The following is a 70,220-nucleotide window of genomic DNA, read 5'->3' as shown; positions in this document are numbered from 1 at the left end:
TATTTACATCAGTGTCCCCCAAATGAGATAGTTGGCATAAATCTAACAAAATAAGTGCAAGATCTATATGAGGAAAACAAAAAATTCTGATAAAGAGATCGAAGAAGAATAAAATTAATGGAGAGATATTCCATGTTCATGGATAGGAAAATGCAATATTGTCAACATGTCAGTTCTTCCTAACTTGATCTATAGATTCAATGCAATCCCAATCATAGTCCCAGCAAGTTATTTTGTGAATACTGGCAAGTTGATTATGATATTTATACGGAAAGGCAAAAACCTAGAATACCCAACACAATATTGAAGAATAGTCAGAGGACTCACACTACTCAACTTCAAGACTTACCATAAAGCTACAGTAATCAAGACAATGTGGTACTAGCAAAAGAATACACAAGTAGATCAGTGGAACAGAAAAAAAAGCCCAGAAATAAACCCATATAAATACAGCAACCTGATCAAAGGAGCAAAGGCAACACAATGGAGCAAAGATAGTCTTTTCAACAAACAGTGCTGGAACAACTGGACAACTGGACATCCACATACAAAAACAAACAAACAAAAATATAGACACAGAACTTATACCTTTCACAAAAATTAACTCAAATGGATTATAAACTGAAATGTAAAACTTACAAAAATCATGGAAGAAAACAACAATGAAAGCCTAGATGAACTTGGATTTGGCAATGACTTTTTTTTAGATTCAACACCCAAGGCACTATCCATGAAAGAAAGAAGTAATAAGCTGGATTTCATTTAAATGAAAACTTCTGCTCTGTGAAAGACATTCTCAAGAGAATGAGAAGGCAAGTCACAGACTGGAAGAAAACATATGCAAAGGACACATCTGATAAAAAGATTGTTGTACCAAATAGATAATGAACCCTTCAAACTTAACAGTAAGAACACAAATAATTGGATGTAAAAATGGGCCAAAGACTGGGGCACCTGGGTGGCTCAGCCGGTTATGCATCCGACTTCAGCTCATGTCATGATCTCGTAGTTCATGGGTTCAAGCCCCATGTTGGGCTCTGCACTGACAGCTCAGAGCCTGAAGCCTGCTTTGGATTCTGTGTCTCCCTCCCTCTATGCCCCAAAGAAGATATACAAATGGCAAATAAGCATATAAAAAGACACTCCACATAACGTTATCAGGGAAATGAAAATTAAAACAGTAAGACACAACTACACACCTGTCAAAATGTCTAAAATCCAAAAATCCAAAACTCTGATAATACCAAATGCTGGTGACGAGGTGTTGCAAAATGGCTCAACCACTTTAGAAGACAATTTGGCAGTTTCTTACAAAATTAAACATACTTTTACTCTGCAATCCAAAAATTCCATTCCTTTCCTTGATATTTACCCAAAGGAGTTGAAAACTTATGTCCAAACCAAAGTGTGCACACAGATGTTTATGGCACCTTTATTCATAATTGCTAAAACTTGGAAGAAACCAAGATGCCCTTCAGTAGGTGAATGGATAAATAAACGGTGGTTCATTCAGACAATGGAACACTACTCAGCAATAAAAAGAAATAAGCTATTAAAATCATTTTTAAAAACATGGAGGAAACTTACATGCATATTACTAAGTGAAAAGAGCCAATCTGAAAAGACTACTGTATGATTTCAACCACATGACATTCTAGAAAAGGCAAAACTACGGGAACAGAATAATTATCAATGGTTGCCAGGGATTAGCAGGGAGTAGGGGATGAACAGACAGAACACAGAAGATACTTAGGGGAGTGAAAATACTCTGTATGGTATTATAATGGTGAATACTTGTCATTATACATTTATCCAAATCCATAGAATGTACACACCTCCAACGGTGAATCCTGCTGTAAACTCTGGACTTTGCATGATAATGATGTACCACTATAGATTTAGCAATTGTAACTAATGTCCCACTCTGGTGGGGGGTGCTAATAGTGGGGGAGGCTGTTTTGGGGAGGGGCAGGGTAGATGGGAATCTCTACTTTCTGCTCATTTTTGCTGTGAACCTAAAACTGCGTTAAAAAAATTCTACTAAAAAACCCAAAACTTGACCTGAATGTTTTACCCTGGGGCATTTCTAAAGGCCTGATGACACCATAACCCAATGCGGATAATTGTAAAATGGACCAACATTTAGTAATTATGCTAAAGGGCATCTCCACTCCTAACTTAGGCATGGGCCCCTAAAGTCAACAAGATAGTAATCACTGTTGGTGGAGGGAGTGCCCTAATACTGATGATATTTGACTGGAAGAGGGAACCCACAACCATGAGCACATCCTTAAGGAATATAAAAGATACAGGATATCTCTGAAGTATATCCTAAGACTGCACACACACACTCCACAGGGGAGAAGTGATGCCGGTGAGCTGGATCTGGGGACCCAGAAGGTGTCCTGCAAGACCAGCCAAGAGGGTTCTTGGCTTTACGCAGGTTGCAAATCAAACACAAGCCAGCAAGAGGTGAGATACAAACAGAGCGTCTGGGAGACTAGGAAAGGAAAGGAGCACGAGTTTTGTATTTTTGAGGGGTCTGGGTTTTTTTGTTGAGGATCATAGTCCAATGCACATGTCCTTTCAAGCATCCAGGAACCAATTAGAACAAAGACCAGGGCCAGGTGTTATTTCTTGGATCCAGAGGTTCTTGGTGATAGATGTGTAGGGCCAGTGGTCTGGAATGAGCATAGGATGGCTTTGGTCATTCTTACCTGGTACTTCCTTAGATGTTATCTGTTCGAAAGAAATCATTAACTTCTTGTCCCTTACAAGGACATACACTATTTGCATTGTGAGGCATGTGTCAAGTGGGGGTGCAGGTCCCAGCAAGAATAGAAACAGGAAAAGGAGCAAAAAGCTGGGTTTTGTGGAGTCCTTCAGTTTCCCTGCCACAGGAGAAACTGAAACAGAGGTCTGTGATTTGGCTCCATCTGAATTTCAACATTTAATAAACAATTTTGGATTTAGGTCATGAAAGATGCACTGACTGGCTTTTGTGCCTGCATTATACTGGCTCTGAATTAACTTTAAACACTGCCAAGATGTCCTGATTGTCCATAATATCTCATGACACACACCCCCAAACCCGTCCACCCTCCCCAGTGTTTGTAGCCATGACCTTGGCACTTCCCTTGTTTCATCAGATGATTGTGGCCTGGAAAATGGCCTGCCCCACTGCCACAGACATTGATGTATATGCTCTCACTCAATGGGTACTTTAGGGGAGGAGTGTCAATTACTGAAGCAACCTGGCATAGTTCAGTGGACACTTTAGTGAGGACTCCAGGGACTGGAAGTTCTAGCAGGGCCTGAGCAGACACTGTGTGTGTGTGTGTGTGTGTGTGTGTGTGCACGCACGCACGCGTGCTTCAGTCCAACTTTATTTATGAAAACATGTAACAAGCCAGATTTGGCCCCTGGGCCATAGCCTGCAAACATTTCCTCTGGACCCATGGTTTACAGTTGGAGGTAGAGATGGAAAAGTATGGCAGGTAAAATGGAATGGGAACCAATCCCAAAGATGCTGGAGAAGGAAGATTCTCAAGACAGACACCTGGCACTTATTTCTCAGAAGAGGGTCTATAGTTTCTAAGGCCTCAGAGCAACTGTTGTCAAGTTAGTGACCACTCTTAAGAGGCCCTAGGCAGCTCAAGTTATTGAAGAAGGCCCAAGACCTGGTCTTCTCATCCCATAGCACCAAACCTCTCAACCAAAGAAAGACCACATTTCAGAATTTCCATGACTGCCCCCTACCACCCTTGGTATTGACCAATTTGCGACCTAGGCTTCCTCAATAATCAGATTTCGGGCAAGACCCCAAGATGGGGTTCCTGGCTGGCCAGTCAGTGGAGTATGTGACTTTTGATCTCAGGGTTATGAGTTCCAGCTCCATGTTAGGTGTAGAGATCACTTAAAAATTAAAAAAAAAAAAAAAGAATTTATATATATATATATATATATATATATATATATATATATATATAGACTCCAGGAGCTCCAAGCTCTCCTAAAACAAGTTATAAAGAACATTCAACCTTTTCTCTCCAAACCCAAATTTTCAAGATGTAGTACCCTCATTGTAGCCCCTGAACTCAGGCAATCACTCCAGTCTTGACAAGCCCCTGAGTTCTGACCACCACCAGGGACAATTGTACTATACAAATATGGTGGCCCGTTGGTCTGCACACACCAAGCTACCTTCTTGGTCTTAATTGATACTGGATCCCTGAAGGCCCCACTGAATTTAAAAGTGGGACTCTCAGTGCCTTGTTGGCTCAGTCAGTTAAGTGTCTGACTCTAGGTTTCAGCTCAGGTCATGATCTCACAGTTTGTGAGATCGAGTCCCTCATCAGGCTCTGCACTGACAGCACAGAGCCTGCTTGGAATTCTCTCTCTCTCTCTCTCTCTCTCTCTCTGTCTCTCTTTCTCTCAGAATAAATAAACTTAAAACAAATAAACAAACTGCCAAACTGATTGGGACACCTGAGTAGCTCAGTCGGTTAAGTGTCTGACTCTTGATTATGGCTCAGATCTTCATCTCATAGTCATGACATCAAGCCCCACATTTGGCTCTGTGCTGACAGTGTGGAGCCTGCATGGATTCTCTCTCTCCCTCTCTCTCTCTGCCCCTCCCCTCCAAAAAATAATAAATAAATATACATTTGGGGAGGGGCATCTTGGTGTCTCAGTGGGTTAAGCATCCAACTCTTGATTTTGGCTCAGGTCATGATCTCATGGTTTGTGAAATCAAGCCCCACATTGGGCTCTTCACTGACTGTGTGGAGCCTGTGTGGAGTAGGAATCTCTCTCTCTCCCTCTCTCTGCCCCTCACCCACTCATGCTCTTTTTCTCACTCTCTCTCAAAATAAATGAAACACATAAAAAAAATTTTAAATACATAAATGGATAAACAAGCCGTGGTACATCCATAAAGTGAAACATTATTCAGTGACAAAAAGACCTGGCTAAGGCGGAACTCCCTGTGTCTGCTTAGGCATGATTGTGCATAAAATAGAAGGCAAACAAGCTACCTTATTCCAGTGGTTCTGGCTTCCTTTCCTTCAGGATTTCCCATTATGGGATGGATCTTCTAATTGCAATAAAATTTAAAAATTGCCCCTTATCGTTGGCCTTGCCAGATTGGACCTTGAGGTCTTGCCTGGGCCACTAAAATTGTTAATATGGCCCAACACCCATCAAAACAGACACTTCAAGGATGAGACCCACTACACAAGGTGTATTAAGAGGAGAGGTGATTATACCCACTCTTTCTCCATTTAACAGCCCAATTTAGCTTGTTTTTCAACCCAAAAAGGACAAATGGTACCTCATGGTGAATTGCTGAGACCCTAAGTAGTGGCCAAGTAAGATCTTATCGCTAACACAGCTAATCTTCCCCTGGCCAGTACTCTGTTGTTATCACCTACCAAATTTAGTCAATACAGCCCTTTTTCCAATAGGCTCTTAGATACTACTCATATTCACTTGTTTCTTTAGTTCCTTTATATATTATATACTTTTTAAAAATTGTGACAAAATACAGATAATATAAAGTTTAAATTTTAACCATTTTTAAGTGTACAATTCAGCGGGATTAAGTACATTCATATTGTTGTAAAAACCATCACCACTAATGCTTCCAGAACTTTTTCATCTCACACAATTGAAAGTCTGTGTACATTAAACACCACTGCCCCCAGCCTCTGGCAACCTCTGTTCGACTTTCTATCTCTGAATTTGCCCCTTTTGTGTCTGGCTTCTCTCATTTAGCATAATGTCTTTGGGGTTCATCCACATTGTAGCACAAGTCAAAGTTTCCCTCCTGCTTATGATTGCGCACATTCACTTTTTTTTTTTTTTTTTAGAGGTGGAGGGAAGGAGTAGAGGGAGAGAGAGAGAGAGAGAGAGAGAGAGAGAGAGAGAGAGAGAACCTTAAGCAGGCTCCACGCCCAGCTCAGGGCTCGATGCGCACAACCCTGGGATCATGACCTGAGCCAAAATCAAGAGACAGACGTTCAACTAAGCCACCCAAGCGCACATTGACTTTTGAAGGGACACAGCACTCCATTATCTGACTACCTATGGGGTAGCCACTCCTGTGTTTGCAGAACCTTGAAGGGAGATTCAGTGGACACTATTACATAGAACAGGGAGGGAAGATGGGATATTATCCCAAATAAGGGTCAGGGCCCTGTGTCTCAGTAAAATTCTTACACATCAACTGGTCCCCACTATACCCATATAGATCAGTCTGGTCAATGTCTCAAGCTATCCAGCACCCACATGGTGTAAAGCTATCACCAGGCCTTCTGGCTTTTCTCACCTGGCTATGTCTACTTTGGGGAATAATCTGGGCCTGGGACACTGAATCTCATTGGGTGGGCCCCATCTGACAACACCAGAGCAGCTGGGCTCTGTCACCCTCGCTTATTTGGGCTCTTCGCTCTGCTGCCACAACCAAACACTAGATGGCACCATCGTTCCATTTGCATATCCTAGTCTTTGCAGTTTGTAGGCAGTCCTACTGGTTCTAAATTCACTAGGGAGTTGCCCTGAGAAAAGGGAGCACGTGTATTTGTCCAACTGCCTGTAATTGTCTCTTGAATGAATGCCCCATGCTCACACCTCGCCTCTCAAAATGCATGTCAGACCATTAATAAAAAGCCACGAAAAGCAACCAAGATGTCCTTCAGTAGGTGAATGGATAAACTGTGGTCCATCCAAACAATGGAATATTATTCAGTGCAAAAAAAAAAAAAGGAGCTACCAAGCCATGAAAAGACATGGAAGCACATTAAATTGCATATTACTAAATATGCAATTATATTATATAATAATAAATGAAATAAGCCAATCTGAAAAGGCTACACACTATATGATTCCAAGTGTAAGACATCCTGGAAAGGGCAAAACTATGGAGACAATAAAAAGATCGGCGGTTGCCAGGGGTTAGGGGGAGGGAGGATAAATGGCTGGAGCCCAGAAGATTTTTAAGTCAGTGTAAAATATTCCATATCATCTATATGATATTATTTCTCTATAATGGCAAATACATGTCATGTTATACATTTGTCCATACCATTAGAATGTACAACACCAAGAGCGAGCCACTGGGACACCTGGCTGACTCAGTCGGTAGAGTGCGTAAGTCTTTAAATTTTTTTTTTTCAACGTTTATTTATTTTTGGGACAGAGAGAGACAGAGCATGAACGGGGGAGGGGCAGAGAGAGAGGGAGACACAGAATCGGAAACAGGCTCCAGGCTCTGAGCCATCAGCCCAGAGCCTGACGCGGGGCTCGAACTCCCGGAACCGTGAGATCGTGACCTGGCTGAAGTCGGACGCTTAACCGACTGCGCCACCCAGGCGCCCCGTAAACGTAAGTCTTAATCTTGGGGTTGTGGGTTCAAGTCCCACTTTGGGTGTAGAGATGATTTAAAAATAAAATCTTGGGGCGCCTGGGCGGTTAAGCGTCCGACTTCAGCCAGGTCACGATCTCGCGGTCCGTGAGTTCGAGCCCCGCGTCGGGCTCTGGGCTGATGGCTCAGAGCCTGGAGCCTGTTTCCGATTCTGTGTCTCCCTCTCTCTCTGCCCCTCCCCCGTTCATGCTCTGTCTCTCTCTGTCCCAAAATAAATAAATAAACGTTGAAAAAAAAATAAAAAATAAAATAAAATAAAATCTTAAAAAAAAAAAAAAACAATGAGCCCTAATGTAAACTGTGGACTCTGGGTGATAATGATGTGTCAGTGTGGGTCTATCATTGTAAAAACTGTCCCTCTTAGTGGGGGATGTTGATAGTGGGGGAGGCTGGGTGGTCAGGGAATACATGGGAACTCTCTGTAACTCTGTTCAATTTTGCTGTGAACCTAAAACTGCTCTAAAAAATAAAACCTATTTAAAAAATTTTTAACGTTTACTTATTTTTTGAGAGTCAAAGAAAGAGCATGAGCGGGGGAGGGGTAGAGAGAGAGGGGGAGACACAGAATCTGAAGCAGGCTCCAGGCTCTGAGCTGTCAGCACAGGGCCTAACGTGGGGCTCAAACTCACCAACCTCAAAATCAACCTGAGCTGAAGTCAGACGCTCAACCCACTAAGCCAGCCACCCAGGCACCCCAGAATCTTTTTTTGTTTTTACTTTACTTAAACTTAAATGAACATTTTACTTAATGTTCATTTCTTTTTGAGAGAGAGAGAGAGGGAGACAGCATGAGTGGGGGAGGGGCAGAGAGAGAGGGAGACACAGAATCCGAAGCAGGTTCCAATCTCTGAGCTGTCAGAACACAGCCTGATGCAGGGCTGGAACTCACAAACCGTAAGATCATGACCTGAGCCGAAGTCGGAAGCTTAACCGACTGAGCCACCCAGGCGTCCCTCCAGAATCTATTTTTTAAAACAAAGCAAATCAAAGTGGAAAGGAAAAACTCTGGAAAAAAAATTGACCAAGAAAATACGAACTTTAGTCTGTTATGGTATAATGAAAACTGAACAACTAAGTTTGTACTTTGTCTTTCTGCTAAATCATATTCTACCACTTAGCTCTGACCTTGGTGTTGGAAGGACAAAAGCTGAACGTTTGATTCAGCATAATTTCTGGCATCCTTGAATTCCTGACTGAATGAAAGTTCTGTGGCTATAAGAAATTATCATTAAATCTAATCAGCTGAACTCTGTCAATAATACTCTTAGGCAAATCAACTGGATTTTTTGGTTAATACCTGCATATTCACAAATAGATAAACATTACAGTTTTAATTTGAAGTGGAATGAGGGCCAGTTAAGTGTCTGACTTCGGCTCAGGTCATGATCTTGTGGTTCATGAGTTCGAGCCTCTCTGCTGTCAACAAGGAACCTGCTTCGGATCCTCTGTTCCCTCTCTCTCTACCCCTCCCCTGCTTGTTCTCTCTCTCTCTCTCTCATTCTCATTCTCTTTCTCTCTCTCTCTCAAAAATAAACATTTAAAAAAAATAAAGTGGAATGAAAAGCCACTGGAACCTCTCACATGGGGCAAAGGTGCCTTTGCCTTTGGGATGACATCATTCCCAGTAGCGGCCCCTCTGTTTCCCACTGCAATCACCACCCCAGCTACAGACACAGACCCATGACTTCCAGACTAACAGCTGCCTCTCGATCCCAGTGTTCAGCTCAAGGTCATTATCAACCCAGTGAGCTCCTTGACCTGGTTGTAACCAACTTCTTCTTTTTTTTTTTTTTTTTTTTTCCTGTTGGGTTGAAAGATACAGAACATAAAATTTACCATCTTAACCATTTTTAAATGGAAAGGTCAATGGTATGAAATATATTCATATCATGGTGCAGCCAACACCACTGTCCATCACTAGAACTGTCTGCATCTTGTAAAACTGAAACTCTGTCCTTGTGAAACAAAAACTCCTGATTCTTCCCTCCCCCAGCCCCTGGTACTACCATATTCTTTCTATTTATATGAATTTGACTACTCATGGTGCCTCATATATATGAACTCATGCAGTAATTGTCTTTTTGAGATTGGCTTACTTCAGTTCTTCTAATGTCTTATAAGGTTCATCCATGTTGTAGCAGGTGTCAGAACTTCCTTTTTTAAGGCTGAATAATGTTCCATTGTGTGAATGGGACACGGTGTGTTTATCCATTCATCCATCGGTGGACACTCGGGTTGTTTCCACATATTAGCTATAGTAAAACTAGCCAACTTCTTGACCAAACCAGGTGACCTCAACCCTGCAGCTGGACTCATCCTACACGGACATCACCCAAAGATGGACTGTCTCTGATGACAACCGCAGGTGCAGTCATGCTCCAATCCACGCCCCACTGCGCCCCATCAGAGGTCTCCTCCTCCCCCTGTGGCCTCCTCCTCCTCCTCTGCAGGGGCCCTGAACTCCATGGATACCTTCGCCTGTTTTTCAACTCTCGCTCTGCTCCCAGCCTCTCCTCTCCTAACCCCTCCCCGTAGACCACCACCCTCTCGGGAGGCATTCCCCAGCATGTGGGTGAGTGAACCTCACGAAAGCAAGCTGACTGCTGGGTGTGTCACAAGCACCTGCTTGCTTACCTGTTTCTGTGGCAGCTTCTCTGACCATTCTTAAGGAAACCTTCAGGACAACTCCTTCCATCTATTATTGGCCACATCTCTAAACCATCTTCCCAGAGGGTACAAACTCTTTAAAAACATTTTTTTTAACATTTATTCATTATTGAGAGACAGAGAGAGACAGAGCATGAGCAGGGGAGGGGCTGAGAGACGGGGAGACACAGAATCTGAAGCGAGCTCCAGGCTCCAAGCTATCAGCACAGAGCCCGAGGCAGGGCTCGAACTCACAAACCTCGAGATCATGACCTGAGCCGAAGTTAAGCGAAGCTTAACCGAGAGAGCTACCCACGTGCCCCTCAGAGGGTACAAACTCTTGAGTTAAGCTCAAAACAAATAGACAAAGGGGAAAGCCTAACAGAAACAAGACCAACTGGTCAGACCATGAAACCAAAAGAATCTGGCACCAAAAATCGATGAAGTCCTCAAAAAGAATCAAAATCAAATTCTTATAGCATGCTTCCAATGGACAGGAGCCCAGAGAGCCCAGGACCAGAGTGGGAGTCCCTGTGGGGCCCAGGCTGCTAGTCAGGAGTGGCACCCGAGGGTTCTGAGAGGCGTCATTACCCAGAGAGAGTGGACAGGGATCCTAAGATCAGGTCCGATCCACTGAGTCAGGGCACCAGAGCCGTTGGGGGGGGGGGGGGGGAGAGATGCATCAGACAGGGAGACAATTTCACTCATGCTGCAGCAAGAAAGTTTGCTGATGAGGAATGTCCACACGGAAAGGACAGGGCTTGGGTTTTTCTAGAGGCAGGTAGACAAGGAGTCATGAGGAAGAGTGGGAGGGTCTTGCACGCATGAGGGCAAAGTGATCCTTTGGAGCCAGCCACTTCTTGGAGCACAGAAGGGTAGGATTTCTCAACCGGCCAGCGCTTGTCTGGAGCACAGGCTCAAATACATTTTGTCAGCCGGTCTGGATGCTCCGTGGGTCTGGTGGTATGCTTGTGTGTTTGCAGGGCATGAGCAGGGATCACATCTGTGTTTCTAGGGGAGTGTGTTTGCGTGTGCACGTGCGTGCATGTTAACGTGAGGTACTGCCTCAGCGTTTAGTTGGGCCTGGCGGGCTATGTGCAGCTGTTACAGGCTATCTGTTCCTATTTCTGTTCACTGCAGGGTGTGTGTGTTTCTCGGAGCGTCTGTGTGTGCCCGTGTCAAGTGCTGTGTGTGTGTTTAGAAGGCACGTGTCTCACGGTTTCTGTGGGTCTGATGGAATGTGTGTGTGTTGCAGTTTGTGCCGCCGTGTTTCCCTCTGTACCGTGGCTTGTGTGTTTGTGTCTTAGCGTGTGTCCATGTGGGCGTCTCTGGTAGAGGTTGTGTGTGACGGCAGAAGGAGGGTTTCTCGGGGCTTCCGTGAGCTTGGCGGTCTGTGTGTTGTAGGGTATGGGTCTGTCTTGAGACTTCCGTAACGGGTGGTGTGTGTTTTTGTGTTGCAGGGTTGCGTCTGTCTCGTGGTGTCTCTGTGGCCCGTGACGTGCACGCGGGTCCCAGGGAGTGTCTGTCCCAGTGTTCCCGTGTGTAGTGGTGTATACTGTGGAACAGTCTCTTTCGGCTTCTGTGAGGTGGCTGGGTTTTGGGGGTGTGACTTCCAGGGTGAGTGTTCTTCCCCGTCGCCCTGTGGGTTAGCTGTGCACGTATGTTTGTTGCAGTGCATGTGTCTCTTCCGGTGTTTCTGGGGCTCTTTCGGGATGTGCGTGCAATTTTGCTGCGTATGTTTCCCCGTCCGTGTTTCGGTGTGTGTCGAGGTGTATGTTCGTGTTGGAGAGACAGTGTCGCTCTCTGTCAGCTAGAGTGCGTGTGTGGGTACTGGCACACGAATGCGTCTTCGGGTCTGGTTGTCTGTGGACGTATGTTACAGTGTGTGCGTCTGTCTCAGCGTTTCCGTGTGTCTGGCGGAGTGTGTGTTGTTCCAGATGACTGTCTTTGTGTGTCTGTGTCTGTGTGTGTGGCAGTGTACACGGGGGTAGCTCTATGTGAAGTGTGTGTGGAGCTGTGCGTGATGTGCGTGGCAGTACGTGTATCGTAGGATGGTTGTCTCCGTGTTTCTGTGTGTGTAGCGGTGCGTGCGTGTGGACCTCTGTCTGTGATGTGAGCTGCGTCCCCGTTTGAAACCCAGCCTGGCTCAGGCCTTTTCCAGACCCACATTCCTCCCGCTCCTTTGTGCTCTGTGCTACAAAAAATATTTGCGTTTTCCACGACTCATAATTTTTCCTCCTCAATCGCTACCAGATGTGGGTCCTGTGGTCCCCATCCCCATGGCAACAGAGGTTCCAGCCGCCGCGGTTCCCTTCTGTGGCGCCTTCCCTGGAAGCTGGCACTGCCGCAGGCCCGAGGGGGTGGGGAGGAAGAGGGTGTCAGGCAGGGGGTGGCTGAGGGGCCTTGGCAGCTCCCTCCCGGGGCAGCTACCCGGATCATCCTGGGGGGCTTTCTTGGCCTGGTTCCTGCCCGGCCTCCAGGCCACAGCATCCCGCCCAGAGTGGGGGCAGGCAGCAGAGGCTGGCTGCTGGAAGTACGGGAGGTGCCCCTGCTCTGTGAGGCGTTCACACAAAGGGGCTCCTGAAGGTCAGGGTCTTGGACACCTGGAGGGTTCCCAGGGCAGAGAGAGGAGGGGCCCCAGGAAAGCCGGGTCTATGTGACCACTCTGGTTGCCCCACACCATGCTGACTCAGGCTGCAGGGAGAGGGAGAGCTGGTAAGGTTTGGGGATCAGGGAGTGGCAATGTGGGTCTCGCTGTGTGGGGGGAGGGGTGCAGGGCAAGACTGTAGCCTGAACTGCTGCGCTGCCCTCCCCCACCATCCTGTCATTATCCTGCCCTTGCTGGGCCCAGCTGGGCATCTGCCCTTCCTGGCCAACTTTAAGCCTGTGTTCTCAACCCCAGCAGCCAGCATGGCCCGGTGCCCGAATATATCAGAGGCCGCCAGCCACAGGGCCATGGCTGGGAGGGTGCCTGGCTGGCCAGAGGGAAGCCTGCATTCCACGTGCTGCCCGACCAGGCCGAATGCTGGGACTATGTCCATGCAAACCACATCAGATGTCCCGCCTGTGGCATGAGGCCATCTCCACTCAGGTGGCTGAGCCCCCATATGGGTCACTAAAGTTGACCTCAATGTGGTATCTGGCCAGAGGGCAGGAGACTTGCCAGGTGACATCTCTGAGCTGCCAGCATTGGTCAGACCTCATGCCACACTGGGAGCTGCAGGGTGGGGTTGGGGAGAAGATTGGAGAATCTTGGCAGAATCTCCTGATCAAAAGAGCTGGGCATCACGATGAAAAGAGACCTGCTGGGCAGAGGCAGGGGGATGGGAGGAGCCAAGATGGACAGAGGCCAGTGGGTGCCATAGAAAGGTAAGGGGTCTGTGGCCAAGGAAGGTCACTTGGGAGGCCTGCCTGAGGGCCAGAAGCAGTGAAGACATTATGGGGGGGGAGGGGGGGTGGCAAATGGTCACAGATAAAAGGCCAGACCAGAGCAGGGACTGCCTGCGAGGCCAGCCAGGGCTCTGGGCCAGGCACGCTCCCTTCCCTCTCCCCCACCTCCCTCAGCCTGGTGGGGAGGGCGGGCGGGTGAGAGTTTCCGGCTGAGGACAAGGAGCCCATTGAGGCAGACAGCAGGGCTCTGTGCAGGGCCAGACCATCTTGTTTGTGCCCGGTGAGGCCCTGCTGGAGCTGTGCCTGTGGCCCACTGCCCCTGGCCCCAGCCTCTGACCTGTCCCAGCCACACCAAACAGCTCGGTGCCCCCAAGTGTAACAGCAGTGGCCACTGGGAGCAGCACAGGTCAGCCCCACGTACAAGCTCCCTGTAGCCAAGGGACTCCCAGGCTGCTAGTTGAGAATGGAGTGGCCCAAGGTGGGTGCCCAATAAACTTGATAAAGAAATGATGGGCGGATGGACACAACCCACATCCAGCTTAGCCCCTGGAGAGCCACACCTGGGCTTCCAGGTTCTGCTTAGGTAGAGGAGTCTTGTGGGTGAGTGCAGGCTAGAAAAGGTCACACAAATTCTCTGAGGAAGGAACCTTGCAGGAGAAGGTTAGATAGGAAGCAGGCAAAGCACAGGAGAAAAAAAAGGCACTTTATTAAGAAAGCTTTGGCCAAGCCCCTGCCGGGAGGAGCCCATCCTGGGGCACCCGGATGGGGTGGGAGCAGCCCTGCCGGGGGCCTATAAATACATCTCCTCGGGCTACTGGAGTTGCCCTTCGGATTCCCGCGGCATGTGGGGTGGTGGGAGGCCATCAAAACCAGCTCGACAGCTGAGGGGCCGGGGCTAGGGAGGCTGGGGGCGCAGGGAGGGGAAGTGGGGGGCCAGGCCGGGCCCCGGGGACGCTGAGCCCTTTGGGGAGCAGAGACCAGCTCTCCTCCCCAGGCTCCAGACAGATGCCCTGAGGCCTGGCCAGGGAAGTAGCCCTCGGCTACGATCAAGGAAAAAGCCCTCCAGCCAGAGGCGCCAGGCCTTGGCCAATGAGGCAGTCGAGACAGAAATGCTTCTGGCCTCGACCAATGAGAAGGTAGCCCCGGCCGAGTGCACTCTGGGCCCGTAAGAGGTGATCTCCAGGCCGAACCCTCCTGTCTTCGACCTTTGAGACCCTGACTGGTCGGAGCCCTCGGCCAATGGGAAGGAAATCGCCAGCTAAGCCCCTGTCAGGCCTCGGCCAATGGAATGGGGCCTTCCCGCCCGAGAGCAGTGCTCCAATCCAGGAGCCGCCGCTGGGGCCTGAGCCAACGAGACCCAGCCTCCCGCCTGGCTGCTCCGGTACGAAGCCCCGGGAGGCCGCCGTGCCCGGGCCGCCGCGGGGCGCGCCGGGCTGGCGCATTACGCGGGGTGGCAAGCAGCGCTTCTAAGCCTGGGGAATCTGCGGGCACGGCCGGGCTGCCGCCTGCTACAGGGTGGGCGCGCCCGCCCTGCCCAGGTCGCCCGCCGCTTCCCGGCTCTTCTTGCGCGGCGGCTTCTGGATGGGGGTCTTCTTCCTGGGGGTGTCTGGCGCGGGCGCGCTGGCTGCCGCCTTCTCGGGCCCCGGGGCCTCCGGCGCAGGGGACGCGCGGGCAGGCGAGGCAGGCAGCACCGATCGCTTGGCCTTCTGCGGCGGCGCCGGCTTCTCTCGGGGACCCTGCGCGACCGTAGACCCTTCGGCGCGGCCCAGGCTGCGAGTCTTGTCGCGCAGCTCCGCGGCCAGCATGGAGGCGACCTCGGGCGCTCCGCGCGGGGGACCGCCAGCGTCCGTGGGCTCTGAGAGGCCAGGGCCTCGGCCCCGCGCCCGAGCCCTAGGCGGCGAGGGGGAGGCGAGGGCAGGCCCCTCCTCCGCCAGCCCCGGGGGACGAGGCGTCGGGTCACGGGCCCGGGGGCTGCTGGGCTCATCCGGCCGCGCCGACGTGTCGCTGGGCGTCCGTTTCCTCTTGGTGGGGCTGGGCGCAGCCTCGGGTCCCGAGAGTGGCGGAGAAGGCGCACCGGCAGCGGCGCCGTGCTTGCCGTGGATCCAGGACACCTTGGGCTTGGTGGCAGGGTCGGGTGGAGGCGGCTTCCTGCGCTCGGGAGATGGCGAAAGCGACAGGCCTCCAGCCTCGCCCCGGGCCCGGGCCGGCCGGGCCTCGCGCCGGGCCACGCGCGCATACAGCGCCCCGCCGGGCCCCTCCACGCTGGATGCCGACCGCTCGCTGTCAGAGGACGGGGGGAGGGGCGTCGCCTCCTCTGCGGAAGCCAGCGTGGTCACCAGCGCGGGGGATGACGCCAGTGCCTCCGAAGGGGCTGTGGGGGGCTCCGCGTCCCTGCTCTCCGTTGCGGTCTCTGACAAGGGAAGAAGAGCTGGCAGTCACGGCCTCCACAGAGAGCTGGGCCATCCAGCCTTCAAGCAAAACCCTGCCTTTTCTCCTCTTCCCCGCCCCAGCTGATGCTCAGTCGCCCTGGTATCCAGACATGCCTGGCGAAATCATAGCACCAACCACAAACTTAGTTCTGAGACCCAGGGTGTGAGGCCTGGTGCTGGGGGATGAAGGGCACGTTCCTGAGGCTGAAGCCCCAACCTGGGTCTGGCCTTGCATCCCTTCCCACCACATCCCCAAACCCGAGTGGGAGGGGAAGTCGGATCATCAGATATGATTCTGGAACACCTGCTAGGTGATTCATTATTCCTCATAAAGAGATAAGGCTTCTAAGGCTCAGAGAGGTTAGTCACCTGCTCAAGGTCACCCAGGAGGATAGGAAAGGAGAGAGGCCAAGGCCACAGCTAATCAAGCTCCTTCCAGGTGTTTGTGGGCCAAAGCTTCAGGCAAAAGTGTGCCCCCATATCCCATAGACCCCTGCTCCTATCTCCTCTGCCATCTTCTACCCAGGCCCAGAACCTTCTCTATGAACGGTCTCCCAAAGAAGTGAATCTGGGCTGTGGCTAGAGACAGAAGAGCCCACCCACCTCCCCAGACCCTACCCCAGTCCAGCGCTGAGCAGCACAGAACCCCATTCTGCAGCCTCAGCTCTGTGTCCAACCCCTAGCTAGGAGTATCACCACGCCCTTCCTCCCGTGCTGCCCGACCCTCAGAGCACAGAAACCTTTTCAGCTGAAACATTTCACTGGGCTGGAGGGAGGCCCATGCAGGGCAGTGCTCACCTTCATGGGGTACACAGTACACAGGGCCTTCATCAGTGGTGTCAAAGGAAGAGAAGGAGGCCCGGGAGGACCATGATGGAGAGGGCTGCTCCAGCCCTGAGGGTGGCTCCAGGAAGCTGCAGTTGAGTGTGTTATCCAGGTCGTGGTGGGCCACTGGGGAAGGAGGGAGGCACAGCTGCCAGGGGCCCTGCCCTGTTCCAGCCTGTGCCCTCACTAGCCCTCCTGCAACAAATGACAGAGTAACCAAGAACGGTCCTATCCTAAGACTGGGGGTGGAGCAGGCAATTCACCAGGCAGAGTGACACTAAACCAAAACAAGATGGGAGAATGGGTAGAGGTGAACTAGTAAAAAGAAATAAGGGGAAACAACGTAGTCAAAGGTGCAGGGTTAGTGTGTGCTGCTAGGGAGCTGAACAAGGATGGGCTGAAGCATTGGAAAGAGAGGGCTGGAGAGAACACCTGGCTGGGACAGGCCATCAGGGCCTCCAAGCCATGTTTGGACCCTGCCCTGTAGGACCCAGAAAGACATGAGGTTTTTGGTTTTTTGTTTTTTGGGTTTTTTTTTCCCAGCTCAAATGTGCAGTGGTGAGACCACCCTTTGGCTCAGCCCATTTCAGCAGACTGAACCCCTGGGGCCTAGCCCCAACAAGTGGGGGAATCTCAGAGGCCAGCTGGCCTATCTGCCTTTCACAGTTGAGATGTGGGGTCCAGCCCCACACCTGTGTCCACAGATCGCACTCTGCTGAGTGGGCCAAGGGGTTTTCTCAGCTGTCTCCATCTTTATCTCCCTTCATCTTCAGAAACAAATAGCAAAAAGGGAGTCCACTTGGTGTGTCAGTGCAGACGGAGAGAGTCGGCACGTGGAGTCCTGACTTAGGGTTGAGAGTCGGGAGACCAGCCTGCCCACTTTCCAGGAAGGACCCAGAGCACTTCAGGGGATCTACGTGGGCAGGGGGCAGGGGGCGGGTGGGGGGGGCGAGGAGTGCTCCCTGTGACAGGGCATTTCCATGCACAAGTTTCCCCTGCCCCAACCCCCGTTCACCTGCAGCTACCCACCAAGACTTCTAGTGCACTGCTACAGATTGTAGGGGTTCTGCCCACCGGCATGTCCACACACTCCAGATGCAATCACCATCACTCACCCAGACAGGGCCCAAACCTCCCACATTTGCCTGCACACCAAGGACTCCGTCCTTCCTCCCCGGGCTCGCCTACCTCAGGAGACCCTCTTTCCATCCCTCCCCAGCCCACCCACACCAACACTCAAGGCCCGCATTTCCTACACCGACTCCTTCACACCCATTTCCCAACAGCCTCCTGCATCGGGAAGTGTTCCCCCAGAGACCCGTGCGGATATCCTTACCTACAACCTTCGGCAGCTTCTGCCTGCGGAGCGGGATCCGGGGCAGCTTCATGCTGATGCGGCTGAAGCGCCCGCACAGTCGCTGCGGCGCCTTTTTCCTCCCGAGCGTGAGCTCCCTGCGGGGGCGGGGCCTGAGTAAAGGGGTGGGGCGGGGCCTGGATGGGACAGTTTGATCTCTGCTGGAGCCCAGACACAGGAAGGGCGGGGCCTGAGCTAAAGATAGGCAGTGCCACACCCCCGGGCGGAGCAGGGGCCTGGAGCGGCCTAGGGAAGGGCGCGCAGTGCCACTGAGAGTTCGGCCTGAACCCGAGACAGCGGGACGACGTCGGGCCTCACCGGCGCGCCGGGTCCTTGCCGCGGCAGGCGCAGCAGCAGCCGAGCAACGAGAGCAGCAGGCCGAGGAGCAGGGCAAGCAACGCGCCCGCGCCCATCACGCCCTTGCGCTGGTTGGTCTCTGTATGGGAGGGCACCGGGGTCAGCGTGGGTGCCGGTACTCCTTGCGTCCCCCTCAATACGATGTCCCCCTCGACCACTCACCCAGGCGGCAGGCACCAGTGACCGGGTCGCACGAGTCCTCGTGGCAACTGCAGGCCTGGGCGCAGTCCACGCCATGGAGCCCAGGCGGACACGTCAGGTTACAGCTACGGGGACACGGGATCAGGGAGGGCCACAGCAGCCCCCCCACCCCGTGATGCCACCTGCCCTCGCCCCTGCCGCGAGCCAGCCCGGGTTCCAGAGCCAGGTTCTCTAGCTCTATTCTCTGGGGTTTGACGCCCACCACCACCGCCAGGCACACACTGAACGATCAATGTTTTGGAAATGATACGTTGCACAACCAGCGGGATGGGGTCTGGGAGACAGGGCCTATGGTCACCCAGACTCAGTGTCCACTTCTGGGGCTGACTCTTGGGTGGGTGAGAAGAGGGGCTGCCAGACCAGGCCCTTGGCTATAAGTGGAGGTCTCTGCTCTGTCTGCACCAGCTTGGGGTCACCTCAGTCGTGCAGTCCTCAGGAGCCCACTGACCACAGGCCGAACTGGTTGCCAACCCCTTCTCTGAGCACCGGCTGCACACGAGAGGAGGAAATGGCCCCAAAGAGTCTGACAGGACTCCCTAGCTGCGGTAAGCGGATCTAGGCTGAAGGGCCTAGTCTAGTCGAGTCTCATTTAGTCGGTCACCATAGCAGCACCTGGGGTGTAGCTGGAGCCCTGTGAGGAGTACATATCCCCTAACCCCCTTTGGGTCCCTGGGCACTCACTGGGGCCCATGGACTCCGGGGCTGCACAGGCAACGCCCCGACTGGAAGTCGCAGTGGCCGCTGCCGCAATCGGCGCACACGAATGCACAGTCCTCGCCGTAAGTGCCATTGCTGCACTTGGTCTCGCACCTCGGAACGCAGGGAGAGGGAGTCAGTGGAAACGGAAGCAAACAAACCGAAAGCCCATAGTGCGCTCCGCGGAGAGCATTCGGGGATTGGCGGGACTGGGGCTGCGTGCCTGGGATACGTTCGGGCATGGGCTGCTTGCTCACCGGTCGCCGATCCAGCCCGCGTTGCAGCGCGTGCACTTGCCGGTGACGTGGTTGCAGGCATGCCCGTCGCGGCACGGCGGGCAGCGGTGGCCGCAGCCCTCGCCGTAGAAGCCGGTGGCGCATGGCTGGTCACACTTGGTGCCGTTCCAGCCTGGCTCGCATGTCAGGCAGCGGCCCTCGGCCACCGTGCAAGGCTGCTGGCCCTTGCACTGGCCGCATCTGGGGAAGGGGCGGGAGGCTAGGCGGGGCCCAGAGCCACCTCACCCCGGTCCCCTTCGGCGCTCCGCCCCCCTCCTCCCCTCTCCAGCCCGGGGCCCGAGCTTACCGGCGGCGGCAGCCCAGGCCGTAGAAGCCGGCAGGGCACGGCTCCCGGCAGTACTTGCCACGGTAGCCCGGCTCGCAGGCGCACGTGCCGTCCACAGGGTGGCAGCGGCCGCGAAAGCATTGGCAGTAGCGCTCGCAGCGCGCGCCGAATGTACGCTCGCGGCACTGGCAGCGGCCGCTCTGTTGCTCGCACGGCGATGTGTTGCAGGCGCACTGATTGTTGCAGCTGCGGCCCCACCAGCCTGCGTGGCACAGGCACGCGCCCGTCTGTGGGTCGCAGCGCGACGTGGCGCTGCAGTAGCACGCGCTGGCGCACTGAGCGCCCCACCAGCCAGGCTCGCAGCGACACGCGCCGCTCCGCGGGTGGCACACGCCGTGTTGGCACTGGCACGCATGCTCGCAGCGTGCGCCCCAGCGCCGCGCGTGACACGTACACTGGCCTGTCACATCCTCGCACTGCCCATGCGGGTGGCAGATACACAGCTCCTTGCAGTCGGGGCCCCAGAACTGGCGCGGGCACTCTGCAGGAGCGGACGGAAAGGGTGTGAGGCCAGGGTGCTCTCGAGGGAGCCCAGATCCAGCCAGAACCTACCCGCGTCCCGCCCTCCGCCTTTGGGGACCCTCCCCCCATGCTGGATCCCTTTCCCGGGTCAGACCGCTCCCACTCACAGGCTCTGCCCCACTACCCAGCGCCCACCCGGATCCTAGCTCACTGGTGTCGCAGTTGGCACCGAAGTAGCCATGGCGGCAGCGGCACTCGCCAGGCCGGACGCACACCTCATTCTCCGAACACGTGGAGTTACCTTCGCACACCGCTGCGGACAAAACGGGTCTCAGCTGCCGCGTGTGATGCCCCCACACTATCCCCTCCTCCTCTCCGTGCCCCCACCCCCTGCCCAGGTCCCCAGTGTGCCCCACTCACCGACCCCACACTCGTCCCCCTGCTGCTTCCAGCCGGTGCAGCACGTGGGCTCCTGAGAGCTGCAGGCAAAGAAAGAGCTCCTGAGCCTGAGCCCCAACCCCTGTCCTTGCTAGGGCTCCCCAGCAACATCCACCCTGCCCTGGGGAGGTGGTTATGGAGGCCTTGCCATATGCCAGGTACTGCTGTAGGTTCAGATTTCCAGCAAATAAGACACACACTCCAGCCCTGGGGAGCAGACAATGGGAGGCCGCAGAGGGCTGACCACCAAGAGATCTAACCTCCAAGAACTTCTCAGTCCCTTCTATAAAGGGTCTTCCCTCCCCTCCCCATTCCACCTAACTCCTCTGTGATCCACCCCCACTCCAACTAGGCCTGAGAAAAGAACCCCAGGTGTCCCAGAATGGGCTGGTGAGAGAGGTCCTTGAGTCTCCAGGACCTGCTTAAAGTGACATCACTGGAGGTGGGGGTCCGGCCAGATGGGTGTCAGAATCTAGCTGTGACCTGGACAGCTGGGACTGGTGGGGCCTGACAGGCACACCTGGATACCCGGTTGGTGTCCACTCGGTGGAGGGGCAGGGCACACCCTGGGAGTCCTCCATGACAGCAAGGAAAGCAAAACAGTGAGGGCTCCAGAGCACCAGGGCAAGACTTGGAATGGAGGGAGGAGGTATTAGAGCATCTACTTATGTGTTTTAAACATCTTATTGTAATTTTATTTGGTTTTACAAGGTACATGACGTTAGCTCAGTAGGAAGTAAATAACAGAACTGTTGCATTTCAGGACAGTACAGCCTCCCAAACCCCTGGGCACAAAAGTTTGGAGGCCCTGCCAGAGTGAAAGGTGCCACTCGAGAGGGCGAGTGGGGGTTCACAGGGGATGTGTCCACATTTAGGGAACAAAGGAGGCTGAGAAGAAGGAATGGACACTCAGGCTGCAGGTTCGTGGGTCCCAGCAGACCTAGAACTTCACCCAGATCCTGAAGTCACAGAGCAGCCATTGCTATTTGAGAAAAGGAGTATGCCCCTTCAGGAGTCTGATCTAGAACCAGGATGTGGTGTTGGGAGGCAGTAAGGAGGAGGCGTGAGACCCTGGTGGGTGGGACCAGCTGGGAAGGGAAAGGCTGCAGGTGTCCATATCGTGCCCGTCAAAATGCCCCCTATCCCTTCCCCAGCAGAGAACAATGCCACACCTGAGATGCCCCCCCCCCCCCAAACGGTTTGATTCTCCCTCAGTCCAAAGATGAGGAACCTTGGGAACAGGAATCATAAAATCCCAGCCTGCAAGGGATGGGCCCAGCTTATTTTCCACAAATGAAACTGGAAACCAGATCCAGAAACACAAAGCAGGCTTGGCTTTCCCACACCCCTCACCAGGCTTTTCCACCCACCCAGCCTGGCCGCAGGATGCATACATGCCCATCTTCAGGGGAGAGCCAGGTCTGCCAGCCTATCACCCTCCTGCCTTTTCTGCCAGTTCTGAGCCCAGGTTTCTGGGTGGGGAGCCTCTGTAGGTGTCCCTTGTGTAGGCGGCCTTGCCAGCTGGCCAGCTGGGATGGTGATGGCCCTGGAAGCACTGACCACTTTCTGCCCTGGCCACATGGCTCTGTGGCTAGGAGTCTGGTGTTAGGGCCACACTAAGCTGGATTTGATGCCTGTGTGACTTTGGGCACAGAACTTAACCTCTCTGACCTTCAGACTCCTTATTTATAGAAAGGGGCCCATGGATCTGGCTGGAGTATTCAGAAAGCACAAACTAAGAGCTCAGCCAAGGCTGTAGTCTGCTCTCCAGTCCATGCTGTGCAGGCTCCAGGAAGCCCCCTGAGTTTACCTAAGTTCGCCCCCAGCATGGGAGGCACCCAGGTCCCACCCCAGCAGAGCTAACACCCTCTACCCCCAGCAAGGAGGGAGCCCCATGGGAATTCAGCAAGAGCATGAGGAGGACCCTATGGGATAGCTGCTTTTCCTTCTGGGACGGGTTGGCAGACAAGACAGGTGGCAAGCCCACCCTCTCAAGAACTTAAAAAACTGAGATGAGGAGAAAAATGGCCTGGTGCAGGGGACAGTTCCCACACTCAAACTGTAAGTTGGTGAGACCCTCAGGAGCCAGGCTGCAGGTCGGGCCAGGCCCCTTAGCAAGCACGCCTTGCTTTGGGCTGCCCCCTCTAGAGATCACAGTCACTGTAAACAAAACTGCCATGATTCAAACCGTGTGATCTTGAACCTGCAGCAAAGCACCCGTTTCAAAGAACTGAACTGCTTGCTCACTGTGCCAATGTCTGTCCTCATTCTCTCTCCAATCCAGCCTGGAGGCTCCTCTGCCCACCATCACCTGGAATCCCATACTTCCCTGCTTTCCACCTGCCCCGTGGACACCCCTCCTCTGGTTTCTGTCCCCCTCCTTGGCTCTGTCCTCACCTCCTCTGTCCACTCCCTCAGGATGCTCCCCTGGGTCACATCTAGATGAGGCACTGCAAATGCTCAGAGCCCTCTCTCTAGTGGGGCCCACCTCCCCAGACTGAACTCCTAGCCTCCCCCCAGAGGAGCCTTCCCCATCTCAGGTAGCTCCATCTTTGCAGGTGGGGAGGCCGAAACCCCAGAGCACCCACTCTGTGGTGACTGAGACTCCACTCACAGCACACACCTGATTCATAGGGAACCATGCCGCTCTATTCTCCAAACTGGATCTAAGAAGGGATGAGCCACTTCTCCCTGCTCTGCCCAAGCCTTGTGAGAGCCCACCTCGCTCTCCCTGGTTTCTCCTGGATGACTTCCTAACTGGTTCTCCCTTTTACCCGCCTAAGTAAGCCCTGTTCATCTGCCACCTGGCAGCTGAACATGGTCAGATCCCACCCCTCCTGGGTGTAAAGCCCCTGGGGGTTCTCGTGTCCCTCAGAGAAAAAGACCCACTGTGGCCTGCCCATCCTCATTCTTCCTCCACTTCTCCTCCAACATCTTCCTCCCAGGCTCTGCCCCGCCCCCATGGCTCTTTTCTGTACTTCCAACAAGCCCTTTGCACTTAGAGCCTTGCCCCAGGCACTGCAGGGCTCCACTTCCTCTCCTGCAAACCTCTGACTACTCATCACCTCCCCGTGGGTCTCCCCAGATCACCCTAAAGAATACAGTGCTCCCCAACTGAACACTTCCTACCCAGCACTTGCTAAATATCAGATGACTTTCTGTAAGTCTCCTCCACTGCGAGGACAGTGACATTTGTCCTGGCCACTGTATCGCTGCTCCAATCACAGTAGGTGCATGGGATTTTACTGGCTGCCCATCCGCTCCCCTCTTCAGGTTCTCCTGCCTCTGGGGAAAAGGAACCGCGGGTGGGAGCCTTGGAAGGGTATTGAAAGAGATGGCCCAGACCCTGAGTGGACAGTGCCCAGAGTGGCCGTCCTTCCCATTAACCAGCTCCACACAAAATCAGTCTTCCCCTCTCCACCCCATGAGGGGGACACCACCACTAACCCCATTTGACAGGGTCAGAGTCAGGCTCAGAGAGGTTAAGCGATTTGTTCCCAGTCCACACAGGTGGGGAGAGGTGGCATCTGGCTCCGAAATTCAACTCCGGGCTCTGGGCTACTGAAACAGGCCGCCTCATGGGGAGGCGTCCAGGCAACCGGACATGGAGCGAAGGGCTCAGGCTCCCGACAGCTTGAGCCTGCCACCGGATCCCCCAGCACGGAGCCCCATCGGGGAAGGAGGACTGAGGCGGAGAGACAAGGCCGTCAGCGATCGCGCCCTCCCCCTCTCCAGGCACGGCCCCGCCCGCCACTGCCACTGCATTCCTGGGGCCGGGGAGGCCCGGGAGGCGGCGGCGGCGTCGGCGGCGGCGTCGATGTGAAGCAGATGGCGGGCCAGGCCGGCCCCCGCCCCGGAGGCGGGGCTCACAGTGGGGAGGGGTCTGTGCGCCGCGGGATCCGAGCTCGGAAACCCCGCGCGGCCCCCTTGCAGCCCCTTGTCTGCGGCGACTGCCAAGCCCCCGGACGCGGCCTCCCATAGCCCTGCGGCTCAGGGCCCCCCGACGGAACCCAGACCGGAGTCCCGAGGCCGCCTCTCCAGCTTCCCACCCGCGCGGCGCCCCCCAACTTGCACCAAGGCACCCCCATACGCCAGCTCCTTGATCCCGAGAGCGGAGTTGTTCTTGACCTCGCTGTGGCCCCTGACCGGCCGACCAAATCCTCTGACCTCTGCGCCCACTCCTAGCGTCTGTCCTCCGCTCTTTTCCCTCCGCGCAAGATCTTCGGCCCGCCACTTTTCCGCGGGGCCTGCCCATTGCCTGTCCCACGCTGGCTTCCCCAACCGACACCTCGTGGCGTCCCGTCTGCGCGGCCCTTCCGCGCACCCAGAATCCCCACCGGGATTTCCACATCTTTCCGACCGTGGTGCACGTCATTGTCTTTTTGAATCCCGCTTCTGGTCCACTCTGAGCGCAGGCTCCTCAGTGCGAGCTCCATCACCATCCTCCTCCCACCCGCGCCTGCCTCTAAGATACAAATCTGTCCTTCCGAGTCCTGCCAGCCTCAAGATGCGTCGGCTCCCACCTCTCAGGAGCGCTGCTCCATCTCCACTCGACCCTCACCCTCCCTCCCGCCTCGAGCCACACTCGTGCCCGGGGCCTTTGCACTTTGCACATACTCTTCCATCTGCTTGGAATGCCCTTCCCCGACTTCTCCCTGTGGCCTTCACAACCCGGCCCAAGGGTTCCTTTTTCAAGGTCTGAAATCTCAGACACCGTCTGTCACCCTTCGGGGCGCCTACTGCACTCCGTTCTCCCATCGGCTGACTCCTCGTCTGGGGTATCCTCGGATGCACCGTTGTGGCCCCGTGCCCAGGCTCGGCCTGGAGAGGAGTCTGCGTCGGCGAGGGCGGCGAAAAGGTCTAGAACGTTTAGCTTAGGAAGGTCCCGGGTGCCCCCTCCCCTCGGCCCCTAGCGTCCCCCTCGACCCCCTCCCCCAGCCAGGCCGGGCTCCTACCCGGGAGCACGGCACACGTTGCGGCCGCGCGGGTTCAGCTCCTGGGACGCCGCGGGGCCGGGCAGCAGCCAGAGCAGCAGCAGCAGCAGCGGTGGCAGCAGCGGCGACGGCGGCCCCCCGGCTCCCCGGCGCCGCGCCGGCCCGGCCCCCCGGGGCCCTGCGCCCTCCATGCGGCGCGGGGCAGGCGCGGGGCGGGCGCGGGTGCGGCCGCAGCGAGAGCGGCCGGAAGCGGAGTGCGCGGCCGGGCGGGGGGCGGCAGGAGGGGCGCCGGGCCGGGCAGGAAATTCCACATCGGCTCCCTGATCCCGGGCCAGCCGCGGCCGGCCAGGCGGCAGCGCCCGCCCCGCGCGCCAGACCCCACCCTCCGGCCGCGCCACCGCCCCTCCGCGCGGCCCCCGCCCCCACGCGGCCGCTAGCAAACTTGGGGGCGAACTTGGAGGAGGCCCGCGGAACTTTGAAAGAGGGAGGGGCCAGCGCGGGGGAGGTGGGGCGCCCAAGGAATCCCCTGTCCGCGAGCCTTTCCGCTCCCTCTCCAACCACCCACCAGAGAAGCTGCCCCTGCGCGTTCAATGCGCAGCGAGGCCCGGGGTGGGAAAGAGGGTGGGGATGAGGACGCAACTCACGGAAGCTCCCTCGGCCCCCAGGACCTCGGAACCGGCCGGGGGAGGGCGGCCCAAAGAGTGCCCGGGTCAAGGCCGCAAGCCGGCCTCTGCTCCCCGACGCAAAGACCTTGTAGAGCTGGCGTGTTGTGTCGGCTCCTTCTGCTCACTTCGTGCAAACCTTGCAGAGGACACCCGAACAGGATGCTTGAGGCCTATGGGTCAACTCGGTCTGGACTTGAGGCCTGGGCAACGGGTGTCTTCGTAGGTACGGACTGCACACGTACCCGGACGGTAGCATGGCCCAACAGTGGGCTCGGATAGAAGGTGGAGGTAAATGCAGGTGGGGGCAAAGGCAGAGGGAGGAGACGGGAGTATTCCAGGACTGAGACCCTGTAATCCCATCCAGGGGTGAAAGGTGAGCCTGGTTGAAGAATTCTAGTTGAGAAGGCTATTGGATCACCAGCGGAAAACTCCAAAAGATGGAGTCAAGGGTGGAGGCCTGGGGGTTCCTGCATCAGGAAGAATGGGGGTGACAGCATAGAACGGAGCAGGGGCAGTTGGGTGGAGGGGGTGAGTTGAGAGGAACAGGGCCTAGGGGGACAGGGAGGAAGAGGAAATCTGGGCCCAGGAAGCAGAGGGGTGGCCAGTGATCTGGGGCACAGACCCAATCCCAGGACCCATGGAACAGGAAAGGTAGACAGGCCTGCGGGTGGAACAAAAGGGGGGCATCCTGGTCCCAGCAAAGATGAGCTTGTCTTTTGCAGACTGGGGAGTTGGTGGGAGGACCTGTGCAGGAGGGGGCACCTGTCTTCTCTTGAAGAGCAGGCTGAATACAGACTCCCTGAGGAGGGAGAGGCAGTGTCCTTCCTCACTTATGTGGAGGTGATCCGAGTAGAAGGTGGCCCAAAGGAGGGACTTGGAAACATGGCCATTGGAAGGCCCAAGACTGCGGGCATCACCAGGCTGGCTGGAAGGGAGACCTGTCCAGGGCAGGTCAGAGGAGGGTGAGATGGGAAGAGCAGGGTAGGGAGCTTCAGGGGTTGGGGCCCTTCCCTCAGCCTTGCTGGTGAAGGAGGAAAGCCAGAGGCAGGTGAGCTGGGTGGAAGGGGAAGGGGAGGGGGGAGGGGAAGTTGCACCCCTGAGATCACAAACACTTCTTGGAGACAAGTAAACAGGCTGGCCACTTGTGGGCAGCTCCGCCTGGGCACGGCCCTGACCTCAGCAGCACCCTCCCAGTGCTGGGGCCCTTCCCACGGAGGCCCCTGTAGCCTGCCAGCAACAGAGGCCAAAAGAGGCCCATGTGGCTGCAGGGTCTGCCCAGCAGCTTGTGGTAGCCCAGCTCCTGGCTTTAGAGGCACAGGCCCCAGGGTTTGGGCACTCACCCCAGCTGGGCTGAGTTCATGTACAGATATCTCAAACTCCATCCTCTTCTTTCCCTTCCCTCAGAACTGCTTGCCACCCCCAAATTCCCACCTCTGGGAAGGGCACCAGCTGGATGATGCCCCCAATCCATGCCATCAGCAAGACTTCATGAATGTTTCAAATCTCTACCCACCCATCAGTGTATCACCCAGAATAGTCTTTCTAATCACATCTGACTGCCCCCCACTGCCCGCAGAACTGTCCCTAGCCTCATCTCACTCAAGACCCACAGTCCCCTACATGTGTCCCATCATGGCCACCTCCTAGTCGATGCCAAGTTCAGGTGTCAAGTGCAAGGCCCATGTCTGTCCTAGCCACCACATCCCTATCAGGAGATGGAGAAATGCGGGTGAGTGATCATCCCTATGGCTGGCCTGGTGCCCTGTGGAAGCTGTGGGTTCACAGGCACCCACAGACTAACCACCACACAAGACACACCATGGGGTCCAGAGCCTGGGCCTACCCGTTCCAGCCAGGATGACTTCCCTGGGGTACTTGAGAGGGTGAGGATTTTGCAGAGAGGGATGAGCATTGAGCTGAGTGAAGGTATGAATGCTGGGCCTGAGAGCCTGCCAAGCTGGAGAGCCCAGGCTGCCTAGGTCCTGAGACAGGAGGTGGGGGGGGGGGGGGCGGTGGTGGATAGCCATGAATGCCTCCACATGGGACAGTGGCGAGACTCCTTTCAGGGCTTGCGTCTACCCCATCCCATGCTCCACAGGGCCTCACAGATCCTCCTTTCCTCCCCTAAAGAGCAGAGGTCTCTTATAAAGCTGTGGCCGCAACTTGATGGCTCCGGGTAGGGGGATGGAACCAGCAAGCCCGGGGCACAGCAGAGGGGGGTAGGCATTTCTGGTTTCTCCTTCCCAGAAACTCTGGGGTCTGTAGGAACTGCCTCCCTGGCCTGCAAGGTAGTGGCAGAGACAGGAAATGCTGGGTTCCTACTGTGAGCCCCTCAAGGAGCAGGGGAGAGGACACTGAAGGATGTGGCCATCCTGTCCCATTAGAAGTGACCCATTAGGGTCAACACTAGGATTGCTACCCGAAGTGTAAGGGCATGAGATCATGTTGTGGTCAGGGATTGGGGGCATATTTGCACAGGGGTACCCGAGCCCCAAGAGACAGCTATGAAGATCATACATATGGTGTTGAGCAGCACAGCAATTCCCACTGGCCTCACCCCACACCCCAAAGTCTTTAGGGTACCTGGATCCTACCCTCTTCCTTCCATCAAGTAGCACACACTGCCTCTCTACTCTCTTCCATCCACGACAGGGTGCCAGCTGCCTCAGGCTCTGGGCAAGGCACTGGGGTACAGAAAGAAGCCCCAGTTGTCCCCATGCTCTGCCCAGGAGACTTGGGAAGTCACAGATCACCAGCAGGGTGTTGCTGGCAGGGAGGCCTGCCGTTGGGAGTTTGCAAGTACAGAAACTATAGCAGGAGGGAAGGATGTTCAGGTAGAAGCTCAGCTGTGGAGAAGCCAGGTTGGTGCTGGAAGCTCAGCCCATTCGCTGGTGGCCCAGAGAGGTTACCATCCACTGTAGCAGCATGACCCTTGAGACGGTGTGCTAAGAACTCAGCTAGCTAGTGAACCTACAGGAAATGCAGCTCTCCCCTTCCTATCCCGGCCACACTCAGATCCAGCAAGCTGGGGGAAGCCTATCGTGACTGGGCTTCCCTCCCCAGGCATGGGGCAGTTTTCTCAATGTCAGGCTGGGCTTTACTTGGGGCCAAGAGATTGCTAATCGAGGTGGACCCAGGTTCAGAGAAGAGCACCTCACCAGAGAAGGTGCTCCAGCAGGCCAAGCGACCACTTGTCAGCAGACCAGGGTAGGTTTCCTGGTTTCCCAGTAACAGCCTCACTAGCTGGGGGTGTACTGTGCTTCTCCCTCAGAGGGGGGCTCCTGGCTTCCCACTGCCACTCAGCAGTTCTGACCCTGGGAAGCCCGGTGGGGCAGGCTTGCACGGGCTATGAAAGGAGTGTGGCCATGGCCATAGAAAAACAATTCACACCTTTTGTAAGAGGATTTATTTCATTTGTCAACAACATAGGGTCAGAAAAGCCCAGCTGTAGGGGATCTTTTTTATTACTAGAACCAGTCTCGGGCAATTCTATGTATCTCTGTTCTCTCTCCAGGGAGCTTGCAATAGCTCAAACCCCCAGATGCCAGGCAGGCAACAGGCTCACTCCACCCCCTCCCTGCCCACGGAAGGGGGCGCAATATGCCCGGGCCCCCTCATCCGTGAGGCCAGTTCCCAGGTCCCTTTGGAGAAGGGTGCCTTCTCAGCCCAGCAGGGACTAGAACCAGGGACTGGGGAGGCCAAGAGAGCTGGTGACGCCACAACCTGTCCGAGCTGAGGAGGAGTGGGCCCAGTCAACTCCTCCAGAGAACCAGAGCCCTCTGTAAGCATTCCCCAACATAGGGTAATTACAGCCACAGATCTGCAGAGCTCCCCAAATAACTGCTATGGGCCGGCAGGCAGGCTAGTGTGAAGGATAGGTGGCAGGAGCCAGCAAGCAGGCGGTGCCAGCAGGAAGGACCACTTGAGGACCTGCTGCCCTCAGAGCTCCTGCCACCTTCCCTCTGACACCAGGTGCCGGAGCCCTAGTCCTCACTCGAGTTGTCAAACTCCTCCCAGTCAGACACACTCATCACCTCGGAAGCAAAGTCCGGGTCGGCCTGGCTGCGGTCAGGGGTCCCACGAGGTGGCTCGAGGAGCAGGGAGCGGGGCAGGGTGAGCACACAGGCTGCCAGGCCCGAGATGGAGTTGTCCAGCTGCGGCCCCTCCTCCCAGCAGTCCTTCTCCACGTCGTAGATGTGCACATAGCCTGTGCGGCTGCCACGGTTGTGCGAGCGGCCACCCAGCACGTAGATCCTGGTGTCCAGCACAGCGATGCCAGGCTCACCGTGTCCAGCTGGGAGCGGGCAGACGGACGACCACTGCCCAGACGTGCAGCTGTAGCAGGCCACCTGCAAAGCCAAGGTCAGAGTAAAGCTGGACACCTGCTGGGACAGAGCTGCCAGCCCATCCTGGGCCAGCTGGGCACGGCGGCACTCTCAGCCAGGCCCTGGATTCAGACCAAGGCTGAGGGATGCAGCCAGGCTATGTGTAAACCCGGCTCCCCTGGAGGAAGAGTTTGGGGCCAGCGTCAAAATGTCCTGTCCATGGACCAGGCTCTGCCCTACCTCCGGGGCCCTCAGCCAGCCTGTGGCCCCAGGTGTGTGGGCATCTCCCAGTTGGCACACTGGCATGCTGTTCTTCTCCAAGGTCTTGGGTTCTCTCCCCTCCATAAGACTGAAACTGACTGAGGACAAGGACCCCAAGTAACTGCCCCACAAAGTACCCAACACAGAGGGAAGTGCAGATAAAATGTGGAAATAGTTAACTTGCTGACTAGAGATGACCATCAACGTTCTCATGTCTCCAAGATTACCCCAAACCGTAAACAAATACATGGGAAAATGTTCAACCTATCAATAATCCAAAAAATGTAAAATAGGAGTTAAATTTGTCCCTGACAACAGGCAGCCACTGGGGGAAGAAAAATCACAAGATCCAGTGCTGGCAAATGTGTAATGAAGCCATACTACTCCGCATTTGACACTCCAGGACAGCTATTTGGCAATGTGTACTAAGAGCCACAAAAATCTTACTTTTTGACTTAATAATCACACTTGGTTCTCCAGCTGTGGTCAGCAGAAAAGTGACCCTCCAAAGATGTCCATGCCCTAAATCTCTAAAATCTGTGAGTGTTACTTTACATGGCAAAAGGGACTTTGCCAACGTGCTTAAGGGTTTGGATCTAGACATGGGGAGGTTATCCTGGATATTGTGGGTGGACCCGCCTAATTGCACAAGTCCTTGAAAGGAGAGGGGAGAAAGTCTAACAGGAGAGAAGTCAAAGGACAACCTGCCATTGCTGGCTGAGGATGAAGCGGTCCCATGCCAGGGAATGCAGAGGCCACCAGAAGCCAAGAAGGACCTTTAGCCGACAGCCAGAAAAGAAACAGGGACCTCAGTTCTACAAACACGGGTAACTGAATTCTGATAACCTGAGTGAGCAAGGAGCAGATTCTTCCCAAGGGCCTCTATAAAGGACAGATACCCTGATGACACCTGGATTTTAGCCCAGTGAGACCACATCGGACTTAGGACCTACAAACTGTAAGAATACACTTGCTTATGTTGTTTTAAGTGATTAAGTTGGTGGTGATTTGTCATGGCAGCAATAGGAAACTAATCCACTATAGCCCAGGGGTTCTTACCACTCAAGACCTATTAAAACAGATTTGCTGAGGGGCACCTGAGTGGCTCAGTCAGTTAAGCATCTGACTTCGGCTCAGGTCATGATCTCACAGCTTGTGAGTTCGAGCCCTGCGTTGGGCTCTGTGCTAACGGCTCAGAGCCTGGAGCCTGCTTTGGATTCTGTGTCTCCCTCTCTCTCTTCCCCTCCCCGGCTTGCACTCTGTCTCTCTCCAAAAAAAAAAAAAATAATAATAAATAAATAAACATTAAAAATAAATAAATAAGTAAATAAAAACAGATTTGCTGAGCCCTGCCCCCAGAGTTTCCAATTCAGTGGGTCGGGCATGGGCCCGGCGTGGGTCCTGAGAACCTACATTGCTAACAAGTTCCCAGGTGATTGGATGCTGGTAGTCTGGGACCACGCTTTGAGAAGAATGGCTCTCACCTAAGGAAATAATCCAAAATACCTGAAAAGTTCTACAAAGCAAATATTACTTATGTTACTTGAAATAGTTAAAACTTGAACCAATCCAAATGATGCATCAACATGACAGAATTCTGCAGAGCCACTGAGGTAGAAGAGGTGGCTATGGAGATCAAGAATTAAACTGGAAAACAGCCATAACAAACTTTAGCCAGAAGCAGAATGGAATGCTCTTTACCTACAATTAGGTGGAAACTATGCACGGGTAGGACTAAAAAATAGTGGCACTGAGCTGGATTATGGGTGCTTTTCCTCACCCTTATCCATTATTCAAACATTTTGCAAGGTGGTTATATTAATTTTATAATTAACGTTTTTAATAATAAAAACAAATGAAAGTACCCTGTACGATACTATAATGGTGGATACATGTCATTCTTCCAAACCCATAGAATGTACACCACCAAGAGTGAGCCCTAATGTAAACTTTGGACTTGGGGTAACAACACGTCACCGTAGGTTCACTGACTGTAACAAAGGTCTCACTCTGGTGGGGGATGTTGACAGTGAGGAGACCATGTGTGTGGGGGTGGGGGTATATGGGAAATCTCTATACCTTCTGCTCAATTTTGCCAAGAATCTAAAATTGCTATAAAAAATAAAGTCTAGGGGCGCCAGGGCGGCTCAGTCATCAAGTGTCTGACTGGCTCAGGTCATGATCTCACAGTTCGTGGGTTCAAGCCCCGCGTCGGGCTCTGTGCTCACAGCTTAGAGCCTGGAGCCCGCTTTGAGTTCTGTGTCTCCCTCTCTCTCTGCCCCTCCCCTGCTCAAACTCTGTCTCTCTCTCAAAAATAAGTAAACATTAAAAAAAAAAGTCTATTGGGCACCTGGGTGGTTTTAAGTGTCCGACTCTTGATCTCAGCTCAGGTATGATCTCACAGTTCATGAATTCGAGCCCTGAGTCTGGCTCTGCACTAATAGCACAGAGCCTGCTTGGGATTCTGTCTCTCCCTCTCACCACCCCTTCCCCACGTCCACTCTCTCTCTCAAAATACATAAACTTTAGTAAATAAAGTCTATTTTAAAAAAAGGCATACACATTACAATTAATTTTTCATCCATAACAATTAAAAGGGATGGGAATAATGTGTAGGTGGGCAGCCCAGCTCTGCTCACCTGATGCACGTCCCTCCTGTAGCCAGCATCATTGTTGCTGCCCCCAATCACGTACAGCTTGTCCAAGAGGGTGGCCATGCCGTGCCAGGCCCGCCGCACAGGTCCGTCCGCCAGGCTGTGCCAGGTGTTGCTGTCTGGGTCATAGCAGTGTGTCTCCTTTAGGTAGTCCTCCCCTCTGCGGCCGCAGGTAATGTACATCTTCCCCTCCAGCGAGGCGCCCGCGTGGGCATACACCTGCTCAGGGCCACCAAGAGAACCGGGACAGCGGGAAGGGGGCAAGCGGGCCATGAGGGAGGGCAACGAGGAGCCCTTGCCAAGGCCACTCATACCCCCAAAGCTGCCCCATGCCTCATGGCATCCCAACTTCCACCTCACGTTCTGCAAGCATATTCCCTGATACAGTCCAAGTCATCCACCCCGACCTTACTCCAACAGGAGACAGTCTGTGGACCCAGAGGTAACTCTGAGTTTCTACAAGGTGGAGAATGGAATCTCTCTTTCCCTTGCCCCTAAAGGAGATGTCTGCATGGGGGGCCCAAAGCAATCAAAGCACAGCTTTCAGAGCCAGACACAGGAGAATAGATAGCACTTCTGGGACTGCCTGACCCACGCTCAGTGCCCTCCACCTCCCCCCACAACCCCACACCCCCACTCCCAATGGCCAGCCAATCCTCCAGGACTGCTGACCCCACTTTCAAAATCTGTTCACAAATAATATATAATGACATGATGAGGAAAAAAGTGAGATGCAAAATCAACACCAAGAATAATGCCATTGTAGTGACCCTTATGTGTGGAGGAGGAAAATACACCACCCTACTTTTGATTTTGGTCTTCAGCCTTATGCCTGCACCCTGGCAGAGGATCTCCTCCCTGCCCCGCCAGCTGGACTCCTCACACTGGTCCCTACCACATCCTCCTCTCTCCTACCCACTCACTCCACCCACCCTGAGCAAGGCCCTTCATGCTGGGCCCATGGGCCCCAAGGCAGAGCACTGTGTGTTTTAGGGGTAGAGGAGCCCCATGGGGTGTGGAAGCTCCAGAGTTGTGTTACAGAGCCAGTAACTAACATTCAGGTTGTGTGGGGACACAGTAAAGGGCTGGAGAGGTGGACAGGGTGGAAAACAGGGGAGAGAGCACTGGGCAGGACATATACCAAGGGTCTCGGTCTTCTCCCATCAATGGTAGGGGCTGGGAGGTTTTGGTGCTTTTTTAAATTAAACGTTTCATTTTGAAGTGTAGATTCACATGTAGTTGTAAGAAATAATACAGACCATATGTACCCTTTACCCAGACTCCGCAGTAGTAAGAGCTAGTATAACTGTAGCACAATAAACACAACCAGGACACTTATGTTGACGTAGTCAAGACACAGGACATTGCCACTTCCACTAGGATTTGCCAATTTGTAATCCTGTTGCCGATTTGTAATCACACCTATGTCCCTTGCCCCGATTTCTGGTTGTTACCAATAAACCGATATAAATATTTGTGTACAAAATTTTCATTTCTCTGGGAAAAATACCCAAGATATTGGAAGTCAACTTTTTAAAGACACTGTGAAGTTCTTTCCCAGTGTAGCTGTGCCATTTTACATTCCCACCAGCAACGTATGAGAAACCTAGCTTCTCAGCATCCTTGCCAGCACTGGGTGTTGCCATTTTTTGGTCCTTTTTTTTTTAGTTTCTCTGATAGGTGGTTTTCTCACTATGAATTTAATTTGAGCTTCCCTAATGGCTAATGATGTTGCAAATCTTCTCATGTGCTTGTTTGCCATCTGTACATCCCCTCTGTACTTTTGCTGAAGTCCATTTTATCAATTTTTCTTTTTACAGCTCATCCTTTGGGAAAGGTCAAGTCCAAGTCCTTGTTGCCTAGCCCTAGATCCCAAAGATTTTCTTCTACTTCTCTACTTTCCCCCAATAAATATAGCTCTATGTTTTACATATAAGCCCATAAGGCATTTGAGTTAATTTTTATATAAAGTATGAGACTTGGGTTGATGTTCACTTTTTTTGCCTATGGATGTCCAACTGCTCCAGCATAATTTGTTGAAAGATTATCTTTCCTCCATTCAATTGCTTCTGCATGTTTGTCAAAATTCAGATGGGCATTTTGTGTGGGCCTATTGTGGGTTCTCCATTCTGTTCCACTGATCTATGTGTCTATCCCTCTGCCAATATCATGGTTGTGACTACCATAACTATGTAGTTAAGTCTTGAAATCAGGCAGATTGATTCTTCCCACTTTATTCTTTTACACAATGGAGGTATTCTAGGTCCCATATATTGATATGGGAAGAACTGACATCTTTATTATTTGAGTCCTCCAACCCATGTACATGGTATGTCTCCCCACTCATTTACATCTTCTTTTATAACTTTCATTAGTATTTTATAATTTTCAGCATATCAATCCTGTAAGTGTTAAATATATACCTATGTATTTCATTTTTTGGAGCAATTGTAAATAGTATTATCTTCATAATTTCAGTGTCCACATGTTTGTTGCTAGTACACAAAAATGCAATTGATTTAAAAAAATTTTTTAATCTTTATTTATTTTTGAGAGACAGAGAGAGAGAGAGAGAGAGACAGAGGGAGCGAGCGAGCATGAGCAGGGGAGGGGCAGAGAGAGGGGGAGACACAGAATCTGAAGCAGGCTCCAGGCTCCGAGCTGTGAACACAGAGCCTGACACAGCGCTTGAACTCACGGACTGCGAGATCATGACCTGAGCCAAAGATGGATGCCTAACTGACTAAGCTACCCAGGCACTGTGCAATTGATTTTTTTATGCTTATATCTTATATGCTTTTATCTTATATCTTGCAATTTTACTGATCTCACTTATTAGTGCTAGGATTTTTTTTTTTTTGTATATTCCTTTAGATTTTTGACAACTTATTGATTTGTAGGGTCAGTTTTCTTTCTTTCTTTTCAAGCTGCATGCGTTTATTTTCTTTTCTTGCCATGTTTCCCTGGCTAGACCCTCCAGAACTATGATGAATAAGAGTGGTGAGAACAGACATCCTTGCCCTGCTCCCCAACTTAAGAAAAAAGCATTCAATTCAGTCTGTCACCATTAAACACACTACTAGCAGTAGGATTTCTGTAGATGTTCTTCAGCGAGTCGAAGAAAAGCATCTCTATTCTAAGTTCCTGAGTTTAATCACGAATGGATGCAACATATTGTCAAATCCTTTTTCTGCTTTGACTGACATGTGATTTTTTAGCATGGTCAAGTATGCGCTGATTAAATTTCAAATACGGAACTAGCCTCCCATCTCTGTAATCAATTCCATTTTGTCATGTATTTATTGAAGGGGGTTAATTCTATTAGCTCACATTCAGTGAAGGATATTATATGTATATGAGAGATACACATATGAGAGATTTGAGAGATTTGTCTTTTTTTGGTACCATCTTTGTCTGGTTTTGCTATCAATATTAACCCCGTAACATAAATTGGGAATTATTCCCTCCTTTTCCATTTTCTAGAAAAAAGAATTCATGCAGATTTGGTATTAGCTTTTCTTTCAATGTTTAGAATTCCTCAATACTACTAGGCCTGGACATTTCTTTCTGCGAAGTTTAATTTTCTTACCAGGTATAGGGCTATTCAAGTTATCTATTTACTTTTGAGTCAGTTGTGCTAGGTTGTATTTTGGGGGAATTAGTCCATTTCATCTGTAATCAAGTTTACATGTGTAGAGTTGTTCATAGTATCATCCCCCTTATCATCCTTTTGAAGTTTGCAGGGGTTGTAATTATGTCCCGTTTTATTCTTGATATTTTAAATTGTGTCTTCTCTTTCTTCTTTCTCAAACTTACTAGAGGTTTGTCAATTTTGTTGATCTTGTTAATAAGATGCTAGTTCTTTGTTTTGTTGATTTTCTCTACAATTTTACTGCTTTTAACTTCTAATTTCTGCTCTTTGATATTTCTTTTCTTCTGCTTGGTTTGGCTTTATTTTGCTCCCCCCACCCAAATTCTTAAGATAGGAGTTTGTATAAATGATTTGAGATTTACTTCTTCTCTAATATATGCTTTCAGTGCCACAAATTCCCCTCTCAGCACAGCTTTAGCTGGATGCCACAAATTTTGACATGCTGCCTTTCCATTTTCATTCACTTCAAGGTATTTTTATTATTTCCCTCTGACCCATGGATTATTTAGAAGTGTGTTGTTCAGTTTCCAATGATTTGGAGATTTCTGTTGGTGATTGCTAGTTTGAGTCTATTTGAGTAGGAGAACACACTGTAGGATTTCAATTTTTATACATTCATTGAAGTTTGCTTCCCATCGGTGTTACCAGCTGTCAGCGTCTTTACTTACAAGTCTGAGATATATGAGGCAAAAAGAAAACCCAGGGAACACATTAGTGTGTGGTGTTGTCCTCAGTTCTTGAGATCCCTAGCTGAACTGCCTTCTTTCAACCATTCCGAGTCTTAAGTTTATGTATAATGCCAAGAGTTTTGAGTTGTACTTAGCACAGAGGAATCAAGAAGAATGTATCTACTCTATCTTCCTAGAAGTGTGAATTCTCTTGGAGGGGTTTTTTAAGTGAGTAGAGATCCCTGCAGAGATCCCCTTTTTCTCCTCTGGAACACAGGAAGGCAACACTCTGCCTGCTGCTGGGGCAGAGAGTTCATGGTCTGTTGGGGGGATGTCAGCAACCAGTTCTTAATGATGCCATGTTGGTGGGACTCAGCATTATGAGGGTCCCTAAGAAACAGGTGAGAGGACATGACAAATGGATGGGGCTGTGTGACAGCTTTTTCCTCTCGGCCATTTGCTGTGTCTGAATGTGGGTTCTGAGTTGGCAATGTGGACTGCATAGCTGCCTTCTCTGGGACCTGTGGGCCCCCTTTGCTCACAGGAGAAAATCCCCTGTTCTCTAGCAGGCTTCTCATCTACCTCCTTGGCTGCCCCTCCACAACCTTCTCTTCATCCCTGCTCCTCTGAGCTCATCACAGCTGTTCATGTGCACACCATCATGTCCTGACAAACCCTCCACATTTCTATTTCCCCTGAGCTCACTTTTAATGCCAAACTGACATTTCCAATTGCAATATTTATCATGTCCTAGATGAAACCTTTCCTTTTCTTTTTCATTCCCAAACTCATTTGTCTTCTTGGTCAGCAGCCTGGTCAGCAGCACAGGTGCTCAAACCTGGCACCTGGGCATCTTCCATGATCTATCCCCTTTCATTCTCTAACATCTGATCCATCAGCAAGTCTGGTCAGTTTACTTCCAAACTACACCTCGAACCTGCCCATCTCCCTCCTTCCCCATAGCCTCCACCCTAGCACAAACCACAGTGGCCCCTACCTGGACCACCTGATGGCTCAGGAGCTGCTCCCCTCTACCCTCATCTCTTCACAATCCCTCCTCATGCCAACCCTCTTTATTCAGAACTGGGAAGTCCCCCTCCTGGCCTGGGAGCTTCTTTTCCCTCTCCCAACAGCTGCTTCCTTTAGACCCTGGTCTAATCAACATCTTGCTTGGGCCTTCCCCAAACAGTCTTTTCGGGTTAGTCCTGCCAAAGACCCCTCTCTGAGCAATGCTGAGCTCAACTCTCTCAATTTCCTTCAACACACTTAGCACAATAGACAGTTACTTTAATGATTTGTTTAGAGGTTAAAAGCAGTCTCTCTTAACATGGGCTGTGAGAACCATGACCTGTGTGTGTGCGCGCGCGAAATCCTTTCTCATTTTTTATCACCACTGGATCCCCAGAACACGGTATATGGTAGGTGCTTAATAAAAAGTAGCTGAAATGAACAAACAGTAGGAAGGAAGGAAGGAAGGAACACTGACATTCTGGGGAGAAGCAGGTTGAAGATCGAGGCTGCCCCTCTGTGGCCACATCGGAGAACTACAGCTTCACCAGGCAGCCCCAGACAAAGAACCCCTGGAGCCCCCCATTCCCACTCACTCCTTTCCAGAACAGAATTCAGGTGTCCATCAGGTCTCAATGACCCCCTGATCTTTCCCATACAAAATCTTTTCCTTTTTCCAGAATGAGGGTAGTGAGTACCCCACCAAAGGGGGCTTCCTTCCCCAAAGCTAAAGAGCAAGGAGCAGGCTAGCTTCCTACCTGGGAGAACTACAGTGGGAGACCCCAGTCTCAGAGGCCTCATGGGCCCTGGAAAAGAGCTGGGCCCATCAGGAAGACCCTCAGCCCCCTGAGGTCAAAATCTACACCCCTGAGGGAATTGGGAGAGAGGTGAGAGATAAAGAGGGGAGGTTTGGAAAGAGGTTCAGAAAGGCAGGAGCTCTTATGGCAGAGCCTGGGAAATAGCCCCATGTGTGTCCCCACACCATCCTCTGCCACTAGAGGGCTCAGAGATGCCCAAAGGTAGCCTGGGCCATAGAAGGTGCTCCCCGAATTATAATGCCAATACGGGAAGGGTGCCTACCCCGCTCTGAGGTAGGACCCAAAACATGGGACCTGGATCACTGAGGCCTCTTCCTTGCCCTAGGATTTTGTGCCTGGTTTTACAGCCAGGGTCCTAATATCCCAAGTCCATAAGATAAGACAGGCACATCCCTAAAGCACCACCTCTGCACAATGACCATATTTTAAACATCTTCAAATCAGATCCAAAGTACTATGCAGGATGCACATGATTTTAAAAAACAAATGAATAAATATGAAATACGACTTCTAAACTGGTTTTCTGGCTTTTCAAAGGCCCCACCCTCCAGGAGGCCTGTGTAAGTCTGAGGCTCCTGAGACCTCCTCTATGGTAGTGTCCCTTCTGTTTAACATTTTTGGACACGTCCCAGCTCAGCTCCACTGTCCTGAAGGACAGACAAGGGGAAGGCTTCTGTCTGCATTTGAACTGCAGGGTTAAAGCAGCTTCCTGGGACAAGGTGGCAAGACCCTTGATGGGAGAGATAGGGGTGAAATTCTGGGGAATGGAGTCTGATGCGTGCTTCGGGAGGATCTCCCCAGGGGGTGGCTGAACCTCAGGGGTCCTCCGTCCAATCACAGTGCAGAGTCTTTGGAGGTACCCACTGGGTCTAGTTCCCTGGCCTGGCCACACATTCACTCTGCACACCGTCTAAGGAAAGCAGACAGGAGAAGGCCCCACTTGGAGGGGCTTCCTTACCTCCCTCTTGAGCGGAGCCACGTAAGCCCAGGAGTTGGTGGTGGGATCATAACGCTCCACAGCATTCAGATCGTTATGGTAGTCGCGACCCGCCACCGCATAGATGTACCTGCCCACAACACACACACACAGGTCGGCGTGTTCCTGCTGCAGGGACTGGATCTGGAACCAGCGGTTGTGCCTTGGGTCATACCTTTTGAGGGAACATGAAGGCAGTGCATCATTGATAGGCCAGAAAGCCTGCCCAGCAGGCCCACACCTCCTGCTCCATCACTGTACCCCAGCTGCCCTCACACACCAGCACAGGCCTACCCACAGCCACACCAGCAGGCCGCTACATGCCTGAACACGGATATGTCCCCAGCATGGAGCCTGGAAAGCATGACCAGGAACTCGGGTTTCTGCCCATGATGCCATCATATTCTAGGGGTGACCTCATGGGGGGGTTTCTAGCCCACCTATCTGTCCACCCCAGGCTGCCCCATCTCACCTATCCAGATCCATGGTCCCCACAGTCCCATCCCCATTGAAGAATGTCCATCCCTGGACAGGCACAAAAGCCTCCTGGCCTACGGCCAATGCCAACACTCCCTCCAGAGTCGTCTGCCAGCATCCTGTCACAGACCACACCTCCATCACTTCAGGTACCTCTCCTAAGCTGTCCTGTTGCCAGCTGGTGGAATGAGAGCCATCTCCCACATCTCCTTCTTTCTCCATCAACCTTTTTTTTAAAGGTTTATTTATCATGAGAGAGCAAGAGAAAGCACAAATGGGGGAGGAGTAGAAAGAGAGGGGGAGAGAGAGAGAGAGTGAGATTGGGCGGGGGGGGGGGATCTCAAGCAGGCTCCACACCATCAGTGCAGAGTCCAACGTGGGACTCATAAACCGCGAGATCATGACCTGGGCCAAGTCTGATGCTTAACCAACTAAGCCACGCAGGCACCCCGGGGATATGATTTTTTAAAAGGCTGATGGAGAGGGGTGCCTGGATGGCTCAGTCGGTTAAGTGTCTGACTTCAGCTCAAATCATGGAGATCAAGCTCTGCACTGGGCTCTCTGCTGTCACCGCAGAGCCTGCTTTGGATCCTCTGTACCCCTCTCTGCCCATCCCCCACTCTCTCTCTCAAAAATAAACATTTTTTAAAAAAGTCGTATCCCGGGGCGCCTGGGTGGCTCAGTCGGTTAAGCCTCCGACTTCGGCTCAGGTCATGATCTCGCAGTCCGTGAGTTCGAGCCCCACGTCGGGCTCTGTGCTGACCGCTCAGAGCCTGGAGCCTGTTTCGGATTCTGTGTCTCCCTCTCTCTCTGACCCTTCCCCATTCATGCTCTGTCTCTCTCTGTCTCAAAAATAAATAAACGTTAAAAAAAATTAAAAAAAAAAAAGAAAGAAAGAAAAAAAGAAAAGAAAAAAATAAAAAGTCGTATCCCCAAGCAACTTCATTCTGAGCTGCTTTGTGTGGCTGCCCCCCTCCCATAGCCCCCCTGAGGTCGTGCTGCCCCTCATCTGCCTTTGAGGGGCCTCACATGCCCAACCCACGGGATCTCAATCACCCCAGGAGACAAGCTATCACCCCTCACTTCCTCCTCCTGCATGTCAGACCCACACTGCAAAGGTCTCCTAACCATCTCCAGCTGGCTGCTCACCAGTCCTGAACGGAGCCCCACGCTCCCTCTGCCCACCGATCCTACCCTCAGCAGCAAAGCCCCCACTCACACCAAAATCCTCACTAGCCTAGCAGCTGAGGAGGCCCTTACAGCCCAGTCCACACCAACCTTGCCAGCACTCAGCCCTGCCGCACTCCATGCCCCAGGCCTGGCACTCCATGGGGCACACAGGCGAGTATGCTACTTGGGTCAATACAGACAATTACAGAACCTTGAGGGACCAGGACCCTGAGAGCCCAAGGGCCAAGCCCACTCTTCCCCTGACCTGCATCTGGCCCCTTCCCTTGGACATCCACTCAGGCACCAGCATCTTGAGTGCCTGCTTCTGAAGCCTCCTTGCTCAATAGCTCATGCATAATTACAGCCGTTTTCAGATAAGTGGTTATTTCTCCACAGAAAGACCAACCCCAAGAAGACAAGCTGAACTTCAACTGGCTCATTAGAGAGTGAGCAAAGTTTGCTTTGGTCTGGGTCTGTGCCCCACACTGGTTGGTGAAGAGACAAGTTTCATCCAGATGCGCTAGGCAGCTGCTTCTTCCTGCCTGCACCTTTTGGCCAGCTCTTCCCTGCCAGACAGGAATGACAGGAAATAAGGTGCTCAGGGGTTGGGGCCAACAGGAGAGAAAGAACACGCATGTGGGTCACACAGACCCAGGATGGACAGCTGGTCTGCCCCATCCAGCTGGGTGTGTCGAGGCATTGATTTCCCTCCCTTGACATTCACTCAGTTTCCGCACCTGGCCAACAGGGGGATGCCAACCTGCCTCCAAAAGCTATCGTGAGGGTTCAGAAAGGGACTTCGTTAAGACTGACTCAAGTCTGTATTCCTAGACTTCGCTGTAACTCAGGGCTCAGTGAATTGAACAAAGATTACCATAGGTGAAATCATTCAGTCACTCTGCAAATATTCACCGGCGACCCAACATGGATCAGGCACGGTGCTCAGTGCTGCGAATCCAGAGGCAAACTCCAGACCAGGAGTCTTCCATTCTTTCCATTGTAGATGGGAAGCAGGCTAAAGAGAACACGTAAGCAAGCACTCCATATAATGACAAATGCCACAAAGGACAAGAACTGAGGTAGAGAGAGGGTGATCTACTCAGAGATCATAATCTATCGGGCAGAGGGGGCCGGGAGGTCAGAGCTCTCTCACGGGGACCAGGAAGGGCCTCCCAAGGAGGTGGCGGTTAAGAACTCAATGACAAGAGGCCCAGCCAGTTGAAGGTCCAGCTGGGGACCAGAGCCCAAGCCAGTCCAGGGCTCGGCGCTCGTGAGGCCCTGCCAACTGACCGGGATGGCGCTTCCCACTGCCTTTCCTGTGTACAACACTCATTCATGTACATGTTCCCCCAACCCCGTTTCTAGTTAAGTGCAAGTCGGCATCATCCACCAGAGTGAGACAAGCAAGACCCACCCGATGCTTCCGCTTGCTTCCTTCCGGCCCTCACAGCTTCCTCAGATGCATTCATTTGGATTTGCAGTTTCAGATTTAACACACGCACGTGTGCGTGCGTGCGTGTGCATGCGCACACACACACACGCAATACATACACACACCATACATCAGTAATTTAGACACAATCACAGTTGCACTCATTTCTTATCTCCCCACTGTGTCCTGTATTCCACATTTCTTTCTTGATTTTCTACTTTGTCAGAATAAGTTCTCAAGTAATATTTTTTCTAATAAAAACTAGCTACAGAAGGATATAAACAGTTCTAGTCACTTTAAGGCAGAATTTAGATCACCCTACTGCAAACTCGGAAGCTCAAGCTACAGTGGATACAAAACGCTCTGGAGTCCTTGTTAAATTGAGCAGACCGTTTTTCTTCTGTATTTCCACAACTTAAGCATTCCCATGGCTATTTTTTTTTTTTTTATGTTTATTTACTTCTGAGAGAAAGCATGTGCAAGAGCAGGGAGGGGCAGAGAGAAAGGGGAACAGAGGATCCGAAGTGGGCTCTATGTTGACAGCAGTGAGCCCAATGAAGGGCTCAAAACTTACAAACTGTGAGATCATGACCTGAGCTGAAGTCGGACACTCAATCGACTGACCCACCCAGGTGCCCCAACATTTCCATGACTTTTTTTTTTAATGTTTATTTATTCTTTGAGAGAGAGAGAGAGAGAGAGAGAGCGAGCACGAGCATGAGCAGGGGAGGGGCAGAGAGAGGGAGACACAGAATCTGAAGCTGCTCCAGGCTCTGAGCTGTCAGCACAGAGACCGATGCGGGGCTCAAACTCACAAACCGTGAGATCATGACCTGAGCCGAAGTCAGATGCTTAACCAACTGAGCCACCCAGGCGCTCCAACATTCCTATGACTATTAATGAAGTCCATTACAATCAAAGAAATGTTTAAAATATATTTTAAAATACAAACAGACATGGGAATGCCCCACGTTAAAAACAAGTGGCTATTCTAAGTAAGGTCAGAGGGCAAAAGGCCACTCCCAGGTAAGGCATATCAGTACAGGCTCTGCCCTCTCCCATCCAAAAGTAGGGTGTTCTTGGAAACCTTTCAGAAGTTGAAATGGCATAAAACAGAGCAATCACAATTAGTTTACATGGAAAAAAATTTGAGCATTCCCAGGCCCAAAAAATAACCATTCTCAGGGCTTTTCTGATACCTGAAGTCACACCTTGCTGACGAATGCACAAAATAAATGGAGATAAAGCACAGATGCTTACAAATAGAGTTCAAAGCTATGGTCACTTGATGCTGAGATGCTGGGTGTCATTCCTGGGGAAGGCACTTGGAAGGGCCATCTCGCTAAGGGTGCAAGCTCCTCTACAAAGGCTCACTGCTAAACCAATGCTGAACGTGATCTTCTCTTTTCGTCTTGTTTTTGTAAAAGTGAAAATCCTCTTTGGAATTCTACTGGTTAGTGAAAATAGGCACTAACGTAGGTCTTTCATGAAAGCAAAGTGGAATAATGTGGACTTTTGAAAGCGGGGTGGGGGAGGAGTACAAATAAAATTTGCTCCAAGAGAGTTAACTTCCTATATGCAGCTCCTATACCAGTGTTCTGATATAATCTGTTAAGTCCTCAAGCCTCAAAATGCAAACTCTAACTGCAAATTTTGTCTTTTCATATTCTGAGAGTCTGTAGACCCTAAGACTGGTAAATTAAAGAAGGGGAGAGGGAAGAGAACCTAACTCTTAGACCATTCAAATTAAGACCCATCTGGCAGTTTTAAAAGTCTATGAAGAGATTAAAGGAACTCTCACCCTATAGAGAGAACAGACACCAGGGCCCTCACCACCACCCATCACCCCAGGCAGATACTGCACCCCAACCCTTCTGAGGTACCTCCCCTTGCCAGGTAGGCCTCACCAACCCTACCTGCCACAGTGACCTAACCTTCTCACTGGAGTTTGAGGCCATGGTTATCAAACACTGGTGCTGATACTAGCATTTTCCAGAGTTTGGCTTGGGACTCAGAGCACATGTTCACCAATGGGAAATTTAGACTAGTCTTGAGTGCAATGGACATCAAAGCAGTAAAAGGGCAGACTAAGGGCAGGCAGTGGCCCCAACTGTTGCCCTTGGGCATGGCCCTCTGGGAAAGCCCCAGGGCTGGCCTCCCAGTGGGCACACAACCACCCCGTTGTATGCTAAAGGCTGGTGACCGTAACACCCTGGAGAGGTCTGTTTTGTAGGTCTGTGGGTTGCCTCAGCAGGGAGATGTGGCTTTGGCCCTCCCACTGTGAAAGAAACAGGCCCCTAAAAAGGAAGCTTTGAGGCTTTTCAAGGGAAGGCGGAACCTGGTGCTGCCACACCCACTCTGGAGGGTATTCTGTTAGAAAGAAAATCAAAGTATTGTTTCCTCCTTTCTGTACTCAGCATGTCCTCCTGTTTAACCTCAACTGAGCTGCCAAGCTTTGCGTCTCATCAGTTTAACAAAGGTGATTTCTTCCCAGCAGAAGTGCTGGGGCCCTCATGGGGCATGGCCAGGCCAGATCCCACCTCCACCCCCAAAGATGGAAACATGAACATGAACTTGGTCAGTACCTCACAGCCATGGAAGCAGCTGGCAATCTCTCTCTCTGCAATGCCAGCTTTCCTTCAGCCTACAGCAGATGGGAGACTTCCCACATGCACCAAATCCCACGATATCAAGCCAAAGCACAGTGGAAGGGCCCTAGACACCTAATGGTAGCTGAGGCTATGGGGATCTGCGTTGGTTTCTTTGTTCTGCCCTCAAAAATGGATTTGTGAGATCATAGCTCCATAGACTGACAGAGCTGAAAGCATCCTACAGACCATGACAGTCCACAAAACCCCCTCTTTTGGGTTTCTGTACTCAGTTCCAATGTGTGTTGGGGCAGGGCGGTGGTGGGGGGGTGGGGTGGGGGGACCACAACACTTTCTGCACATTAATAAGCAATTCTTGGAACACCAACTGAGTCCTACAATTCAACTCAATTCTAACACTATCTATCTGGAGAAAGCATCAGATCCCACAGGTTAAGGGCTCAGTCTATAAGATGCCTCCCCACCCCACCTGTCCCCATTTCAGACACTACTCACAAGCTCAGGCTGTTTACTATGCTTCTGACCTACCAGCTACCAACTGGAGGTTCCAATAACCCCCTCTGGCTCAGAATATCACTCTGAAGCACCAGGTTGTGCCTGTGACCAACTGGCTATAAATCAGAGGTTCCCATGAACCCCTACTTGGGTTTCAATTAACCTGCTAGAACTCAGAAAAACATATTTACTAGATTACCTGTTTGTTATAAAAGGATATAAATCAGGAACAGCCATAGCCAGACAGGAAGAGATAGATAGAGCAAGGTCTGGGGAAAGAGTAGGGAGCTTCCTTGCCCCCTCCAGGTGTGCCAATCTCCCAGCACCTCCAACTCGGTGTTCACCAATCCCGAAGCTCTCCCAACCCCCTCTTTTGGGTTTTTATGGAGGCTTCACGATATAGGCATGATTGATTAAATCACTGGCCACTGGCGACTGACTCAGCCACTAGCCCTTCTGCCCTCCCCAAGGTCAGCGGGTAGGCCTGAAATTCCAACCCTCTAACCACAGGGCTGGTTCTCCCAGTAACCAGCACCCCCTTACACTTGGGGTCTTCCAAAGTCACCTCATTAACATAACACAAGACAAAATTAGCACTCTCCTCCCTTAGGAAATTCTGAGTTCTGGGAGCTGTGAACCAGAAACTGTGGATATAGACCTAACATATAGTAAAAACATATATAGTACATCACAATATCCCACTCCTTGAAAAACTGCCTCCTCAGAGGACCTCGGGGGACCCCATGTCCGGCAACACCACTGACGACAGGGCAGGCAAGGGTGGTGAAACCTGGCACAAGGTTCAGCGATGCCTGTCTTTTGGGACCCGTAGGCTGAGAACTGTACACTGCAGAAGAGGGAGGGAGGACCGGAAGCCATCCTCCACCAACGCCTGTGCTTCAGAGGGCAGAGCTGCCTAGCAGAGGGAGCCCTGGACGATACATGTCAAAGCCGGAGAGGGTGAGATGGAAGGAGAAGCTGCCCTGCCCAGTGTTCCTGGCAACTAGGTCCCCTCCCTGTGTTTGGCCAGTCCAAGTGCACAATCACAACCTAGACCCTCACCAACAAGACAGTGGGTATGACCCATGGTGAGTGGGTTTGAGAGGAAAAGAACAGCGAAAGGAAGCATGCTGGGTCCCCTCTTCCTTGCCTCACCACAGCCCTCACTCTTCAAATTAACCTGGACTTTACTCCACAAAACAGACCTACCCGATGAGCCACAAGATTAATTTAAAAGGCTACAGCCTCGGCCCTCACAGACCCCACTCCATAAGCAGCCTCCTGGGCCCACAACTCCTGCACCACAGCGTCACCCACAGACCAAGTCTCAGCCAAGCACCCATGCCTACCTCCAGCACCGGGACTCGGCACGAAAGCCCTGGACATTGTTGTCCCCTCCGATCAGGTACACAAAGTTGTTGAGCACCGCAATGCCCTGGTTGGACATGCGGGGGGCCAGGGAGGCGGTAAAGTGCTTCCACTCTCCCAGCAGGGGGTTCAGGTACTTGGCCTGGTCACTCAGGACAGTGGATGGCGTGGAATGAATGCCCCCAAAGCCCACAACACACTGGAAGTCTGACCGCAGCTCTGTCTGAGGGCCCTGCAAGCTGGGCTGCAGGCTCTCATTGCGGTGGTACATGAGGGCATTGGCCACCGTGTCCCTTAGTGGGCTGGGGTCCAGCTTATCGTGCAGCCGCTGGAGGACCTCAGCTTCCATCAGGGGGAAACGCACGGTCTCAAGGAGCTTGGGGGGCTCGTGCAGCGAGATCTGGTCGGCCTGCACCTGCTCCAGGGTGTAATGGTAGAGCAGGGCACCCTCATACACTTCGGTCTCACAGGAGACCTCCAGGCGGTTGCTGCTAAGGAGGGAGTAGACCTTCTCCAGGGGAAGCTGGCGGTACTTGTCAGTCCGAGAGAAGGCCACAAAGTTTTTGAGGATGTAGGTGTCCAGCTGCTCAGTCAGACGGCTCAAGTCAAACAGCTCCGCCAGCCGGTAGACATCAAGGATGTTCTCTTCATCCACCCAGGACATGAGGAAATCACAGCAGAAATGGATGATTTCTGGGATCTGTGAAAAGAACAAGCCCCATTCAAGCCTGGGCTGGGAACAGTGTCTGAGTGAGGGAGACAGAGGATAATAGGGGACGCAAAGCTATTGTTTACAGCTGGCCCCCTTCCACCGCCCCTGACCTTTCCTGAAGTGGAGGCCTGGCGCAGCTGCTCTCCCCCAATAGTAGAGATGATTGGGGCTCACTGCAGACTGACTGGGTTTAAACCTGGGCTTCAAAGAGATCTGTAGCACATTCTTAACCTCTCTGAGCCTCAGTTTCCTCATTTATAAGAGTAGCGATTAAAGTAGAGAGCAGTCCTGGATTAGAAGAATAAATATTGTTAAAACATCAGTACTACCCAAAGCAATCTACACATTCAATCGATCCCAATCAAAACGCGCTGGCATTCTTCTCAAAGCTAGAACAATCCTAAAGTTTGTATGGAACCACAAGAAGATCCCGAATAGCCAAAGTGATACTGAAAAAGAAAACCAAAGCAGGAGGCATCACAAACCCAGACTTTACCCTCTACTACTAAGCTGTAAACATCAAGACAGTATGGTATTGGTACAAAAACAGACACATACACCAATGGAATAGAACAGAGAACCCAGAATTAGACTCACAAATGTATGGCCAACTAATCTTTGACAAAGCAGGAAATAGCATCCAATGGAAAAAAGTCTCTTCAGCAAATGGTGCTGGGAGAACTGGACATGTAGAAGAATGAAACTAGATCACTTTCTTACACCATATACAAAAATAAACTCAAAATGGATGAAAGACCTAAATGTGAGACAGGAAACCTTCAAAACCCTAGAGGAGAAAGCAGGCAACAACCTCTCTGACCTCAGCTGCAGCAATTTCTTACTTGACACATCTCCAAAGGCAAGGGAATTAAAAGCAAAAATGAACTATTGGGACCTCATCAAGATAAAAAGCTTCTGCACTGCAAAGGAAACAATCAACAAAACTAAAAGGCAACCAACGGAATGGGAAAAGATATTTTGCAAATAATATATCGGATAAAGGACTAGTATCCAAAATCTATAAAGAACTTACCAAACTCAACACCCAAAAAACAAATAATCCAGTAAAGAAATGAGCAGAAGACATGAATAGACACTTTTCCAAAGAAGACATCCAGATGGCCAACAGACACATGAAAAGATGCTCAATGTCACTCATCATCAGGGAAACACAAATCAAAGCCACACTGAGATACCACCTCACACCAGAGTGGCTAAAATTAACAACTCAGGAAACAATAGATGCTAGCAAGGAAATGGAGAAACAGGAACCCTCTTGCACTGTTGGTGGAAATGCAAACTGGTGCAGCTGCTCTGGAAAAGTGTGGAGGTTCCTGAAAAAATTAAAAGTAGAACTACCCTATGACCCAGAAATGGCACTACTAGGAATTTACCCAAGGGATACAGGGGTGCTGATTTATAGGGGCACATGTACCCCAATGTTTATAGCAGTGCTTTCAACATTGGCCAAATTATGGAAAGAGCCTAAATGTTCATCAACCGATGAATGGATAAAGATGTGGTTTATACATATAATGGAATACTACTTGGCAATGAGAAAGAATGAAATCATGTCATTTGCAGCAACATGGATGGAACAGGAAGGTATTATGCTGAGTGAAAAAGTCAGTCAGAAAAGGACAGATATCATATGTTTTCACTCATATGTGGATCTTAAGAAACTTAACAGAAGACCATGGGGGAAGGGAAGGGGAAAAAAATAGTTATAAACAGAGAGGGAGGGAGGCAAACTGCAAAAGACTCTTAAATACTGAGAACAAACTGAGGGTGGATGGGGGGGTGGGGGAGAGGGGAAAATGGGTGATGGGCATTGAGGAGGGCACTTGCTGGGATCAGCACTGGGTGTTGTATTTAAGCCAATTTGACAATAAATTATATTAAAAAAATAAGAAAACCAAAAAAAATAATTAACTCAAAAAAAATAAAAATGAAAAAAATAAAGTGGAGAGCAGTAAGTTGAAGATGAGATGGTACCCAGGAACTACCTGGCACAGAGTAAAACCTTTCAGATCAGAAGTACTGAATCTCCAGAGAATCAGGAAGCAGCACAGTGGCCACTGTATCAATTACCCCTGGTTTGGAAGGCACCTAGGACTCGTGTCCCCCCCCCCGCCCCAGGCTCTCTAGAAACATCCAGCTCTCTTGTCCTGCCACAACCCCCACAACTGCAGGCTCAGCCAAAGATGCAGGCCCAGGGAACCCACCCCCTTCCCCAGGAGATGGCCCTGAAGCACCCACGCGCTAAGAACTGCCAGCAGAGCGTTCCAGACGCTTGCCTAGCACCCATCCTGGGAATCCCACTAGGTTCTTAAAAGGCTGGAAGCCACCCTGCCTGGGCAGAGGCCCGCATGACTCCAGCTAGCACTGGGGTCACAGGTGGCTGGCACTTGCCCGTGTCCAATCATGCAGAAGAACGAATGAGACAGAAGGAGAGCGAGAGACAACACTGCTGAGGTGGGAGCTGAGAAGTGAGCCACAGGCTTAGAGGCCACCTGGTGATTAAACAACCAGAGTAGGGCAGGGCGGAGACAGAGGGGAGGGCTCTGGGGAAAGCTGCCCAAGCATTGCTACATTCTTTAGGAAAACAGGATTTTAGAATAGCCCTAAAAGCAGAAATGCCTTGAGGTGCTGGGTGGCTTAGTCGGTAAGCATCCGACTTTGGCTCAGGTCATGATCTCACAGTTCCTGAGTACGAGCCCCACATGGGGCTCTGTGCTGACAGTGTGGAGCCTAGAGCCCGCTTTGAGTTTTGTGTCTCCCTCTCTCTCTGCCCCTCCCCCACCCCCACTCACACTGTTTCTCTCTTTCAAAAATAAACATTAAAAAAAATTTTAATGTGAATATCTCACTTATCAACAAATTAACCATTGCACATACAATAATTCTGCTGGTATGTGAAGCTTATTAATAAACGTTTAAAATATTTTTACCTTTATTTTTTTCACATTCACAAGATACTCAGTGCTTGCCAGGTCACAAGATGAGAGCTGAAGGAAAACCTGCCAAGTGCCAGGAATGCGTCTGCCTCACATGGACCATTCCCATTGTGTTTTGTTAAGCCCTAAAAGTTCACTTGACCACCTGTTTTCTCCCTTGGCAGGCACTTCTGCTTTGCCTTGTCTTCCTAAAATACTACTTCTGATCTGTCATGGGCCAGGACACTGAGGACCAGTTTCTGGATAGAAAGTGAGAGCAAACAGCTCTCAGTGGGTCGGAGAAGCAGCTCCTGAAGAATCCAGGGGCCATGTCATTGTCTCCTTTCCATCCTCATGGTCACAGCAGTGGACCCTCTGCTGGGGAAGCTCACAGAGGAATCACTCCAGGCCTGCCCAGTGCAGGAGCCCACAAGAGGCTCGGAGAAAGGAATCCTTGCTAGAGGTTACCCAGTGGTGATAGTCTCACTGGGATTCAGAATCCAAGTCTCTGGGGACACCACGAACAGTGTGATCCTGAATTAGTGCAAGGCACAGCGCAAGGGGAGAATGTGGTCACTGGCTACATGAACAAACAGGACCCTGGTAGGCCTATGGACTTGGAACTCTTATGCCAAGTCAAACTTGCTTTAAAAACCACATTGCAAGGCACTTGTTGGGATGAGCACTGGGTGTTATATGTAAGTGATGAATCACTAAATTCTACTCCTGAAACCATTACCACGCTGTATGTTAACTGCCTGGGATTTGAATAAAATTAAAAACAAAACAAAAAACAAAAAAACCCAAAAACACACAAATAAAAAACAAAAAACAAAACTGCAGGGGCACCAGGGGTGCTCAGTTGGTTGAGCATCTGACTCTTGATTTCGGCTCAGGTCATGATCCCAGGGTTGTGGGATCAAGCCCCTCATTGGGCTCCACATTTACAGTGCCTGTTTGGGATTCTCTTTCCTCTCTCTCTTCCCCTCCCATGTGCTTGTTTTCTCTCAAAATAAATAAGCATTAAAAAAAAAAAAAAAAAAAAAGAAACATTGCATAGAATCCCAATATGTTAAAAATCAAATCCCCAAAAGCCAGGCTGCTCGAGGTGAAGCAGGGATGCCCATCCCGTGCTAGCCCTCACAATGACCTCAGAGACACTAAAGTGCTCAGGAGCACTGGCTCTACCCACTTGTGGCATAGGAAGAGCTGTGGTCAAACCAACCCAACAAGTACGGGCCAAGTGCCCCCCACCTGCCCATGTGTGAGTGAATGTGCAGAGAACTGCCGGGGCCCTGCCACGCAGGGTGGGGCCTCCTGACACCCCTAAACAGGTTGGTTTTCCGGACCTGCATTCTTTCTGATGGCCCCAAACATGCTCTGACCTGAGAAAAGGTCAGGATAATAAACTCAACCATAGCATTTCATTTTCACTTTCAACAAATGTAAGGCGAGAAGTCTCTCCAGCCAGAGGAAACCATCTGATGATGGCTCCTGAGAGCAAAGGCACAGGCAGGCCCAGCCCTGAGTGACTGTACCCACACTGCCGAGCTAATACAGCCTTCTAAAATATAAGTCACACTGTCAAAGCCTCAGAAAACTTTTGGCGTTCTGTAGGAAAACAACTATTCAAAGTTCAATGACAAAAAGGAAAGTGGTTTCAAACAGACTGACAAAGCCAAGTGCGGGGACGAGCAGAAAGGGTCTGGGCAACCATGGGAGCTCAGCTTTGTCGGACGCTGGGGCACGAAGGACATCACATACCCACCTCAGGGTCGGCCCCCGTGTTTACATGCAGGATCTTCTGAGTGGCAGAGAGGCCAGGTAGAAGGAAAGGAACCAGCAGAAGAGCAGAGGCCAAAGGCAGAGAAGGAGCCTGGACCTGGAGGCATTTGGAGCAGCTATGCTTCAGCGCCCAGAACTGGCTGAGCCACGTACCACCCAAGAGCCTCTGCCCGACCTGTAGTCTCTTTTGCTGCCTGGCATCTTCGCCTGCTGATCCTCCTCATACCACTACCCTGCAGACACCTGCAGAACACCTTGGGTTTGGGTCTGCCTTGCTGGAGCGAGGGCAGCCTCACCTGCAGCTGGCAGGCAGCAACCAGCGTCTCCTGAACATTGCTCAGGCTGAGCTCCAACTCAGAGGTATAAATGAAATGCAGGATTTGGCACATGGCATTGTAGGACACGCCGTGGATCAAGACCTCTTCCTGCTCCATCTCCTTCAATCCTCCAGCAAACATCCCTCTGCAAAGTAAAAACATGAAACAGTGTTGTCGTATCAATGTATTATCAATCAGAATGCCAGCCCAGGCCGCAAAGAGTGAGAGCATCCAGAACAGGAGGCAGGCTGACCCAGCAGTGACATGCAATAGAGTATCAGCTCACTCTGTGCTCTGGGCACTGATGCTTGCCACAGAAGGTGCCCACAAACTCCTGACCAAATTTGGACAGCCATCCTAGAAATCACCATCATGGGCTGCAAGGTGTCATGAATGAGCCTCTTAGGGACAGGGACAATGTCCAGCTTGCTTTCTGCTGTATCCATGATATACTTCCTGGATCACAGCAGCAGCCCAGGGCATGTCATGAAAGAATGGATGAATGGGAAACAATAAAACTCATTCCATTCAAAATATATTAACTGAGCGCCTAACTATACCAATCAGAGTCAAAGGTGTAACAGTCAAGTAAAGTGTAAGATTCCTACTTACATGGAGTTTGATGCTAGAGAGAACAGCAAGTAAAGAACAAGGCATTTCTGAGTGAGGAAATGCTAGGAAGAAACACAACTGGGCATCTGATCTAGGAGCACCCAGCTGGGAGAGGGGAGCGGTGGAGAGTGATGAGGAGCAGAGACAGGCTAGCTCTCAGGAACCAAGATGGGGCTGGGTGGCACCTCACCAGCCAGCAGACAGCATTCCAGGTAGAGGAGACGGGTGCCAAAGTCCTGGAGCAAGGATGAGTTCAGTAAACAAGGCAGCCAGGCAAGGGCAAGGAAGAAGTGAACAGGTAAGACAGGGCCAGGTCCTGCTTCCCCCAGGTCAAGACTGAGCCAGGTTTAAAATCCAGGCACTGTCAGGGAACTTTACACAGGAGAGTGGTATGAGTAGACTTTGCAGGAGGGAGGGTTCCTGCAGGCCTGGGGAGGGCCCAGTGGCAGGGAGAATATGCTGAAGAACCGAATCTAGGAGAGCACTGGAGGAATCAGGGCCCTTGGCTGGGTTAGCTGGGCTGATGGGGACTTGGGAGGAATAGGGCCAGAGAGCACAGTTACCATCAGTGAGATGCCTCTGAGGCATCCCAGTGGGGAGCCACTTAATTAGTTGTTCAGAGGGAAGAAGGTTGGGGGAGAAAGGGGAGGCAGCAGGGCTGAAATATGACAGTCAGCAACATACAGAGGACAGAGTAGCTATTTTTTACCTTTTGTTTATTTTTCGACTAGGTAAATTATATGTGCAGTACGTGACTTAAAATATACAACAGGGTGAAAGTCTCCTTCTAGCAGCCCTTCCTCCTCTGCTCCAGGCCATCAGTTCCTCTTCCCAGGGCAGCACTATACCCAGAGGCACTCCATGTATGCACCTTGTATTCTACATCACGTTTTGACTTAGCAATGCATCTTGGAAATGGCTCCTTACTGGTATACATAGGGCTGCCCCTCTTCCTGTAAAGGCTATCATGGTTGATTTAACCCCCTGCTGCTGGGATACACCTGGGTTACTTCTAATCTCCCATTATTTCACCAGACGGATGGTCTTACATTTTGCTTAAGTGCCTGACAGGATTCTTATGAAAGCAATTGCTGGGACACAGGGTTTATATATATTTATACTTTGATAGTACTGCCTACATACTAACAATCTTCTAAGGGAGAAATCTTATAATGAACCAGACAGATAATCTTGTCAAGTGTTTTAAGTGCCATTTCTTCTTCCTCCCCCTCCCCCTCCCCCTCCCCCTCCTCCTCCTCCACTTCTTCTTCTTCTTCTTCTTCTTCTTCTTCTTCTTCTTCTTCTTTTTTAATAAGCTCTACACCCAATATAGGGCTTGAACTCACAACCTCGAGATCAAGAGTCACGTGCTCTTCTGACTGAGACAGCCAGGTGCTCCTTAAAGTGTCATTTCTATATTCTTTCTGAACAGTCCAGATTCTTTGTCCATTTTCTATTAGACTCTGTCTTGTTAATTTGAAAAATCTGCCCTTTTTTGGATGAGTTGAAATTTTTTCTTCTACCTCAGATCTTTTGATTTTATGATGCCTTTTGTCATGGAGAAGTCTGTCTGTTTTGAATGCAAATTTCTCATTTTCTTTTTTTTGCCTGTGAGTTTTATGCCAAACTTAAAACAGCTCTTCCCTATGAGGGAAAAACATCAAAAACATTTATCCAGGGGGCACCTGGGTAGCTCAGTCAGTTAAACACCTGACTTTGGCTCAAGTTATGATCTCACAGTTTGTGGGTTTGGGCCCCGCGTTGTGCTCTGAGCTGACAGCTGGGAGCCTGGAGCCTGCTTCCGATTCTGTGTCTCCCTCACTGCCCCTCTCCCATTTGTGCTCCCTCTCTTTCTGAAATAAACAAACAAACAAACAAACAAACATTTAAAAACAAAAAACAAAAACAAAAAAAAACCAGGGGCACCTGGGTGGCTCAATCGGTTAAGCGTCCAACTTCTGCTCAGGTCATGATCTTAGGGCTCCTAACTTTGAGCCCCACATCAGGCTCTGTGCTAACAGCTCGGAGCCTGGAGCCTGCTTCCGATTCTGTGTCTCCCTCTCTCTCTGCCCCTCCCCTGCTCACACTCTGTGTCTCCCTCTCAAAAATAAATAAACATAAAAAAAATTTTAAAAACAGTCCAACTTTATGTTTTTCAAGAGGACTACCCCATCATCACCTTCCCCCACTTGGGATGCCATCTCTACCACACACAAAGTTCGTGGTAGGCTTGTGTCTGTGTTCAAACCTCTCATCTTTCCCAGTAACATTCCAACATTTCTTCAGGCACCAGGAGCCAGGATTACTGCAGCTCTGTTACATGCATTAACTAACGTAGGGTAGGGCCAGTCTCCTTTCATTACCTTCTCAACAATTTCCTGGCCTTGCTTGCTTTTGAAAATTTGGACTTTAGAATCATTATGTGTAATTCCCGCCCCCATAAAGTCTCTTGATTTAAAAAAAAAAAAAATTTTATGTTGGGGCGCCTGGTTGGCTCAGTTGGCTGAATGTCTGTCTTCAGCTCAGGTCAAGATCTTATGGTTTGTGAGTTGGAGTCCGGCGTTGGGCTCTGTGCTGATAGCTCAGAGCCTGGAGCCTGCTTCAGATTCTGTGTCTCCCTCTCTGCCCCTCCCCTACTCGTGCTCTTTCTCAAAAATAAACATTAAAAAAAATAAAAAATTTTTAATGTTTATTTACTTTGGGGGGGAGGGAGGGGCAGATAGAGAGAGGGACAGGGGATCTGAAATAGGCTCTGTGCTGATAGCAGAGAACCTGAGGCCGGGCATGAACTCACAAACTGAGATCATAACCTGAGCTGAAGTCAGATGCCCAACCAACTGAGCCACTAGGTGCCTCAAGTCTCTTGATGTTTTTATAGGGAATGCATTACACATCTAGACTCATACAGAGAGAGCTAGCATCTTTGTGATGGACACAATGGACTCTATCTCACAAGCCAGCCTCTGGGTCTCTTTGCAGGTCTTATAGGTCACCTGCTCACAGACCTGACACTCGCACGTTATGTCTAATTCCTAGATATTTTACTCCATGCATACACTCTCAAGGGGTGCTTTCCCACTCCGTGGTACCCTGACTCACTCTTTGGGGTATCCAAGCATTGCGTGGACCTTCACTAGATCCTGAATGGAGAGGGGTGGGAGGAGACAGAAAACATTTTGAGGAAAACTAGGGAAATCTAAATATGAACATCAGATAAAATTATGGAATGACTGTAAATGTTCTTAGATTTATAATGGTACTAAAGATATACCAGAGAAGGCCCTTATTCTTAGAAATGCAATAAAGTATTTCCAGTAAAACTGTCATATCTGCAACTTACTCTGAAGTGAATATGCAAAATGTTAACCAATGAATCTAAGCAAAGGTCACAGGTGTGTTCACTCCACTGATCTTGCAGCTTTTCTATAGGATTGATATCTTTCAAAACAAGAGTTAGGGAGGGAAAAAAAGGCCAAAAGAAAAATAAAATATGCAGGCACTCCTTCTGGTTTTGTTGTTTTTAACCAAAAATGGGTGCTTAATTCTTTATCATAGTCTTACCCCTTTTCTGTAACACTGAAATTATGTCAAAATAAAACTTTAAAAGGGGAAAAACTTTTAAAATGATGTCCATACCTCATACCTATTAGGATGGCCCACTACCAAAAAAAAAAAAAAACCCAAAAACAAAACCAAAAACAAAAGAACCAAAAACAAAGTAACAAGTGTTGGTGAGAATAGAGAAAATGGAACCCTTCTGCATTGTTGGAGGGAATGTTAAAATGATGGCAGCTGCTGTGGAAAACAGCATGGCAATTCCTCAAAAAATTAAACATAGAATTAACATATGACCCAGCAATTCCACTTTTGGGTACATACCCAAAAGAACTGAAAGGAAGGTGTTAAGAAGGTATTTGTACATCCACATTCATAACAGCATCATTCACAATAGCCAAGAGGCAAAACAACCCAAGTATCCATTGAGAAATGAATGGATTAACAAAATGGTATATTCATACGAGACATTGTTCAGCCTTAAAGAGGAAGGAAATTCTGACACATGCTACAACGTGAATGAAACTTGAGATTATGCTAAGTGAAAGAAACCAGTCACAAAAGGACAAATACATATGATTCCACTTATAAAAAGTTCTAGAGGGGTGCCTGGGTGGTTCAGTAAGTTAAGCATCAACTCTTGATTTTGGCTCAGGTCATGATCTCAAGGTTCATGGGGCTCCACGCTCAGTGCGGAGCCTGCTTGGGTTTCTCTCTCTCCCTTGCTCTCTGCCCCTCTCCCTGCTTGCATATGTATGCACATGCACACATGAGCTCTCAAAATAAATGTTAAAAAAAAAAAAAGTTCCTAGAAACAGAAAGTGAAATGGTAGGGCTGGGAGGAGGGTATGGAAAGCTGTTGTTTAATGGGTGCAGAATTTCAGTTTTGCGAGATGATAAAGTTCTAGAGACCCCTTCCACAACAGTGTGAATACACTTAACACTATTCAGCTGTACTCTTAAAAACTCTGGGTGGCTCAGTTGGTTAAGCGTCTGACTTCAGCTCAGGTCATGATCTCTCAGTTCATGGGTTCAAGCCCCGCGTTGGGCTCTCTGCTGTCAGCTCAGAACCTGCTTCAGACTGTCTCCCTCTCTCTGCCCCTCCCCTGCTTGCACACACACGGCATACTCTCTCTCTCTCTCTCAAAAATAAACATGAAAAAAATGGTTAAGATGGTAAATCTTATCGTATATGCTTAAAATCACAGCAGGGGACCAACAAAATAAATGCAGGGCATGACCACCACAGAACACTGCAGAATCATAATGAGGGCTGCCTCTACCGCTAGGATACCATAACCAGATGTCCAGCAAGCTCCCTCTGATGTCCAGTGAGGAACATTCCCTACATGAGCTTACTCAGGCCCCCAATCCCTGGTCCAAACCCTAGAGGCCCAAGTGTGTTTCAGAATTCAAAAGGCTTCAACTGGAAAAACACTGCACCCATGCCATGTATGATGTCACACCCCTGAAGGGCCTAGGTCAGTATCTCATATCCAAACTCCTTAATATTTCCAAGTATACTGAGTGGGATAAAAATAAAATAAAATTAGGGAGGGAGCCAAACCATAAGAGACTCTTAAAAACCGAGAATAAACTGAGGGTTGATGGGGGGTGGGAGGGAAGGGAAAGGGGGTGATGGTCATTGAGGAAAGCACCTGTTGGGATGAGCACTGGGTGTTGTATGGAAACCAATTTGACCATAAATTTCATATAATAAAATAAAATAAAATAAAATAAGCCTCCTATGAGTTTAGGGTAGGTTTTGTGGTTCACTAATTTGTACCAAAATTTAAAAAAAAAAAAAAAAAAAAAAAAAACCTCATAGAAAAAATGGCAATGTGGGAGAACCCACCTTTCCCTATCCCCCACAAAATCAACCACTAGACAGCTACCAACTAACAAAAATAGCTCTAAAGAGACCCCCTGAACACATTTATGACATTTTGGTGGTACAACAACAAAAAAACAAAACAATTTGTCAATTTCAGGACCAGTATTTGCAAAAATAAACAGTGTACGGATGAATAGGAACTTTTGAAAATAGTTACCATGGGGGGTGAGGGGGAGGTGGGGAGATGATATGGAAGGAAGGGCAGGGGTAAAGTGGTGCTTTCAACTTTTTTCCCACATATTCAAAAAGTATTTTAGCTGTGGGAATGGATGCTGATGTCTGTGGAGGGCTACAGACAAGGTCCCCTTTGAGTGATTAAGGACGACTTGCATTATAAAAAAGATTCTCTGACATGGAAACAAAGCCTCCCTGGGCTATGGTCTGTTGCTTTGCAAGTAACATTAGGGACAGTGGTGTTCTGGAGCTCTGTACTGAGGTCTCACTGAACATGTCATGCTGTCATTCACAAACAAGCTGAAGTTTTCTTGTGTGTTGGCTAATCTCTCCAATTTTGATACCTGTGTTATATAACTCTCTTTTTTAAAAATTTGGAAACTTCTGGAGTGCCTGGGTGGCTCAGATGGTTGAGCATCCAACTTCGGCTCAGGTCATGATCTCGCAGTTTCTGAGTTCGAGCCCCGTGTCGGGCTCTGTGCCGACAGCTCAGAACCTAGAGTCTGCTTTGGGTTCTGTGTCTCCCTCACTCTCTGCCCCTCCCCTGCTCGCACTCTCTGTCTCTCAAAAATAAATACATGTTAAAAATTTTTTTAAAAATAATAATAATTTGGAAACTTCCTTTCTCTTTATCTGCTATGAAAAAGCTTAAATGGCATTAGAGTTTGTTCATAAAAGGGATAACTCCCCAGGATGTGTCTGGGCTTCATGCTTTCGTGGAAAATAGAACTTTCTGTTTCAGGCATGAAGTTCTATCAATACACACTTTGTAGAAAATCATCAGTTTTATTCAAATTTTCAAAATCACAGACATTGAGTTAAGTTGACTGTCTTACAATTCACAGTATGAAAACAGGGAGGGATACATGACCCAGAGAGGCCACATACAATACAGAACACTTGAGCCACCTGACACACAGCCCAGGAGTAGACAGGGCAAAGCAGGAGAGGGTTACAGGAGCCAAAAGATTAGTACAGTGGACAGTTCTTACCACAAGCCAAAAAACCAAGACCCAAGATCACGGTTTAGTCAATCCCTAAACCCTGCACAGAGTGCATACCAAAGGAGGCTTCCTGTAGGGGGCGCCTCTTAAGAAAAGTGCCATCCAGCTCTTTAGCCCCAAGAGGTCAGCAGCCGCCTGCAGGGAGGAGCTAGCCCTGAGAGGCAGGGGCTAGGAAAAGGTGCAAGACAAGAAGAGCAAGCTCCCCAGAGGAAAATGCACCTCAGCTGAGCCTGGAAGATATCACTGCAGGGCAGGAAAGGCAAAGAAGGGCAGCACTGCTGAGTAACAGCAAAAACAGGGGCAAGAGAGCCTGCCCATGTCTGCCCTAGGTCACCACTGGTCACGTTCTGTATAAACTCTTTCGGGAAAACAGGAGGCCAATACTTACACCATGAAAAAATATTTCACTCAATCTGGGGCGCACGGCTAGATCAGTCGGAGGAGCATGTGACTCTTGATCTCAGGGTCATGAGTTCAAGACTCACATTGGAATAGAGATTACTTAAAAAACAAACAAAAAAACCCAAGAACTATAACCAATACTTGAAGACGAAACAATCAGAATCAGAACTGGAATGGGAATCAGGTAGCCATGGCTGGGGCTCACTCCTTAGCCTCCTCTCACAAGCATGCAATGAGGGCAGTGGCACCAATTCTTCCCAATGTGCCAATGGCTGGGATGCGGTCATGCAGGAAGCCATGAGAAACCCCAAGGGACAAAGAATCCAGGGAGGAAGGAAGAAGGTCAGAGACTTAGGCCCTCAAGATGAGAAGGTGTGGGCCAGAAGGTCGACGGCCAGGGAAGGGGCACAAAAGGCACAATTCCTCACATCACATGGCTATGTGGACACTACATATACAGGACTGACCACTCAGCCTTGGTCTTGGCACCCGCTCGGGTGGGCTTCTAACCAGCCTTACAAGAACACCACTGGGGGAGGGGGGCACTAAAAGACTAAGGTATAAAGTGCCACAATGTCTTAAAAAAGGCATGTATGGGGGCGCCTGGGTGGCTCAGTCAGTTAAGCACCTGACTCTTGATTTCGGCTTAGGTCATGATCCCAGGGTCATTAGATGGGGCCCTGTTGTCAGGCTCTGCACTGTGTGTGGAGCCTGCTTAAGATTCTCTCCCTCTCCCTCTCTCTTCCTCCCTCTCCCTCTCTCCCTCCTCACCCATCCCTCCCTACTGGCATGCATAGAGTGTACTCTCTCAAACAAAAGGGGGAGGCATGTATGTGTGTGTGTCTGTGTGTGTGAAGAGAAAGGAAATATGACAAAATGTCAACAACTGGTATTAAGATGTTCGTAATATTCTTTCAACTTTTCCACAGATCTGAAATTTTTCAAAATGAAATATTGGGGAAACCAGAGTAAAATAGAACAAAAATGTGTTTTATACCAAGATATAGAAAATTCATTTTATAAAACACAACAAAGTCTAGCATTGGCTTTTTAAAAAAACAGGAAGAAAGGGGGGCGCTTGGCTGGTTCAGTCAGAAAAGCATGCGACTCTTGACCTTGGGGTTGTGAGTTCGAGCCCCTTGTTGGGTATAGAGATTACTTAAAAATAAATAAATAAAAGAGAAATAGGAAAAAAGAGAAGGTGCCCCAAAAACAAGACAGCTGGAAGAAAAACAGACTCAAAAACCCCTCTGTCCCACTCACTGTTGGGGAGTCATCACAACAAGCAGTGGGAGAGGCTCGGGGAGAAGCAAGGGACTTGGCAGCTTCTGGCTGGTCCCTCCCACCAGATCACTGTGGGTGCCAACACAATACCTAGTGGAGCCAGGACTACCTGTTACCTTACTCGTAAGAACAGAACACGTGACGTAACTCACCTGAAGTAATCGCAGGACGCAGCCAGCAGGATTCGATGGGCCTCGATGTGTCTCCCCTCCACCACCAGGACCACATCAAAGAGGATGCCACTGTCCCGGAGAGCCAGCAGCCCCCGGAGCAGAGCCTGGGAGTGCTGTGCACTCCGGTAAGTGTTGTTGACACAATGAGGGTGTGAGGGCTGCACAGGCAACTTGCACAGCTGAGTGAACTCCTGCTCCTCTGCCATCCTGACCACCACACCAGACCTCACCACTGCGGCTGTCAGCTGGCAAGACAGAGGGGACACAGAATAAGCCAGGGAGGTAACACCACACAATACGCAGACTGGCCAGCTCTTCTCCCAAGTGGCACCTGCTGCTCCTGGCACTTTTGTTCCTCCCACCAGTACACCTGTGCTTTCCCTGTGGTTTTTTTTTTTCTTTTTAAACATTTATTCAGTTTTGAGAGATAGAGAGAGTGTGAGTGGGGGAGGGGCAGATACAGAGGGAGACACAGAATCTGAAGCAGGCTCCAGGCTCTGAGCTGTCAGCACAGAGCCCGACTCAAGCTGGGCTAGAACTCACCGACAGTTGAGATTGTGACCTGAGCCCAAGTCGGCCATTTAACTGAATGAGCCACACAGGTGCCCTGCCCCTGTGGTCTTAAACCCCTGAATTTCCTCTTCCCTCCCACTGCTCATCTGAACCTGGAGCCTCCTTCCTGATGACCTGTGTGTCCCTTCATCTCTAAGATTCTTCATTAAATTTTATCTCCTTTAGCATCTCTGGGAAACAAAAGGTTCTGGAAACAGACTGACCTTGGTTGGGGCCCTGGCCCTACCACAGATTCACTGCATGACCAACCTGAGTTCAGGATCCTCAAATGAAAAAAGGGAAATAAAATCACCCCTCCTGTTGGGAAAGTCTAAAACTGGTAAACAATGAATATAAAGCATCAGCACAGAACAGGTTCTCAAGAGCTCTTCCTCTCTGCCATTAAGAAAGAACAAACCTTGGGTGCCTGGTGGCTCAGTTAGTTAAGCGTTCAACTTTAGCTCAGGTCTTGATTTCAAAGTTCATAAGTTTGAGCTCCACATCAGGCTCTGTACTCACAGTGAGGAGCCTGCCTGGATCCTCTGTCTCCCTCTCTGTCTGCCCCTCCTGTGGGTATGCTCTCTCTCTTTCAAAAATAATAAACATTACAAAAAAAAAAAAAAAAGAGCCTGAGTATCACAGTCAGCTAAGCATCTGACTTCAGTTCAGATCATGATCTCAAGGTTCATGAGTTTGGGCCTTGCTTTAGGCTCTCTGCTGCAGAGCCCGTTTAAGATCCTCCATCTCCTGGTCTCTCTGCCCCTCCCGCAGGTGTGCACCCTCTCTCTCTCTCTCAAAAATAAATAAACATTTAAAATAAAATTAAACAATTGAATAAATAAAAGAACAAAACTGGGGCGCCTGGCTGGCTCAGTCAGTAGAGCATGCAACTCTTTAATCTCGGGGTTGTGAGTTCAAGCCCCACATTGGGTACAGAGTTTACTTAAAAAAGAGAGAGAAAGAGAAAGAACAAAATTGGGTTCCATCATGTAGAATGGATGCATAAAAATGACAAGAGACCTGAGTGGTGACCAGGAGACCCAGAAAAGGGTCCAGGACTTGTCTTCTTTTACCAAGATTCTGAGTCAAGCACAGTAACTTCAACTAGACCTGCTGCATTCAAGATATCTGCATCATGTTTTTAATTCAAGGTTACTTTGTAATAATTGAGTCAGCATGTTCAAAACATGCACACAATATGAGTTGGAGCCTCAGAAACCCAGTCAGTAAAACAAACCTACCTCAAACACACTTGGGTCACTCACTCTGAATTAGGGGATTACCCAGTCCTGCACTGCACTGTGGGACTGAGCTACGCACTCTCCAGGCCACAACACTGTCACACCCAGCCAGCAGGCAATAGCCCAAGGGGCACCTGCCTCACTGCCTGTGAACATCTGCCTCCCCCACCTACCACCATTCCACTATCCCCTCCCCTAAATTAGTTTCTTCTCCAATTCCCTTGGACTGTATCTTTAGGAGAAAAAATTATAGGGGTGCCTGGCTGACTCAGTGGGCAGAGCATGCAACTTTTAATTCAGGGTTTTCAGTTCAAGCTCCACATTGGGCATGGAGTCTACTTAAAATTAAAAAGAGAGAGACAGAGAGAATAAAAAAGAAAAATAGATTCTACTATAAAACTTGCCAAAAGGAAGAGGCCTCCCTCCTCACTACTAGAGCTCAAGAGCACTCCTTGCTACTGCCTCCCCCTTCCTCTCCCCCTCTTCCCCACTCCACCTGATTGCTTTGGACTCATTGTTGTTTCCCATCCAACATATTCAATTTCCCTCTGTGCTGGCCCCCTCAATGTACCTCCTGGATTTGAGACCTTCACCCATCCACTTCTTCCTTCCCACCCCAGACTGGCTCATACACAGACAGCCGAGGCCAAGGGATATCCCCCACTAACCACTTCTGACCTGATATGCTGCTGCGTGGCAATGCCCTCTTTTCTGATCTCTTCCCTTCAGCCAACACACTCTGTCCCAGCCCTCCCCCTCGTTCCCAAGAATCTCCCCTATATTCCCAAATGCAATACTCCAGTTTCTCTTCAGATCATATAAATCTTTTGCCTTTTAGCAAATGCACCTCCAGCTCAATGCCTAATCCAGCCAGCAGCCCTCTCCATTGGTCTGGTTTTCTTATTCACACAGCCACCATTTCCATGTCAGAAACCTCATGGTTTCAATGTTCTCTGATCTCTTTTCCTTTTTATACCTTGTGTCCTATCAGACCCTCTAGTTCTGATTCATTCTCTCCCATCTCAGACGCCCATCCCCTTAGTCCTCCATGGCCACCACTCTGGGTCAGAGACCACAGTAGTGACACTCCAACGGGTTTGCTTCCTCCTGTCCCATCCTCCTGAGTTCCCCTGCTCAGGCTGCAGGGAGTCCCCAAATGCCCAATGAGTATACCACCTGGCTTCTCAAGCACTAGCTCCCTACTGCCTTCTGCTTAGATCTCCCCACTATCTGGCTCAAAATGTTCCTTCCCCTATACCGTCACTAGCCCTAAGACCAAAAGGGACATGAGTCATCCTCTGAACACCTTCAGACTCCCACCTAGGCCTGTTTCTTTATAACCCCATATTGGTCAAGGTCTAGCTCAATCACTTCTCCCTCTGTCACCGTATCAAGAACATGACAGGCATGCTCCATCAATGCAGCTGTTCTAGCTACTCACCAGCTAAGGCTTTACCTCACCCACATCGCAGAACCCCATGGCTGTCTAATCACAGTCCTGCTAATCACAGGACTCTGGGCACTTAGCTCATCTCCAAGCCTCCGCTTCCTCCTCACTACCATGACCATTAGGGAGTCAAGAGGGCCTCCGTCTCTAGTGGTGGCAATGGCGACTGACTACTCCAACAGACATCAGTCCCCAGTGAGTCCCCACACTCTGTGAGCACATCAGCACTTCTGCCCCTTTGGGAAGGGATCAATGGTAGCTACACTTACTACAAGTCCAGAATACAGTACAATGAGAAGACTGCCTCCTTGGGTAAGCCAAGCACATTCACCAAGCACAATTAAGGAACTAAGCTAGGTGCTGAGTGCAGTGTGAAGAAAAATGAACCAACTTCCTGCTCTGAAGGAGCAAAGCTTGGAGCACAACACATTCACAGCCTTGTTCATAAAGCAAGCATTGGCCATGACCAAAATGTCGATCCTCAGAAGAACAGATGCTGCACACAGTGAGCTGACAGAACACTAGATATCAGTTAAAATGAGCAAACTAGAACTCATGCTATAGTCATGACCATGGAGAAATCTCAAAGCCGCAAAGAGGAACAAGCACACCACAGAATATAGTACAGAAAGTTTGAAAACACCCATCAAAATGCCATTCAATTTTACTTATAGATAGGTGTTATGGTATAAGATAGTATAGACACGTTAAAGGAATTCAGGATCAGGATTATCTCCAGCAAGGAAAAAGGGAATGTTTTCTTTCTTTAAAACAAACAAAAAACAAGTAAGACAAAACATCAGGATCTGATAGGGAGAGGCGGTGAGTAACTTTTCTGTCAGTATGAAATATTTAAAAATTACATTCTCTGGGGCGCCTGGGTGGCTCAGTCGGTTGGGCGTCTGACTTCGGCTCAGGTCATGATCTCACGGTTTGTGAGTTCGAGCCCCGCATCGGGCTCTGTCCTGACAGCTCTGAGCCTGGAGCCTGCTTTGGATTCTGTGTCTCCCTCTCTCTGCCCCTCCCCTGCTCACGGTCTGTCTCTGTCTTTCAATAATAAACAAATGGTAAAAAAATAATAAAAATAAAAATTACATTCTCAAACTTATTTTTAATATGTTCACATGATTCAAATTCAAAAGGCACAGAAAGGCATATTGTGAAACTTAAGTCTCCCTCCAACTTATGCCCCAACCAGATCCTCTCCTGGAAGAAAACTACTATTCTACCTTCCTTTCAGGGGGCATCTAGATTCGAAGGCAAATCTGTAAATCTACACCATTTCACCCTTTATTAACTTTTGCATATGAAAACTTAATATCCCTCCCACAGTCTATTGTATGGATAAAGCATATTTAACCAGTTCTTTTCAGAGAGACATCTGGGTTTCCTCCAATTGTCTGCTTTTGCAGTTACATACTGAAAATCCTTTAGATGTATATGCCACACATGCAGCAGTGATCTGTGGAAAATGTTCTAGATACAGAACTGTTGGATCATATTAATTTTAATGTATATTTGTCATTGTAAGGCATATGGCCAAATTGCCCTCTATAGAGGTTATACTAACTTATTCTCCCACCAGCAAAGTATGAGAACCTGATTCCAACCACTGTCTTGCCCACCAATAGCATTTCTTTTCACTCTTTGTTGATTTAGATGAAAACAGCATTTCAGGGGTGCCTGGGGTGGCTCTGTAGGTTAAGCACCCAACTTTGGCTCAGATGATCTAGCAGTTTGTGTGTTTGAGCCCCCAGTGAGGCTCTCTGCTGTCCTCTCTTCCCCTCTCTGCCCCTCCCCCACTTGTTTAAGCCCACAGGCGCTCTCACTCTCTCAAAAAAAACACTAAAAAAAGACAAAGAAAAACAGCATTCCACAATGTAATTATACTTCAGTAATTGACAAAGCTTCAAAAAATAAAAAATTAGGTCAAATGCAACACTTCTTTTGGGATTCCTTTCCCATGTCATTCTTTATTTGAAATGTTCTTGGGCGCTCACTTGGTGTCACCTTCTTTCTCGATTCATTTTACAGAAGTTATTCTATCATGAAGCTCTTCCCTAGATTAAGTTCCCTCTGGCTCCATAGCATTTCTGATTCTACTCATCACAAGCAAGGCCCCTCCATTTTGTGTTGTTCAAAGTTTTTGAGGTGAGTAGGAAGGAAGCTTTATGTCCCAAATTGAAAGATGTAAAATGCCTTTTTATGAACTCATGGATGAGAGTCAAAAGCATTTTCAAAGAATTTTCAACTCAATACCATTCAAAAAAAAATTTTTTTTTAACGCTTATTTATTTTTGAAAAAGAGAGACCGCGCGCGGGCCCACCAGCATGCTCCCGCACACACGAGCAGGAAAGGGGCAGGGAGAGTAGGAGACAGAATTGGAAGGAAACAGGGTCCAGGCTCCAAGCTATCAGCACAGAGCCCGACGCTGGGCTCGAACTCACAGAACTGTGAGATCATGACCTAAGCCCAAGTCGGATACTCAACCGACTGGGCCACCCAGGTGCCCCAACTCAACACCATTCACTGAGCAGGCACCCCTCAGGTCTCTGTAGAGCCCCAAAACAGCGTCTGCACTCAATGAACCCCAATCCTTAGCAGCATGAAGCAAGGTCTGCAATACAGGGAAAACGACAGTCGGGAAGAGGAGACGAGGGAGTGAGTACTAATTTCCAGAGTGTGGAGCTATCACAGAGGTGCCAACTGAGGTGCTCTCTGGCACGAGTCTTCCAGAAAGCTGAGTTGGGGCATCTTGGCGCGCCAAACCTACGGCCCAGGCCCGAGCCCACAGACGCCTAGCGCGAAAGGGACCGTGGGCATCAGGCGATGGCAACTCCGAGACTCCAGCCCACCCAGGCTTGGAAATAATTAGAACCCGCGGCCAACGCTTCGGGGCCCAAGATTTTGCAATGACAGCGCGATCTCCGGCTTTTCTTGGGAAACCTCGCCAGCCAGCGAGGTTGGACTCCCTCAGCTGCAACCCGCGGGCCCCCGACCCTGGGCCTGGGTGTGCCGCTGAGGAAACTGAGGCAGGCAGGCCGAGGTCCAAGGTCACACCAGGTGGCAGCAGCCCAGCCCCGCCCCGCCCGCCTGTTGCAGAACCCGCCCGCGCGCAGCGCGGAGGGTCGCGGCTAGGAAGGCCCGCCGCAGGTGACAGGCCTTCCCGAGAGCTAGAAGGCCGGCGGGTCCCGCCTACAAGCGGAGGCCTGGTACTTCTGCGAGCGCCAGCTCCCCACCCCGGGCCGCGCCCGGGGGTCCCGCCCGCCGCGCCCCCGCCACGTCAGGCCGAGGGCTAGCCTCAGGCCGCCACTCCCGCGCCTCCGGCCCGCGCCTGCCCCTGTGTCCCCGCGCCCCCCGAGCTGCTCACCCAGGCCCAGCGGCCGCCCGCCGCCTACCACCCGCGCTCTCTGCCGCCTGGCCCGCCCTACCCGCGCTTCGCAGCTCACCTGGTGCCGCCGCAAGCCGAGGCCGCACTCGCGGGAGGCGGGGGCGGGGCGGGCGTGCGGCCGCAGGGCGGGGCCTCAGCGAGTCACATGGCCGCTCTGCGCAGGCGCCGACAGGGTGCGCACGGAGACCAGGGGGCGCCTCACTAGGGGGCTGGGGGAAGGGCGCCCGGCCGGGGCAGGAGGAGGGGCGTCGCCCCAAGCAGCTCTTGTGCGGTTGCGGCTCCGGTCTTGGCTCAGTGGAGAAGGGCTACAGCCGCCCGGGTGAACGTGCGTCTCTGCATCTGGCTTAACTCTTGACACCTAGTGGGGCTGAATAAATGAATAAGTG

General features: G+C 50.6%; 2 protein-coding genes across 6 annotated transcripts; both read right to left on the bottom strand.

The window, feature by feature from the left end:
- Positions 1–14,143: 14,143 nt before the first annotated feature.
- On the bottom strand, positions 14,144–26,027 carry SCARF2 (scavenger receptor class F member 2). Of its 4 annotated transcripts, none has more exons than XM_045457174.1 (11): positions 25,798–26,027; positions 20,825–20,883; positions 20,616–20,717; positions 19,904–20,423; positions 19,579–19,797; positions 19,307–19,435; positions 18,587–18,690; positions 18,386–18,503; positions 18,050–18,165; positions 16,687–16,839; positions 14,144–15,869 (listed from the first exon to the last, which is right to left on the bottom strand). In XM_045457174.1, exons 1-11 carry the CDS (start codon positions 25,965–25,967, stop codon positions 14,968–14,970), a joined length of 2,592 nt encoding a protein of 863 aa, XP_045313130.1. In that variant the 5' UTR covers positions 25,968–26,027; the 3' UTR covers positions 14,144–14,967. The 4 variants fall into 4 exon arrangements, with proteins under 4 accessions (XP_045313130.1, XP_045313127.1, XP_045313129.1 ...); XM_045457171.1 differs by having other exon boundaries at positions 16,687–16,908; positions 18,050–18,180; positions 25,798–25,982; XM_045457173.1 differs by having other exon boundaries at positions 18,050–18,180; positions 25,798–25,982.
- A 3,803-nt stretch (positions 26,028–29,830) lies between these two features.
- Positions 29,831–69,980, bottom strand: KLHL22 (kelch like family member 22). Of its 2 annotated transcripts, none has more exons than XM_045457031.1 (7): positions 69,893–69,980; positions 63,182–63,447; positions 54,084–54,249; positions 48,336–49,054; positions 40,786–40,978; positions 33,667–33,900; positions 29,831–30,790 (listed from the first exon to the last, which is right to left on the bottom strand). In XM_045457031.1, the coding sequence occupies exons 2-7, from the start codon at positions 63,406–63,408 to the stop codon at positions 30,425–30,427; spliced, it is 1,905 nt and encodes a 634-aa protein (XP_045312987.1). In that variant the 5' UTR covers positions 63,409–63,447; positions 69,893–69,980; the 3' UTR covers positions 29,831–30,424. The 2 variants fall into 2 exon arrangements, with proteins under 2 accessions (XP_045312987.1, XP_045312988.1); XM_045457032.1 differs by lacking the exon at positions 69,893–69,980 and adding an exon at positions 69,814–69,892.
- Positions 69,981–70,220: the final 240 nt, after the last annotated feature.

The sequence above is a fragment of the Leopardus geoffroyi genome, chromosome D3, assembly GCF_018350155.1.
Source record: "Leopardus geoffroyi isolate Oge1 chromosome D3, O.geoffroyi_Oge1_pat1.0, whole genome shotgun sequence".
NCBI lineage: Eukaryota > Metazoa > Chordata > Mammalia > Carnivora > Felidae > Leopardus > Leopardus geoffroyi.
The sequence above is the reverse complement of the archived record's forward strand: the minus strand, read 5'-3'. Positions and strand labels throughout refer to the sequence as shown.

Coding starts and splice junctions, on each gene's coding strand:
- SCARF2 (XM_045457171.1), bottom strand. CDS start 25,967: ATGGAGGGCGCAGGGCCCCGGGGGGCCGGGCCGGCGCGGCGCCGGGGA. Junction 20,884..25,797: donor AACGTGTGCCGTGCTCCCGG/GTAGGAGCCCGG, acceptor CTTTGCCTGCAG/CTCTCAGGAGCCCACGTGCT. Junction 16,909..18,049: donor GAAGCTGCCGAAGGTTGTAG/GTAAGGATATCC, acceptor CATTTGTTGCAG/GAGGGCTAGTGAGGGCACAG.
- KLHL22 (XM_045457031.1), bottom strand. CDS start 63,408: ATGGCAGAGGAGCAGGAGTTCACTCAGCTGTGCAAGTTGCCTGTGCAG. Junction 54,250..63,181: donor GCGTCCTGCGATTACTTCAG/GTGAGTTACGTC, acceptor TTTACTTTGCAG/AGGGATGTTTGCTGGAGGAT. Junction 30,791..33,666: donor ACAGGAGGGACGTGCATCAG/GTGAGCAGAGCT, acceptor TTGGCTTTGCAG/GTGGCCTGCTACAGCTGCAC.